Below are 72089 nucleotides of genomic sequence, written 5' to 3'. Positions count from 1 at the left end.
ATAAGATCAGAGTTGACAGCGGCTTTTGAAAGCTACGATTGCTAATCAGGATCTGAGGTTATACGCAGAATAGTTATTAGACTTATCCAAGTAGGAGACTGTTGGATTAGTGTCTAAGTCCATAACTATTTTGGTATGTGCTTGACCCGATTGTGCATGGTCCTTTTGGGTTGCCTTCACACTGGTGACTAGATAGGATGATTGTTGAGGAGAGAGGCCGATTTATTGTTAAGAATAATAAATTAGGGTATAAATATGATTTGTTAATATATTATATGAATAATATATTAATTTGGAATCATATTATTAATTAGTATTTAATCAGGAATTAATTTAGAATTAAGTTTGGGATTAAAGGAATTGACTGAAAGTGCAGGGGCTATTTTGTAATTATTCAATAGTTGAGGCTTTGGGCCATTGGATCACCTTTATTAAGGCTTGAACGAAAATCCTAGAAGGATCTAGGAGTTTTCGTCTAAGGGCTTAAGGAAAGGAGTCCATGGACTTGCTTAGGCCTTAAGCTAAGGGATTAGGGTTTACACCTTGAAACCCTAGTTAGCCTTAAGTATAAATAGCACCCTAAGGCACTAAGATTTCGTCCAAGCCTTGGGAAACCCTAAAAGGGACGAAATCTAGGGCAATATACCCTTCTCTCCTCTCTCCCATATTCATCCTTTCACCTAGTGTGTTTGTGTGCCATTAGAGGTACTACACTTGTGGTACTTGCTTTCAAGAGCTAAGGAAATTCAAGGAACTAGTTGTTATTGCTATATAACAACAAAAGGTATGTATTCTATTTTTATATATGAATTTCAAAATAATAGTAGCATGCCAGGTTTCTTTTTGTGTTCATAAAGTTGTATAACTAATAGTGAAAACATAGATCCAACTCTAGGGTTGCATGCACACATAGGATTGTTTGTATAAAACCCATCAAACATAAGCTGATAGGGAAAATGAAAGAATATATGTACCTGATGCATCGGGTTGCTCATGCCTCATCTGAAAATAACTGATACGCCCTGCTCCTTGCTGCAGGCGCCTCCGCCCGGCCCTGACGGCTGTCGGTGATCCTCAAGTTTGCAGGGGCAGGTGCCATCATCTGTCCTGCTGAATGCAAACTCAAACATTGGGCCTTCTTGTGGCCCCTCTGATTACAATGGAAACATATCAGGTCTGATCCCTGGGTGGTGGTAGCAGTACAATCTCTGTTGAAATGACCAGTCTGGCCGCACTTGAAGCAGCCAGAATCACCACCACTGCCACCCCTACACGCACCCTCGTGCGTCCTGCCACACTTCCGCACCGGCTGTGGCTATGATAATCCATCGATCTCGAATCTGACCCCTTGGGCCTTTTGCCCGAACATGTGGCTACCTGAATCTCATATGGCTTCCTCTTCCTGATCTGCTCAAGATCAATTTCTCTCTCTCTCTCTGGCCTGAGTAATCATGTCCTCCAGCGTCTTGCAGCTGGGCCTGCTCACAAATTCCCTGATGTCAGCTCTCAACATCTCGTGGTACCGACCCTTCTTCATACCCTCGTCTGCCACATACTGCAGAACCAGAAAGGCTCTCTCCCTGAACTTGGCGGCGATTTCCGCCACTGCCTCTGTAGTCTGTCTTAGATCCTAAAACTCCCATGCTAACTGCTGCACCTCAATCACCGGTGCAAACTCGGACTCGAACCTGCCCGAGAAGTCACTCCATGTCATAGCGTCAAATGCGACATCATCCCCGATAGCATGACCAACCTCCTCCCACCAATCCCGTTCTCTGTCCTTCAGAAGACAGGAGGCGAGTCGAACCTTGTCCCCCTCGGGACACCTGCTGGAATGAAAAGCATTGGCGACATCAGCCAACCATCTGCCACTATCAATGGGTTCCTAGCCCCATGATAGTCTGGAGCTCCACAAGCTCTGAACTCCCAGAATGTTAATGTGTGCGCTCCCAACAATGCAATCATCTCTGTGTGGAAGGCTCCAAGCCTCTCATCCAAAATCTCCAGGATGCCCTCCTTGACCGTGCCAAAGATCACAGGAGTCTAGTCTAAAATACTGCGTGTTACCTCTGCTGATACAAACTCCCTCATCTACTCCTCGAGCTGCTCGGTCCCTAAACCCGAGCCTGATCCCTCTCTGACATCTGACCCATCCACTGGTCCATCTTTCAATGTCTCCATACTGAAAAACATGCCATGACAATCATCAAAATACACATCACTGCCGAGGGATCACACACACTCTACAAGTTCCCTGTCTTATCTCGACCCCTCTTGAATCAAGTACGGATCCTCTGCTTTCAGTAGTACGGTCCCATACTACCTTCCACATCTATTCGTACTTTCCTCAAGAGTTGCCTCAACTCCACCAAGTCCCTTTCACTACCCTCGCAACTCCCAGCACTAAACTCATCCTAGGCCTACCCTAGGGAAATCTCTAACCCAAACCAGTCCTCAACTGCTGAAGGTCTCTTTGTAATACCAATTAACCATCACCTGAATACCATCACATGTAATGAGGCTCAGATAATCCTTCGAGTAAGGACTCGTCCCTACAACGGTTGGACTCAGACAAGAGCTGTACAATAGGGCCAAATCCAGCATGCTAAGATTATTCAACCATGGTCACATGTGACTTAACGCATTCACCTAATAGCTAACTCCCATCACTCAGAGTCCCACAAAGCACAAAGCAGACAACATTCAGACCAAAGGAAAATCTAACCAGAACATAATCAAGTAGTTATATCCAAATACAAGAATCTATACTAGCATGCAATATAAGCTCACATAATCAGGCATAACCTAAACAGGCTATCCTACCACTGTCTAAACAATGCTATCATATAGCTCAATAAGCGCATATAACAAGCACATAAGGCATCATCCTAGATCCTTAGCCCTAATTCTAGCATGCTGATCACATAATCATATCATAACATAAACTTGTATGGGTAATTTGGGAGAAATTACTTACGCTCGGCTGATTCCATGCACCACAGCCTTATCTCTTTTCAAAGTTCTTCTCTATTCTCAAAGTTCTTTTCACTTTTCCTAAAACTCTTTTTCTAAAAAATCCATTTTACGAGATTTGCTTTCCTTTTGAAAATTTCTATACCAATTCCTCAGTTTGAGTTCAGACACACCCGAAAGCATGTCTGAATCCCTCAAACAAAGGCTCTGATACCAACTTGCAACGTCCTACAAATCAGGTCCAAAAATTTCATTTTTAGATCATTAATCATGTCATAAATATAATCCATCCATCCAAAACCTTAGTCATTAATAAAAATCAGAGTTTCATTTCCAAAACAATTGTTCAATTATCAGAGTAAACATCTCAGGCTAACTTGTCATGGTGTGTGCACTGCAACCCTCCTGAGCTCCTCTTCTGAAAAAACTGAATACCTGAAACCAAAACTGAAAACCATAAACACGAAGCTTAGTGAGTTCCCCAACCTACTACATACCATACATATCTACTGATCCATACATGACATACATAATACTGAGCACATAACCACATATTGGGCCCCCGCCCGCAGCATTGGGCCTCGACCACCATCGGACCTTGTCTGTCATCAGGCCCCGCCTGGCATCAGGTCCCACCTGGCATCAAGCCCCGCCCGGTATACATATATGTTTCCCTAAGGCCCCGCCTGTCTCTGGGCCTCGCCCGCCACTACACATACATACTATCCAAGTAACATACTGAATCATACATAAAATTCCCTAACTATACCCTGATCTAAGTCCTCACCTAACTTGAGCCCCGCCCCTCGTCTGCTACTGAAGTAGTGGAACCCCGTCCACACTCCCACTAGTAGTGAGATACGGGCCCTCGCCCACACCCACATCCTTCCTATCACGGGCCTCGCCCCTGCTTTGCTAATATCGAGATATGGAACCCCATCCATACTCAGCTAGTGATGAGATATGGTACCTCACCCACACTCACCTCCCTACCAAGCACATACAAATGTCACGAAGACAACAAGTATAATCTAACGCACTACATAAGAATCTTCCTCGAGAATACCCCGACATCAGATCCCTGGCCTGGAAACATACTATTATCTAACGTACTTCGGTCTTACCCCGACATCGGACCCTCGGTCCGGATCCTATCATATCGACACATGCAAGAATCACAAATACCTCTAGCATCCTAACATTCATCGGGCCTCGCCCGACATCAGGTCGTAACCCGGAACATATATTAATAAGTGCCTAGGGCTAACCCCCGGGGTCTTCCTTCTATACATAAGCGTAAACATGAACATGAACATAATGGGTTGGCATTGTGGCCATAGACCCATGCACACAGTGAGGAGACTCACCTCGCACTGCTGAAAACTCGTTGAACACTTCTGACTGCTAACCAGCAACTTCTGAACCACTGACCCTTTGGCTTCCCGAACTATCAATACCCAAAATTACATTTAGACAACAATAATCCAAAAGTCAACCCTAGTCTAACTTGGTCAAAGTCAACTTCCAGTTGACTCGACTCGCCGAGTTGTTCTACCAACTCGTCGAGATAATCCTCCAATCCCAAAACAACCCCGACTCCACTTGTCGAATTTGGCAAGAACTCGACGGGTTCTCCTTCAACCATTCACTCGGGACCATCTTCAACCGACTCGCCGATTTTATCCTTGAACTCGTCAAGTTCATCATCCACATATGAATGTCTAGGGCATGACTCGCCGAGTTGCATGAACAACTCGTCGAGTTCATCTTCATAACTAAGAAGATTGCCTTGGACTCGCCGAGTTCTTCCTTGAACTCGTCAAGTATGATGAACTTCATGACCATTATGGACACAGTAGCTGAGTCCCTTTCCAACTCAACTCATACCCGTAACAGAAAGGTTTTAGGGAAAAAACTGGCCTGACTCGCCGAGTCTCATAACCGACTCGCCAAGTCTCTCAATGTCCAACACTATTCAGATGATTTCAGACAAGCTCAACGCATCCAAGACCCAGATCTAGCCTCCTAGGGTCGGGATATCACACAAAGCTGCTGCCTTTGCATCCATGCATAACCATTTTTACTCAAAAGGTCATAAAAACGACTTAAACTTTGCATGTGTAGACACCCCTGGATTTTAAAGGATCTAGCTTGAGGACGTCCAAATCCCACAAGACATCATTCTTGGTCCATAAACTTCATAAAAAGGGACATAAATGGATCTAACAAACTAGAAGTCAAGGAAGGAACTTGATTACCAAAATGAGCAGCAAATGGAGTGAATCTTCTGGATCTACTCCTTCCTCCTTGAACCTCCAACCTCCTTCTTGTTCCTTCAAGATTCAAAATGCTCCAAGACTCACAAAAATGGCTCACAAACTCAATGGAGGCTCTAGGCTTTCGTTCTAGACTTGAGAGAGTATCAAGGGGGCTGATGGAGGCTATAATGTTCCTTAAATGGGGTGCAAGTCCATCATTTAGGGTTTTCCTAAAACCTGGCCAACTCGTCGAGTTAGTCTTCTGACTCATCGAGTAGGTCATTAAACCCACAACCAAATCACGCTCCTACTCGTCGAGTCACCCATCTACTCGATGAGTCACTTCCTCATTTGAGGTTTCCTTTCCTTTCTTGGCCTCTTGAATTCAGGGTGTTACAGTGTGTGATTCGGTGAGTGAGTACACGTGAGCATTGAGTCGAAGTTTATCCGTTCCTTTTACCCAAAGTGGGATAAAAGCAATATCTGTGGGCCCCTCGATTATTTAGTGATGACACCCTAAGCGCTTGGCCAAGCCGGGACTAAGTTGATGTGTTCAGTTGTAGTCTGTTGTAAGTCGTCATAAATTGGAAATCGGGAAACAACGCATAGACTGAGAAAATGATTATAATCCATGTCTCGTGTCTATACGATATCTAGAATGGAGGAATATATGATCCCTTATCTAATGGACAGGTTGCTGATAATATCAGAGTTCGACAGCGTCTTTGAGAGCTATGATTTCTAATCGGATTGCACTTACATTATAGTTACTAGACTTATCCAAGTAGGAGACTGTTGGATTAGTGTCTAAGCCTGTAACTATATTTGGTATGTACTTGACCCGGTTGTGCATGGTCCTTTTGGGTTGCCTTCACCAAAGCAACTTGATAGGATGATTTATGGAGAAAGAGGATTAATTAGGATTTATTAATATATTATATGAATAATATATTAAAGTAGAAATCATATTGTTTAATTAATATTAGTGAAGAATTAATTGATAGTTAGTTTTATGACTAAAAGACATTAATTAAGCTTAAAGGACCGAAATTGTAATTATAAGATAATTGCAATTGGGCTATGGATCACCTTGGAACATAGGTTGGACGAATTCTATGGGAAGCCCATAAAGAAATCGCCCAAGGGGTGTTCCAAAGGGAGTCCATGGGCTGCTTAGAGCCTAAGCAGTCAAATTAGGGTTTCCTAGTTGAAAACCCTAATAGCCTAACTATATAAGGAACCCCTGAGGCCCCAAAAACGTGGCTAACACTTCTAAGAGAACCCTAGAAGTTTTTGGTGCCTCCTCCTCCTTCTCATAAGTCATTCTCTTGCTTATGGTGTTTGTAAGCCATTAGAGGAGTGACACTTGTGACTCTAAGCTCCAAGACAAGAAGATTCAAACCATTGAAGAAGAGGTAATCATTTACATCTGTATTCTTATGTCTATTTCGACTTATATTACTAGATCTAGGGTTTGTAAGTCTTTGATGAATTGCATGTATAATAGAGAAACCTAGATCCAAGCTTTAGGGTTTGCATGAGCACATAAGATGTTCTTTTGGCTAAAACCCATCATTCACAACAGCCAGATAGTGTAGGAGATACATACATACTGCAGGGTAGGTGTGACATTCACAGATTCGTTTGGATAACTTAGGTAAGTGTGGGTCATTTCGCAAGGTTATGAGTAGGTCGTAACATAATTGGAATAAGGAAATGGTAGGTCGGAGGGGACCGAGTATGATGTAAGATTATAGTTATTCTGGTAGCATTCACTTCTTTGCGTTGGATTCAGTGGCGATGGGTAGCCAACCTATCATGATCGGAGGGATCAGGAGGATTAGATGAGTCATGAGTGGCGGTATAGTTAGGGCAGTTATTTTCAGACGAAGTATCCTTCAGAGGTCGCATGGGACTGCTAAGTGTGATTTGGCTCAACAATCGGTTAGATGTCCGTTGTTTCAAGGAATTATTTGATCTTCAGTGAGATATAAGTATACTGCAGGGAAATTTGGTCTGTGACTTTATTTTCTAGTGAGAACCTCAGGTTATCAGAAGTTGCATATCCAGTTGGGAGAAAAGTGTAATGAATTCTACAATGATTCAGTGCGAGTGGTCGGCCAGGGAGACAGACCCTCTCGAGACTGTGGAATTCGGACAAAGTAGATGTGTTCTTGTTGCAGGAATTTCGTTCATTTTCGGGTTCTAAAACCTTGCAAAGGCTGGTCACGGTCACCCTGGGAAGGCTAGGGTGTTCCCAGGATTGTGACCATGTTGCCCAAGTTGTCGGGCGTGTAAGAGATGGTAAGGAATGATTTCGTGGACGAAATCTAATTTAAGTAGGGGAGAGTTGTAACATTCTGTTTATTTAATAAATAAATAGATAAAAACTGATGAACGAATAGTCGCACTAAATCTATATTATTTAGCGGATTGTTGGTTTTGGGGAGCCGAATGTTGTAATTTGCATTATTCGGGGGGTTAAAGTGTAATTTCAGGACTTGATTTGGAAAGATTTTCAGAAAGTAGGGTTTAAATGGTAAATTAGGGATTTGTTTTGAAAAAAATAATACAAGGAGGGACCATTTTTGTTATTATGGGATAAATCTTATGGAACCGGGTAATAAACCCAATATCACCGGGTATCAAACCCTAAACCTAATGCAAACCTCAGCCGCCACTCTCACTACCTTCATCTTTCCAACCACCTCCCTTGACCTGTTGAAGCCGGAGGATCACCGTAGCCACCGCCATGTCGAGGACTACTGCCACCGTGTACCACCACCGACCACCACTAGGGTGGTTGTGTGTGTGTGTTTAGTTAGTGTGTATGTATATTTAATTGGGATCTTGTGTTGTGTATTGTAAATGGTGCCCGAAATAATAATAACAGAAACTCGTAACCACCACTGTGAGGTGGTGGCCGCCGCTGGGTGCCGCCGTTGACCACCACTACCCGAGGTAGTAGTGGGTGGTGCACGATTTAGGAAAACCCTAATTGTTCTAATGAAACCCTAATGGGCCTAAGGACTTAGCTTTTGGGCCTAATTGGATTGTAATGGGTTGGAAACCCTAATTAGGGTTTAGAAAACCCTAATTTTGTAATTATTGATTTGGACTTATCGGGACCAGCATTTTTGGACCATTAGAGTGTAGATACGACTCAAACCCGATTTCATTGAATGTTTGGACTTAATGGATTAAGTCCTTAATGGGTTAAGAAAGAACACTTAACCCTAATCTTCATTTCATGTGAAAAACTCCAATTGGGTTTTAGGTTCTTATTGGGCCATTTATTGGACTAAGCTAATGTGGGCCTTGGTGGGCCAATTGGGAACATATCTATGGACTAAGGAAATTATTGGGCTTTAGGATAAGGCCATTGGAAAGGCTTGGGCCCAATATGGAAATTTGGGCCATAATTGGGCCTTAAGGATTATTAGCTATTAGGCCATAAGAATGCCAATTGTTTGGACAAGAATAATTGGTTGGACCTTAAAGAAAGTCCAAGTAGAGGTTTGGGCCCTATTTGAAAATTGGGCCATATGTTGGGCTTTAGCCCATTACTTTTCTATTGGGATTTAGAGTGTGAGTTGGACCTTGGGCTTGGAACCCAATTATTAATTTGGGTATTGTTTGGTGTTGATAGTTTGGGAATATGCCATCCGGTAGCTAGAGTTTTATTCGCGGGACTTCGACAGTTCCAGGGGAGTCTCCTCATCATACCAATGGGTCGCAGGCACCAAGGTCGGCCCATTATGTATTATGTGATGTGCTAGTTGGTTGTGTGCTATGTGGTTTTCTAATTGATTATGCGGTACGTGATATGGTATCTGTCTTTGTGATTCTTACATGGAAGACCTCGGGGGGTTCCCGGGGCACTTAGGTGTAAGACCTTGGAGGGTTTCCATGGCATCCTAGGTAAAGACCTCGGAGGGTTCCCGATGCACTAGGGTGTAAGACCTTGGAGGGTTTCCATGGCATCCTTAATTAATACCATGTGGGGGTTCCCGTGGCATTGGGCTAAGACCATGTGGAGGTTCCCATGGCACCCGGTGTAAGACCCTGGAGGGTGTCCAGGGCATCCTTATGTGTTTGCATGTTTAGCTTATACGTTTGTATGTATGGTTTGATTGGTAGTTAGTGAAGACCATGTGGGGGTTCCCATGGCAGTGGCCTAAGACCCTGGAAGGTTTCCAGGGCACACGGTGTAAGACCTTGGAGGGTTTTCAGGGCTTCCCTATATGTTTATATGCATGGCTTGTGTAGTTGATATGATTTACGTGAGTATGTGAATAAGACCTTGGAGGGTTTCCATGGCATCTTTATATGTGTATATGCATGCTAATGCGATTGTTACGGTTTATGTAACTGTTATAACTGATATGGATTATGTGGTTATGTGGATTGTGTGGGGTATGCTCTAGGGAACTCACTAAGCTTCGTGCTTACAGTTTGTTTATGGTTTCAGGTATCATCGATTTGGAAAAGAAGGGCTCGGGTTGATCGCAGTGCACACACCTATGATTTCCACAATGAATGATTTTGGGATAAACTCTGATAAATATTTTATAGAATGATGATTTGAAATGTTCGAAATAAATGGTATCAATGCTTTAGCTACATTTAAAAATGAAATTTTTACCCTTGATTTTTGGGTCGTTACACATGCGCTTCAGGAAGAGGGGAAATTGGGTCCCCGATATATTGGATCGTTCTGAGTGATCGCCAAGGTAGGCAGGGTGACCTACTGATTGGATTTGTCGAGTGAGCTCTGTCAGATCCACAACACCTTCCATGTTTTGCAGTTGCGAAATTGCGTGTTAGATGATGAGGCAGTGGTTCCTTTGGATGATATCCAGGTCGATGAGCACCTGAATTATATTGGGAGGCCAGTAGCAATAATGGAGAGGAATATGAAGGTCATGCGCAACAAAGAGATACTCTTGGTAAAGGTTTAGTGGCAACATCAGAAAGGCTCCGAGTGGACCTAGGAGTCGGAGGTTGAGATATGGGAGCATCATCCTGAGTTATTTGCAGCAGCTGACTTCAAGTGGGGAGAATTTTAACATCCCAAATTTGAGGTAATTTCAATTTTAGCCCTATATATGGATAAATATTGCATTTTGTTCCTTGAGTATAAGAAAGAGTGTAAAATGGCCTATAGTGGCATGATGGTGATTTTGGGCAGTGGGGTAGTTGATGGGTTTTGGCCATATGAACATTCCTATGTGCACATGCAACCGTAATGCTTGGATCTAGGTTTCTCTAATTGAACATACATTGAATCCAAGACTTCTAATGGCTAATATACAATAACAATAATATGAAATCATAGATTAGAAGTTTACCTTGAATCACTTGCTTGATCTTGTTGTCCTTGAGGCTTTAGAGTCACAATTGTCACTCCTCTAATGGCTTACAAACACCAACTAGCAATGAGGATGATTTGAGAGAGAGAGGAGGGAAGAGAAATTCGGCCAGGGTTTCTTCTCTAAGCACAAGTCACGGAATCCCTTAGCCCTTGGGGTCTATTTATACTTGTAAGGCTCCTAGGGTTTCACCCTTAAACCCTAATTGGATAACTTAAGCCCTAAGCAATCCAAATCCTTTCTATGATAAGCCTTGGACGATTTTATGGCTATCCTTAGCCCTAGAAATCGTCCACCCCTTATCCATAAAGGATATATAGCCCAAAGTGCAACTATCAAACAATTGACAGTTTATACCCCTTTATTTAATTAATCTTTTTAAGTCACCAAATTAATTCCTAATTAGTTTATGACTTATATTAATCAAATAATAATATTATTATTCCTTATATTATTCTTATAATATATTAATAATATTCCTTCTCTCATTATAAATCATCCTGTCAAGTTGCTATGGTGAAGGCAACCCAAAAGGACCATGCTTAACCGGGTCAAATACTTGCCTAATATAGTTGTAGCCTTAGACACTATTCCAACAGTAGTATGTTGGGCATACGTCCTGTATGTTGAGCGTAGTAGGGCCAACCCTAGTATGATGGGCGTACACTATATATGCAGGGCGTATGTGGAGAAACTCCATACAGTAATTTTTAGGGTTTGATACATATATAAGCATCATTATAGCTTCTCATTAGCCCCTATCTGAGAAAACGATCCTCTGGAAAACCCTAAGTGAGAAGAATGCATTTTGAGCTCATTTGTGTGCTTTGATGTTGTTCTTGAAGAAGAAGAAGAAGTTAGTGCAAGGACCTTGGAGCTTGGGAGAAGCTTGCATCTAGGATTCTTCACTTGTTAGCTACCTCCAAAAGGTAAAAGGCTCATTGCTTGACTACCCTATCTTGTAGATCGAGCATTTTCTTTATTTATGGCACTATTGGTCCCAAATATTGTGATTCTTGAGCATGGCATGCTCTTGACAAAATAAGTCATCCTTTCAGACCTTATGAGGGGTCTTAAGTCATAAAAATGTGGTCTTGGTGCTTAATTTTCCTCCATGCATGCTCTAGAGGGTCTTAAGGCATTAAGAAGTTGGGATTTTGTGTATTAAGCACTTAATGGACATGTAAAGTCATAAAGTTGGAAACTTTATGACTGCCATGAATGGATTTTAGATTGTCTATGGAGATTAGATATTGCAACGGTTGCTACAATATTCATGAGTACTTAAAAAAATTGAGATTTTGGGTATTGGATAAACCCACGCTCAAATAATTATTTCATGGATTATATCACAAGTAATTCTGAGATGATAATATCTTATATTTTTTAAATAGAGACATATGAGTTGTAATTTACAAGTCGGTTATGCATTGGTGTTACGAAAATGCATCAGTAACGTGATGTTATAAAACATAGTGACATGAATGATTTGGTGAGTAAAAAATACAAGCATATGAGTCGAAGTTTATTCGTTCCTTTTTCCCTGACGGGAAATGTGATATTTTTGGGCCCCTCGGTGATTTGGTGTTGACATTATAGTGTTGGGCCCAGCCATGACTGAATTGATGTGTTCAAATAGTAGTCTTATGAGGTCATCACAAATCAGGAAATCAGAAAACAAAATTTTAGACAAGAGATTGATTCTAATCCACGTCTCATGTCCATACAACATCTTGTAAAACGGAGAAATATTTGGTCAATTATCTTAGGATCGATGTCTGATCAGATCAGAGTCTGGTAGTTGTTTTGGAAAGCACACTTTGTTGTTTGGTTTAGAAGTTGTACTTGCAATTATAGTTATGGGCTTATCCAAGTGGGAGAATGGTGGATTAGGTGTCTAAGCTAATAACTAAATTGGTATATACTTGAATTAAAAGCAAAATCTTTTTAGGTTGCCATCAAATCTAGTAATTAATTAGAATGACTTTTGGAGAGAGAGATTCATTTATTGGTTTATTATATGCTTAATAAATAGCAATAAATAATTTATTAATATATTATGAGACTAATATATTAATTAGAAATAATATTATTTAATTAATAATTAATCAGAAATTAATTGGAATTAATTTTGGGATTAATTAGATTAATTAAAAGTGTAGGGACCTAAGTTGTAATTGTTCAATAGTTGAAAGAGAGAATGATTTTGGTATATTCTAGGGTAGGCCGAAAATTTAAAGGCTCCTTAGGGTTATCTAAGGTTTTCCTATCAACTATAAATAGGGCCTTAACCTTGTGATTTTCGGCCACCATTACTCCAAGAAGGATTGTCGAAAATCAGCTCCCTTCTCATCTCTCCTCAAGTATTCTAATTGCTAGGTTTTGGGTACAAACCATCTAAGGCACGAGATTTATGATGCTTGCTTTTTAGAGTTTGTTCAAGAAGGATTTTATTAATTATTTACAACAATAATCAAAAAGGTGTGTAAACCCTAATCCCTTTGTGAATTTCGATAATAATAGGGTTTTCCTAGGGTTCTTTGATGTTCATAGATTATAGCTAATTAACTATCAATAGAGAAAACTTAAATCCAAATAAGTTGCATGTAAATTTAAGGGTTACATTTTTCCGCTACATGATTTTAAATATAACTTATAAAACTCATCAATTTATAAGTGTTCTTTACAAGCGGGAGGTAAACGCCTAATTATAATTTATTTATTGTAATAACATCAACAAAATTAGATTAAGAAAAGAAAAAGTCATCTCCACTCCAAGCTATCAAAAAGACTAAAAAAAAGTCCATAGTTTATTATATCCAATGGTTTTACGAAGCTGGAAAAAAAAGAATATTTTACAACTGGAAAAAAAATATTTGATATATTTTATGCCCCAATGTATTGAAATTATAGTCACTGTTTGTAACATTTGAATCTTTCAAGTATTATTGTGGTATGTGGTACTTTTATATTGGTATTCCATATATTTGACTTGTAGATGTTTTGGATTTTGAAATGATTTAGGTATTAGAAATTAGAAACATATTGCATTCTTTGAAGTCATTGAATTATTCTTGATGAGTTTAAAGATGTTTTAGCGATAACGACAATCTTTATTTAAAAAAAATACAAAAAGGTAATTATAATAATTTTAATTGGAATGGGTATTCGGAATTGATAACGAACCCTGGGAAAGGACCAAATTTCAACCATACTTTTTAAGGATATACAATCACAAAAATTAGCTATAAATTCAGGACCCACCCGTTTACGTTATTTGTTAAACAACTCGCACCCATCTTTGAAAATTTTATAATCTTATCTACCTTATATACAGTTTTAACTTTTACGCAAAATATGCAATTGATAGAGCAACGACTACACAGCCATGTTGTAGACATTGAGTAACAAACAACAACCGGAATAAGTTGACAAGTTTGAACAACCGTTGATATGGTTGACAATGGCACCGCCACCCACCCCGTCGCGATTGACTCACCGCTACTCAACAACTTCGTCGACGGCGTTGTCGACTACAGAGGGCGTCCGGTTCTCAGATCCAAATCCGGTTGCTGGCGATCTGCATATTTCATCATCGGTAACGTCAAGTCTCTCAGCAATATTCTAAAATTAGTAAAAATGTTTCAGCATTTAACGTTTTATGCAGGCGTTGAAGTGGCGGAGAGATTTGCATATTATGGCGTCAGTTCAAATTTAATCACATACTTGACCGGTCCCTTGGGGCAATCGACGGCTACGGCGGCGGAGAATGTCAACGCCTGGTCTGGAACGGCGTCGCTTCTTCCTCTCCTTGGCGCTTTCATTGCTGATGCTTTTCTCGGCCGATACCTAACGATCATCATTGCTTCTCTGCTATATGTTCTGGTTTGCATCTTTTCATCTTTAGTTTGAATCATTCTACACATTCGTCTACCCTGTGCTAAAACTACATCAGCAATTACTACTAGATTAAACAAATTGGAATAAATCATGAATTCGTTTCTCCGTTGATATCACCGGTTATCGAATTTGATGAATTGAATTTTGAGAAATGTAGATCAAAGGATACTAACGAACCAGTGGCTTCCGATGCAAAATAACACCCTAATAACGTAAAAATATATGATTACAATCAACAGGCGCTTGCGTTTCTGGCTCTTTCCACTTTGATTCCTTCCAATTGTGAAACCGCAAATGGTGCCTCACCATGTTTTCCTCAACTCCAAGTCATCCTGTTCTTCATCTCACTATACCTTGTCGCAATTGCCCAAGGTGGCCACAAACCCTGTGTTCTAGCTTTCGGGGCTGACCAATTTGATGCAGACAATCCACAAGAACGCAAAGCCAAAAGCTCATTTTTCAATTGGTGGTATTTTGGATTGTGCGCTGGTCCAGCTGTGGGAATCTTTGTTGTTAGTTACATTCAAGACAATCTTAGCTGGGTTCTCGGATTTGGGATTCCTTGCATCATCATGGTTTTTGCCATCGTCATATTCTTGATTGGAACCGTCACTTATCGATTTGGAGAGAAAACCGAGGAGAAAAGTGCTTTTCTCAGAATTGGCCACGTGTTTGTTAAAGCAGCTAGGAATTGGAACACTACACCTTCAAGAATATCATCGGAAGAGGAAGCTACTGGAATCTTGCCTCATCAAGATTCTCAACAATTCAGGTATGAGTAATTAGAACTCCATATTCTTGAATTCCATGTCGTTTTATTGGGTTCTTAATATCTTTTTCAGATTTCTGGACAAAGCTTTGTTTAAGGGATCAAACGAAGATGGAACTGTTTGTAATATAGATGAAGTGGAAGAAGCAAAGGCAGTTCTTAGACTAGCTCCAATATGGGTTAGTTGTTTAGGGTATGCAATTGTATTTGCTCAAACTACCACCTTATTTACAAAACAAGGCAACACCATGGACAGGTCAATCGGGTCAAATTTCAAGATTCCAGCCGCCACACTACAATCTTTCATCGGTCTCTCGGTTATGATTCTAATTCCCATCTATGACACCATCTTGGTTCCTTTTACACGATCCATTACAAAGAAACCATCAGGTATAACCATGCTTCAGAGAATCGGAATCGGAATCCTCATTTCCATTGTTTCTATGGTGGTTGCAGCCGTTGTTGAGACAAAAAGACTCGAAACTGCTCGTGAGTATGGATTATTAGATGATCCAAATGCAACGATTCCAATGAAGATATGGTGGTTATTACCTCAATATCTGTTGGCTGGAGCTGGTGATGTTTTTGCCATTGTGGGTATGCAAGAATTCTTCTATGACCAAATGCCAAGTGATCTCAAGAGCATGGGCTTAGCGCTTTACCTCAGTATTATAGGGATTGGTAGCTTCTTAAGCAGCTTTCTGATCTCAATTGTTGGGAAGATGACAGGTGGCGATGGTGAAGATGGTTGGATATGTGATAACATGAATGGAGGACATATTGATTATTTTTACTATCTTCTTGCGGGAATTAGTGTGGGGGTGTTTGTGATGTACATATATGTCGCAAGATCTTATGTTTATAATCGAGAAAGAGGCTTGTGATGTTGCTGAATAAGTGGTTTCTGTGAAAAATTATGAAACATGGTGTCATTGTTGTAAATTTGTAATGGTTGTATTGACAATTGGATGTATAATTGTTGTATATGTGTTTCTACTAATGGCAAATTACTTCAGATAAACTTATATTTGAGCTAATCATGAAATCTTAGCAAAGCCAATGGAATTTCTTTCATCCCAAAGTCTCCTGGTTTTATCAAATTGTTAGAACCCTAATTCTATGAACTTTTTTTTTTTAGATTTAAAAATTTAGGACGATATTGGTCAAAATGAAACAAGCAGGATACAAATTGCGATAAATCAAACTTGCCGGTTTTTAGTTTTTAATTTTTAGTATAACAACACATGGGCCAATTTGTATTTTACTACTCTGTATAAAATAATCTGAAATTGAAATCGAGGTCCAAAATGAGGATGCGTTGATAAGCGTGCCACTGAAATGGATGACAACGCCACCACCAGCTACTCCACCGGAGTCCACACTCCGCTGCTCAACAACTTTGTCGACGGCGCTGTTGACTACAGAGGTCGTCCAGCCGTCAGTTCTAAATCCGGTTTATGGCGATCTGCATATTTTGTTATTGGTAACGTTAACCATTCGCCTCCCGAAATCAAAATCGTCGTGAAAAGGTTTTTTCAACTTTTGATGTTTTATGCAGAGAGATTTGCTTACTATGGCGTTAGTTCAAATTTGACCACATACTTGACAGGATCCTTGGGGTTGTCCACGGCAACGGTGGCCGAGAACGTGAACGCATGGACTGGGATGGCATCGCTTCTTACCCTCGTTTGGCGATTTTATTGCTGATGCTTTTCTCGGTCGATTCCTAACAGTTTTATTTGCTTCTCTGCTGTTTGTCATCTTCTCTCTCGCTCTCTCTCTCTTTTTTTGAACGATTTTACCTTGCGAAAGAGTTTTTTGTTTAAACAGTTATGATCAACATGTCTTTGAATGTTGAGATTTGATGCTGATTTCATTCCTAATATTTCCCTAGCATTATCCCTTAAGTTTAGGGATCACCTTTACTTATTTTTGGTTGGTTATCTTTTCCTATTTCCTGTTATGTTTCCTTATTTAAGGCGTTGCATTTCTTCTCTGTAATGAAGGAAACAATATCACGTAATACAAAAACTACATTATGGTCTCTGATATTTATTGAATCCGTGGTCGGGAAGTTGTACTCCTTTCTTTTGGGGTTCTAACCTACAGCGGAATATGACTAAGGTTAGTTAAATTGATTGAACCAAATAATTAAAATCTAATCTGAATATGGTAGAAACACGAAGTGTCATAGAGGATTTCAAGACCAGGAAAGTAATGTAGAACTCCAAATCTTTCATCTCAAAGCAAGAACTTTGAGACTTTTGATACAAATAATACCTTAAGTGTCACTATTGGTGATGATGATATCATCCAAACTGAATGTTGGGTGAGAGGTGGTTGGTGGTGGTTTCATGTAGATTGTAGATTTCTTTAGAAAGCTCATGATTTCTTCAAATATACATATGTACAGATTTAGTTTCTATACTATCGACATGGACATTATGTGCTAACCAAAATATATGTCAACTACTATTATTGTCGATTGCCCTTGTGGTGATATTGCGTGCCATGGAAATCGATGAAAAGGAATTGAATTGTAATGCGGACACAACATCACATCCAAATGTACCTACCATGTAAACAAAATCTTCCAAATCCTTTCTTATACATTTTGAAATCTCTTCATCTCTATGTATAACTCAAAATATACTTTCAACCTATTTTGCAGATTGTATGTACACTCAAATATGATATGCTCCATGCTAATTATGTAATTTGGATTGATTATGATTCATTTTTAGTCACTGAACTTTTCTGAATGTTTTATTTTTGGTCATTGTACTTTTTTTAAACTACCATTGGTGATTGGTCATTGAACTTGTTTATTTTTAGTCATTTTGGTCACTCTAATCAGTGATATATAACATTGTCAAGGTTATAAACTTATAATTAGTCATTAACTTTTCTTGGTGTTTTATTTTAGTCATTATACTTTGTTTAAGCTATCATTGGTCACTAAACTTTTTTATTTTTTCCATTTTAGTCACTCTATTTTTTATTATCATTTATACAAAATTAAAAAAACTATAATTTTTGTTTTTCCAAAAATTTTAGTCACTCCATTCAGAAAAGTTCAGTAACTAAAAATGAACTAAACCTTTTATACTTTGATAAATCTACCCAATTATAACATTGTACTTTCAATTCTTTTCTTGTTGTGGTGACATTGCAAACAAATTGAATAGATTTTTCAAAGTACAACACTGTAATGGGAAGAAATGGAAGGATGATGATGCTATAACAATTAAATCAATGAAAGTATAGTATTGCTATTTATGTCTTGCATTTAACTCTTAAAATTATTTAGTTGACATATACATATTTAAAGTATCCTGGGTTAGACTCAAGAAATAATAATTTAATTTCAAAATTTTGAATTTTTTTGTTTAAGAAAACTACAATTATAGCAATGGGGTTACCTGTTTGAAAAGTAGTCAAACTTCCAAATTCCAGCCGCAACACTTCAATCTTTCATCGGCCCCTCAATCATAATCCTGATTCCAATCTACCAGATCCATCACAAATAAACCATCCAGTATAACCATGCTTCAGTGAATCGGAATTGGAATCGGAATCCTCATTTCCATCGCTTTAACAGTGGTTTCAGCTCTCATTGAGACAAAAAGACTCAAAATTGCCTGTGATCACGGATTACTAGATGATCTGGATGCAACAGTTCCTATGAAGATATGGTGGTTGTTACCTCAATATTTAAGTAATTATTGGCTGGTACTTCTAAGGTTTTACAATTGAAACGCAAAAATTGGATTAAGAAACAAAAGTAACGAAGTAAAGCAAGGTTTCATTGCGACATTTTGTCAAACAACTAGTGAGTACTAAAGTCAGAGAAACTTAGAAACATTTTGCATCTTTTCTATGTGCACTGTGGTCCCTAAATAGAAAATTATGAATTCAAAACGTTTAGACAAAGAAAATTATAACCAACATCCACTTTGAAAAGAAGTTACAAACTTCAATAAATATCAATTAAAACTCTAGTCATTTGGACCACACCATGACATTAGGATATTACCTCTTTATTTTGGAACACGGAAAAAAAATGAAAAATATTACGATTACCTCAAATAAAGAACAAAAGGGAAACAAAAACGTTACCATAACCTAAAATAAAGAAAAAAAACTAATAGGAAATATTTTCGGGAACAAATCAGAGGACAAAAATGTAATTTACTCTAAGCTTTATCCAAATGAGAATGTAGGCCCCCGTGGTTCATTTTGTCAACTAGAACACTCTGTTTGTTGATAATAAACGAAAAAAAGCCTGTTTACCTTGGACTTTATTTATAGATAGCTCTTTCAATACACATTACATTAAGTTGTTAATGGAAGTTGCATTATTTGTCTTTTTCTAAATTATCGGTGTTTTTGACTTTTAAGTATATTATTTTAAAGTTTTTTTTTTTTTTTTTTTTTTTTTTTTTTTTTTTTTGAAACAAGAGAAATTTCAAATCTCTTCTCATCGTATTTCCACGTTAGCTCCTTGGCTTGGGAAAAAACTATGGTGTAATTGTTTTTATCTTTTTATTTTTTTTTTATTTTTTTATTTTTTTTAGCATTCCATACGGAGATAAAAGATTTTACCATGCATTCGTAAACGTTATTATGTTTACTTTAGTCACTTTTAAATCATTTTAACTTTTATTAAAATAATAACCAATAAGTAGAACTTTTATTAAATTACTTACACATGATCTTTTAATTCCACACGAGGAAAAGGAAAGTATTAATTCCATAAATATAAAACTAACATTTTTGTCTAAATTTGATATTTACAATTTTGATGGGGCATAGAAATTGATGTGTCATTGGTTTAACATCACTTTCAAACAATCAATATGATCATATTCAGATAATCTCAATATGTATGTTTGTTGTTTAGATACAAATAACGTTGAGTCTACGTTCACTTCGCCTTGATGACAAAAAAACTAAAATAAAAAAAGATTACTTTTATTAATATGTTAATATAATAATATCCTAACAACAGTGTATATAATCGTTGATAGACTTAATCTACTACATGATTTGTGTATGCTAGCACATAGTTTTTAGACCCACAATGTTTTTGTTCATAAAAACACTAACACAACCCATGACAAAAGATGATGATAATAATAAGGAGTCTTTAATATTAAATACAAAATATTTACATTTATTGACATATTAAAATAATATCTCACTTGTTGTCAAGTTGGAAAGGTTTTCAGATAATCACAATTTAATTAAAGAAAGGGACAGCAAAGAAATACAAGGCTACCAGCCGTTTTCACTATGGATTGCTTTCTCCTTTCAAACAAGGCCCACAACACACCAATGCACACTTGCACTTCCTAATTCATGATGATTTAACACCTAAATTTAAATATTTATAATTTGCAATCAATCATAATCATAATTCATATGTACTTTTATGTTTTATAAAGGATTCATATTGTTTTAATATATCTGGAAGTTTAAAGTATTTATCTTAAAAGTAAAATTATTCTTGTGAGGATTTAAAATGGATATTGTAGATAATTGGTTAGCTTAAATAAATATTAAGCATGTGATAGATATGACAAATAATACATAAAATCCGTATATTTTCACTCAGTTTATTTTCTAGAAACGTAATTTTATAATTAACATATGAAGACATACATTATCAAAAACAATTTATATATTAAACAGTCGGGTTCAATGTCTAATTATAACTTAAAACATAAGGTTTATAAAAATATGTATCTTTGAAAATGAAAATGGATTGAAATTTACGTGTAATTTTTCCTTATAAATAAATATCTTGTATTTAGGTCCCCTTGCAGTGGTAATGCATGTTCTTTTCAGAAGTAAATAAATAAAAGGCGTATATCATTTGTTTGTCATGCCATATGTCGTTTGTGTATCATATACATTACATAGTTTGTCGAATATGTGATTGTGTATTTTAAAATAATTTGTAGCGTTTTATAATCTAAAAGTTATATAAATTAAATTGTGTTATATAACCAGATGACGACATATGACATGATCTAAATGAAAGTACAAGAATAGAATAATATATTTAAATTTTATTGAATATTTATATTCTTGTTATTGGGAGGTGAAGTATAAATAATTAAAAATTTTGTTTGGTTAATACCAAGACATGCCGATCTAGAAGTTTTAGATTCAAAATCTACATTTATAATATAATGTCTTATACAAATAGAATTTTATTTTATTGCAACCAAGCATTAGGTAGATAACCAATATTTACTGTTGCGTAGCCTTAAAAACGAATATTTTTGGCATTTTACTAAAGTGTAAGGGGTTAATTTGATAATAGGTGAAACCTTGAGGCACAAAATGTCCCGTATGATGAAAGATTGAGGTTACAAGAGGCCGGCAGATATTAAGGATGGTGATTGTAACAAATAGATGTTGAGGTTTTGGAATATTCAGATGTGTTTGTGTAAGTTAAACGTTAAATTTCGAAACTATAATTTGTTCAAACTGTAGATGTTAAACGTAATATTTTTTTCTAGTTAATCCATTTGAATTAGTCTCAATTTACGGTTATAGACTTATAGCCATTAAACTTATTTAAACTTTCTCCCTAATAAATAAAGAATTTTTTGGCATACATGTTTTCTTTCAATTTGACAAATGTTAATTTGTGATAATTTTGAATTAATTTTTTTTCCACATGTTATTTTATAGGTTTTCATGTTTTATTAAATGCAATATAATATTTTAATGTAATAATTATAATAAATATAATAATAAATGAATATCAATTTCACTAATGAGTTTTCTTCTAATTTCAAAAAATTTAAACTAAAGTTTATTGATTTCTTTGTTTATTTATTTGAATTATTTATTTAAACTTAAAAAATAAAAAACATTTCAATTTTAATAATTCATTATTTTTTTTATTTTTTATAAATTCAAAGTTCTCAATTATTTAGACTTTCATATTTATTTATTTTTTTAAATTAACTTGTATAATACATGGGTCTCAAAACTAGTTATCTATAATACAAAAGGAAAAATTAGGAAGCATCATGGTTTCAATGCCAAGGAGTCTCAACTCAAACCTAATATTGGGTTTTTGGAATATCCAAAAAGAGTTGTTATTACCGGATATTAAGCCTAGAATAGATTTCTTAATTGACTTGATCATTGATTTTTCTTATTTTTTCGAACAACAAAATTTTATACGAATCGTATTAGCAAAACGCTAACGGAGACAAAGAAATATAGAAAGCAAAAGTTCAAACATCAAGAAAACATGCAAAAGCCACCCAAACCGACTAAGGTTTCTACACATGTTTATCCCCCTCACCTATAAAAAAAGATTGAATAAATGGTCTATGATATCCTCAATGATCTCTCCTATTGTTGGTTTGTTAACAGAAATAGAAAGTTAAACACTATTTGGAGGGGCATTGTTGCAAAACCCGATTATCGTTATTCCTCTGTAATCTCTTCTTTTGATAGTTTTTTGCTAACTTGTTAATATAAATCGTTTAGTTGTATAAATAAAAATATAAGATCACCAAGTGGCTTACTTGGTAAGCTTCTCCGTATAAGAGACTCAAGTTCAAATCTTGGGAGGCTTCAATTAAAGGTGGTCGAAAGGGTAACACAACATCGCTTGCAAAGCAAGACAAAATGTATCCATGTCTTCACCAAATTGTGGACCACCTTCAGGGAAGCCAATTAAAAATGAGAATGCTCATTTTGGAAAAAAAAATCATAAATAAATAAATAAAAACGTAGATTAGATTAAAAAGTTTACGGGTATCAATAAATTTAAAAAATAATATTTGTTGACATGGAGGAAAGATACAAAACCAAAATTTCTAATCTTGAATGTTTTGACATTTAAACTACTAATCATCCATGTAACGATCGAGTTTCAGGTACTCTTTAACATTGAAATTGGTTTTAGAAAAAAAATTGCATTTTTGGTCCCTGAGTACGTTAGGCGTACCATGGGGTACGTTGGATGTACTCTCTTAAGTGGGTTGCGGGTGTTGAAGGCGTACGCTAGGCGTACATCAGGCGTACATAAGCATACCAAAAACCCTAATTTTTAGGGTTTGGCCTCTGTTTAAATGTCATTATGGACTATGAGGTTGCCCCCTCACCAACCTCATTCCCTCTAAATATCCCCCACGAAACCCTAGCATTTCCTTGTGTGTTCTTGAGCCTTGGAAGTAAACTTTTGGTGGTTTTTATGCATTGTGAAGAAGTAGGAGCTTGGTGATTAAGAATTGGTTGGACTGGAGCTTGAAGATCCAGAATCTTCATCATCTTGGCATGTCCCATAAGGTATAAAGTTGCAACCTTGTTGATTCATCTTTTAGATCTAAATAGTTTGGAGTCTTTGGCATATTTTAGTCCCTTGAGTTGTTCTTGTGAGTATAAGCTACCCCAGAAGCTTAGGATGTTAGCTCTTAGTGTTTATGAGGTCCTTTGTGTATAAAAATTGTAGCTTTATGAGTTTAACTCAACCATGCAAAAGTTGATGTTCATTTCAAGAGGTTAAAGTGTTAAAGTTGGTTTTTGGGGCTTATTAAGCCATGCATGAGCTTAAAGCTTCCAACTTCATGGATTAAGACCTTGTTTTAGAGTAGATCTGAAAGTTGGACGAAAAGATCTTAAGGGATTAAGCCATCCAAAGAAGGATTGGCTCATAGACCAGTACGTTGGGCGTACTTCCATGTACATTGCGCATATTGGGTTTGAACCCTATAAGTTGTTCAAGGGAGAGTACATAGGGCGTACGAGATAGGTACGCTCAACATACTCCCTACTATGGGCTTAGGGGGTTTTGGGCCATTTTAGGCTTTGGTTGCTTTTGGGTTGGGTCTCGGTTTTGGGTCGATTAAGGGAATGGGTAAAATAACCTTTTTACCCTAAGGAGTCGGGTTTAAGGAATTAGATTCTCGGTTATGGTTTATGACCTAACTATTAATTAGGAAATTATTTGATTGATTAGTGCGGGGATTCTCCTGTTCAGCAGCCCGAGCATCTAATTGTTTATCAGCGGATCGAGGTGAGTTTGCTCACTATACTGTAGGATACTAGGGTAGTATGTGCTTGTTGTATTTGTGACTCTTGATGTATGCTTGTATGCCTGTTTGCTTAAAGTATGTGGGGTGAAATAGACACGGGGTGAAATAGACCCAATACAGCCTTGAGCTGTCGGTTGAGTTGAAATAGATTCGGGGGTGAAATAGACCCAAGGGTAAAACAGACCCGGTTCAGCCTTGAGTTGACATTTATGAATGGTATGTGGTATTTTTGGGAACCTACTAAGCTTTTTTCTTACAGTTTTCAGTTTATGTTTCGGGTACTTCCGGTTCGAAGGGGAAGAGCTAATGATGATTACATTGCACACACCATGATTTTCCACTTATTATGATTCAGATGTACTTTTGGATGATTATTGACATACTCTGATTTCCCTTATGATTTTTATAAACATGTTTCGTTAATGGCATTATTGAAACAAAAATGAAATTTGTGGCCATGAATTTTTGGGACGTTACAGTCCAAACTTCTATAGTTTCATGGTATTATATTCCAAAGGATATGGGTGAACAATATTGTATACATATAATTAAAAGATTAATTATGTGTAATAGAACGTCGAGTAACATGAGGGCTTCTAATAATATAATTAGATATGTCAAATGAAGAAAAAATGACTTATAAGCTCAACGAAGTTTCCAAACCGTTCAAAAAACACCATTATGTTTTGCCTGTTTAAAAAAACCCAACGAACTTAACATTTTATCTAAAAAAAAGTCCAACTAACTTACACTTTTGTTCAATTCTCATCAGGGTCAATCAGTTGATGAAAGTCAACTAATGTTATGGCTTATGATGTGGAATTAAATATCAGGAAATGCTTGTAAGACCAACGAAGTTTCGAAACCGTTCACAAAACCTCAATCATGTTTTCTCTGTTAAAAAAAAGAAACCAACAAACTTACACTTTTGTTTAAAAACCCAACAAACTTACTTTTTTTTTCAATTCTCATTAGAGGCAACTAGATTCATTAAGTATACAATTAGTTAGCAAATGACATGACATTATATTTAATGACATGGAATAAAATATATTAGAATTTCCTTTTATACCGAATTACCAATTTAGAGCTTGGAGAAGAGAAAAACGAATGGTGTCTGTGTTCGATCTCTTGTAATGGCATCTTCTTCTTCCTTTCAATCATTGATGTCCAACTCAAGATCTACAGAGAAGATATTTAATGATTCAAACCCTTGTGGATGTGGAGGCCCTTCTCGAATTTGGACATCTAGAAAGGATGATCGTCTAGAGAAAAAGTTCAGGGTTTATTCGAACAGATAGGTAAGTGTAATTGAAAGCTTTATCATGTCCATCTTCTATCTATTTGGTTGATTATCTTAATAAGTTCTTGTTTTTGAAGGAACGAAACAAATAAATAGAAGATGGACATGATAAAGCTTTCAATTACACTTATCCATCTGTTCAAACAAACCCTATTCTGTTTCTCTGGATGACCATTTGTTCTATATGCCCAAATCCGAGAAGAGTGTCCACATCCTCAAGGGCCTGCATCATCAAATATCTTCTTTGTAGATCTTGAGTTGGATATCAACGATTGAGAGGAAGAAGAAAAAGTAGCAATTAAAATTTACAAGATATCAAACACGGACGTCGTTCATTTTTCTTTTTTCCAAAACCTAAATCGATATATAAAGGACAATTCTAATATGTTTATTTCGTGTCCTTAAATATAATGTCATGTCATTGCCAACTAATTGTATACCTAATGAATATAGTTGTCTCTAATGATAATTGAACAAAAGCGTAAATTCGTTTGGCTTTTTTAGACAAAATGTTAAGTTCATTGAGTTTTTTTTAACAGACATAACATGAGTGAGGTTTTTTGATCGGTTTCGAAACTTCGTTGGTCTTACAATTGATTTTTTCGATATTTAATTTCACGTCATAAGCCGTGTCCTTCGTTGACTTTCATTAGCCGGTTGACCCTAATGAGAATTAAACAAAATTGTAGGTTAATTGAGCTTTTTTTAGACATAAGTTTAAATTCGTTGGGTTTTCATGAACAAAAAAAACATAATTGAAGTTTTTTGAACGATTTGGAAACTTCGTTGGGATTATAAGTCATTTTCATATCAAATGATATACTAAAACTAAAAAGAGCATAAGTTTTGATCATCGTCCTATAGTACTTATAATTAAGAGTGCAAACGAGATAAGCTACTCGTGACATACTTGGTATTGGCTCGGTAAAAGTTTGAATCAAAACCGATTTTAAACGAGCCAAAGCCGAGCTCAAGCTTAATATTAAGCTCGTTTATTAAACGAGCTCGAGCTCGAGCTTATGTCACTAAGCTCGATAGGCTTGCGAGCCTAAATGAGCCGATATATATATATATATATATATATATATATATATATATATATATATATATATATATATATATATAATTTATTATTATATTTATATATTAAAATAAAAAATATTTGGGAAATTAGGGATTTAGGGTATTAATAAACAAGTTTTTTAACGAGCTTGAACCGAGCTTAAGCCTATTTAGGCACGTTAGAAAAAAACCATGATGAGCTCAAGCCGGAGCCGATTTTGTATAATTATTTACGAGCTCCAGCTGCGCTCGGTACAATAAAGTTCGAATCGAGCGAGCTCGGGCTCGGCTCGATTCGTTTGCACCCATACTTACAATTTTGATGAAGAAGGTTTTTAGGAACAAAAAAAGATTTTTAAGGCAATGCAATTAAGACATCGAATGACACAAAGATAAATAAGATCATTTTAGACAAAGTTAAGTTTTATAATATTTTCTTTTTTGTATTTTATGATTAAATTGAATAAATATTTATCTTATCATAGTAACAAATTTCGTTTTAAACATAATATTTGACTAATTATTTGAATACATTTAACAAAGGTACGGTTACGGTCTTTAAAACTTGTTACGGTCCTGGTTACATTATCTTCGCCTTAGGGTAGGGGGACCAGATTGGCCCGGTTTGTACATACACATATTCTTGTTAAGTTATAAGAAAGATTCGACAACCTATAATTAATGGTCAATTAAATCTAAAAACCATTAAAAAAGGTTTGGTGGGAGAACATCCCTTGGTATAATGGCAAGAACTTAGAACTCAATCATTTGACAGGGTATGATTTGCGTATATCATGGAGACATACGCCTGCTTAATTTTATGGATATCATCCATCAACAACTACTAATTCATCAATTTAGTCCTTGCATTTTTTATTTTTCATCTTTTTGTCCAACATACTAGGACTAAGATCCGTATGTAGTCCGTTGAGAGAGGGGTGTTGATATTCTTGATATAGTAAATATCTAAGAAAGATATTACAGTTGTTAAAATAACATAATACCACTTTCTATTCGGTTATGTTTTTAAAGAAATCATTAATAACAAGTGCAATGGTAAGTGTATAAATGTACTATTAAAATTCATGACAAATGACTAAATATTCCCGGCTGATAGATATGTCTGGTGTGTCGCAAGGCATGTTTGGACTTCTTTGGAGAGCATGCAGTTCACTGTAAAGAACTCCCGAGGTTCAAATACAGGCACGATATGGTTAGAGATATTTTGTTCGATATATTTAAGCGTGTCAAAGTTTCCGCTAAGAAATAGGCACCTGTGAATTTCTTGACTGACCCGACAGAAGGAAGGTCAACCCTTAGACCGGCTGACATTTTGATTTTTGGATGGGTCAGAAGGAAACATGCATGTGTGGACCTTACAGGGGTATCCCTTCTCGTGGGCTTGAGGGCGGCGGGTTTCACGGCAGGACTGACTGCTTTAAAAGTTGCTACATGTAAAGTCACCAAACATAATAAACCGTGCATGAAAAATCAACACGTGTTCATACCATGTGCATTTGATACGTTTGGTTTAATCGCACCGGATGCGGTAGAGCTTTTTAATAGAGTACAACGGATCATGCATTGCAATGGTATATCTCCTAGTTCTATGAATGTAGTCTTTAAAAGATTGAGCTTTGCTATACAAAAACACTTAGCGGCGCAGCTTGTTGCCCGTTTGTCATCTCACTTGTTGTACGATGATAATTAAATTAATCCATGTGATCTTTATTAAAAAAAATAACTAAATATGTTGGCCTATATATCAAGTTATTACAATCATGGTTCTAAAAAACGCGTTATGGCGCACCTTAAGGCTTGTCATGATGCGAGGCGTGATGTAGCCGTTATGAAAACGTTCAATGCGGGTTTTGTTAAGTGTGACGTCCAAATAACGTGTCAAAACGAGTCTTATCGTACTATGACACGAGTATTTTTTCAAAGCGCGAGTTTTTTTTTTTTGTTTTTTTTATCGAGTTTAAAATAATTGAGTTTTTGTTAACTTTTTTATATTAAATATTAGTATAACATTTCTATAAATTTGATATATTTGATAAAATTCAATAACTATACGATTTAATTTTTTAATATATATAAAATAGTCACGTTTTGAAAAACGTCATAATTCGTCAAGACTTATTATGGTTTAACTTTGACATTACCGTCAAGCCACGTCTCATGTTATTTGATTACAACTTGTCATTAACAAATAGTCTAGGGATGAATTTTCCAATTTTATAAAACTTAATAAAGTATTAATTAATTCTTTAGAAAATATTCTAAAAATCTACATTTTGAATATAATAGTCATCCAAATACGGGAAGTCTCAAAGCTGGATTATGTACAAGAACGAGATGAGTTTTAATTATTTATTCACCCACATTTTACAGAAAATCTTAAATTAATATAATATTTTGAATTTTGAATTTTTTAGATTAGTTGTTATATTGTTCTTAAATAATTTCAAAGAGTTGCAATATGCAATTATGCATTAACGTATAAGTTCTAGCCCAACCGCATCAAATCTTATCCTCTTTTTTTAAGGACTAGGTTATTGAAAAACTAAATTTTACCTTATAAACTAGTTTATCTTGACACTCTACAACTATTTATTTTTTTGAGCTTTTTTTTAATGTTGTTACTTTTTCAAATTAAAAAGGAACTTGTAAGTGAACTTATGAAATATTTTTTTTAAACCCTACTTAGAATAGCATTTCAATACGTTTATTATGTTTTTTTTACATCTTTCAAATATATTCTTTATTAATTATAAAAACTCATTATTCTATATGTTTTTAATTTTCATTTTTTTTTTCATATTTCAACTATCTTATCAGTTAAATTTAAAAAAAAAATCATTTTTTATCACTTAACAGCTATTTTCAACTATTAGTTACAGTTACTTTCAAGCAGTTTATCAAAAGTTAGTTTATAAGCTAGTTTATAAATTATAAATTAATATAAGTTACTTTTGTAGTCTCACAAAATATTAAATTGCAATAAGCATAAAAAAGTAAGGTTACTTATAGCCTCGTCTATGCATACCAAATATAATTGAAATTGGATTGTTTTTTTTTAAGAATTTTTAAAGAAAATGACGTTTAGAATTGCAAGATAATTCCACGATGTACCTTTCTCAATGAGGTAACCTTACTAGGTCTTTTGCGTTTTTATTGATCTCAAATAGTTTACGGTGAACATTACTTTTTGTGGGTTATAACCTTATAAAGTAGGATTTTATGGAACACAAATTCATAAGTAATTTTCACAAACTTTATTACATCGACCTTTTTGTTTTCCTTCCATTATATCATGTAACAATACATCTTTATCGGCTAATTTTATTCAAAATCCAACAAATCGATTCAAGAATTTAAATCGACCATTGTATGAGATTAAATTCGAGCATTAGCATCATTGGGATGTGATTAATCCATTAAAGATCATAAATGTATGAAGTTTTAACCATTTTTATTTGGTTTCGGAGTTCTACGAAAATGAGAAGAAATCATTGATTTCAATGAGAATTTTGGGGATTTGATTTTTTATCAGGTTTGAACAATGGTTTCAGTATCCCCTTATTGTCTTTGATGGATGAGTATATAACCTTATGTAGAAATTGATTTTGGTGCTTAAAGACTCCAAGCACTTGAGAAAAAATCGTTGTTATCAATAAACATACATTAACAACAATATGAAATATGTATGGAACTTTTCCAAGTCGTACAACGGTTGTGAATCAAATGGATTTAGAACCTTGGTGATTCAACCTCTATACATGGTTGGCCATCATGTAAGGAGGAAAAAAAATATGCGGCAACTGTCCCGCAGATCTTGTATGACCTTGGATACATGAGGAGTAAATCAGTACTGAAATGATATTAGACAATATGATTCCTAGTTTCCATGTTTTTAAGTTTTTTTTTTTTTTTTTTGGTTTGCTACTGGTATCTCCTTGTAATATTGTGATTAGATTTAGAACTAGCTATTTTGCTCATAACACAATATCGATTGAAATACAATTACATATAACGATATTTCATCATCTGACTAGTTTGTAAAATGTTTTAATCCCAGAATAAGTTTATGGTTACACAATTTTTAAAAACTTATTTTTCCTATAAATCAAAAACTATAAAATCGTCTATATATAATCAATAAAAGATAAATCTTATAAATTACACAATGATGGTTATAAATTACACAACTGGAACTGGTTGTTAATACACGATCCTAAAAAGCTTAGGCATATAAAAAGCATGAACAACCGTTCACGTTCACGTTTTCATTTTGTCGTTATAATTATTAAATGGTAATTTTATGATTATGATGAAATATTATCTTATGTTCACAAATCCCTTGCGTAATTAAACTGCAAATACAAAATAATTATTATATACACCGCAGAAACAAGTCAGCAGGCCCACAAAAATCTAACGGTCGAGAATTACGGTGGGGTTAAGGCCATCAATCACACACGATAACTGCACCCACCTTACCACGTAGATAGTCTCGTTATACAGTACATTGCTGAGTTGTCAAATAGCGGTTGGAAAAAATTTAGTGGGTCCCCTATCTATTTTCACTGTTTCTGAGCTGGCATTTAAAATAAATAAAAATAAAATTAAAAAATGAATAAACGACAGACTGTTTCAAACCCCAAACCGCCCTCACGTCGATTTTAAAGCCCCCCGAAACCCCAACTCCTTACCCCCACTCCCACCTTCACCTTCATTTTCACCACTCTCAAAATCATCAAAACCTCCATTTTTCAGATTTTTTTAATCGAATTAGTTGTTGTTATACATGGCGGAAGAGATTTTGAAGACGGCGGCGGCAGCATCGGAGGCTCCGGTAGCGGCTGCTGAAGTTGCTGTTGTTCCAGAGGCGGAGAAGGCTGAAGCAACTGTCGTTTATGAGAAAGATGGGCCACCGGAACCTGAGGCTGTGGTCGAGGAGCCTGTGAAAGTTGTGGAAGAGGAGAAGGAGAAGATTACTGAATCGGCTTCGTTCAAGGAGGAATCTAATGTTGCCGGTGAGCTTCCTGATCCACAGAAGAAGGCGTTGGATGAACTGAAACAGTTGGTTCAGGAGGCGCTTAACAAGCATGAGTTTACCGCTCCTCCGGCACCTGTTAAGGAGGAGAAGCCGGCAGAGGAGAAAGCTGCGAAGGCCGTTGAAGAAGAAGCTAAGGCTTGTGATGAGACGGCTGCGAAGGAAGAATCTACACCAGAGCCGGAGACGGTTGTGGTTGAGAGTAAGGAAGAGAAGGCCGTTCCACCGACCGCGGAGACATCGGAACCTGCGGCCGAGTGCAAAGAAGAAGAGAAGATCACCCCGGCTCCACTAGCACCAGCAGCCGAGGTACCGGAACCGGTGAAGGAGGTGACTGAAGTAGTCGAGAAAGCTGAAACCTGCGTAGACGAAGACGGAGCGAAGAAGATCGAAGCGATTCAGGAAACAATTGTGGCAGTCGCGACTTCTTCTGAACCACCAAAGACGGAGGAAGCCGAGCAGGTAGCACCACCAGAGACGGCGACTGAAGAGACCCCTGCCGCTCCTCCACCTCCACCTGAAGAGGTCTCCATCTGGGGAATCCCCTTGCTCGCCGACGAGCGCAGCGACGTTGTTCTCCTGAAATTCCTCCGAGCAAGAGACTTCAAGGTGAAAGAAGCCTTCACCATGCTCAAAAACGTGGTGGCTTGGAGAAAGGAGTTCGGCATCGAATCATTGCTGGAAGAAGATCTGGGAACAGAGCAAGAAAAAGTGGTTTACATGCATGGAGTCGACAAAGAAGGCCACCCAGTCTGCTACAACGCATACGGAGAGTACCAGAACAAGGAACTATATAACGCCACCTTCTCCGATGAAGAAAAACGCACCAAGTTCCTCCGATGGAGGATTCAGTTCCTGGAAAAGAGCATCAGGAAGCTCGATTTCAGCCCAGATGGAATTTGCACAATTGTTCAAGTCAACGATCTCAAAAATTCTCCCGGACCTTTCAAGAGAGAGCTCCGTCAAGCCACCAATCAAGCCCTTCAATTGCTCCAAGACAATTATCCTGAATTCGTCGCTAGACAGGTATATCCTTGAATCAATTCAATTCAATTATTCAAAGTTTTTTTTATGGCGTCTGCGCAGCAGGTGTTTGATTGAATGTTTTTTTTATTTGAAGGTATTCATCAACGTTCCATGGTGGTACCTTGCTTTCTACAAAATGATCAATCCTTTCTTCACTCAAAGAACCAAGAGCAAGTTTGTCTTCGCTGGCCCTTCAAAAACCGCTGAAACCCTCTTCAAGTATGTTCTTAATCCTTTAATCTCAATCTCTTCTTTCAGACGTTCAATAGTACTTAATTACTTATTATTCCGTTTGTATAAATCTCAGATACATCGCACCAGAGCTTGTTCCAGTCCAATACGGCGGACTTAGCCGTGAAGGCGAACAAGAATTCACCTCTTCCGACACAGTCACAGAAGAAATCATCAAACCTGCAACCAAACATACAATCGAATTCCCTGCTCCTGAGGTACTTTGCTCCTTGTGTGATTTCAATCATGTCAGATTTTATAAATTATTGAGATTTTAAAAGATTCCTGTTAAAAATTCACAGACTTGCACATTCGTATGGGAGGCCAGAGTGGTCGGCTATGAAGTGACATACGGAGCCGAGTACGTGCCTGCGGCGGAAGACGGGTACACAGTCATCATTCAAAAGTCGAGAAAAATTACAGCCACCGCCGACGAGCCGGTGATCTGTAGCAGCTTCAAATGCGGTGAACCGGGGAAAGTGGTGCTCACGTTCGACAACCAGACGTCGAAGAAGAAGAAGGTCTTGTACAGGAGCAAGACAAAAGTGAGCTCTGATTAAGCTCTGTTTGTGTCCATCACATCACCATCAATACTGAACAAGAACCAGGGGCTGTTTGTGAAATTACCAAAATAGGTTTTTCTTCATTTTTGGTGGGGTATTATATTATATTATTAAATTTTTTATTCATGGATTTATATTTATCTTGGAATCTTTTTACATGGGATTCTTTTTGGGGATTTGTCTGTTTGGGGTTTGAACTTTGAATTGCTTTACTTATTACAAATACTATGTTGCATTGTTGGACCTTTGGACCAAGAAAAGTAAAGTAAAAATTTTAAAATTTTATACAAAATATATATAGAAGTGGATTTGTGGGCAGATGCTTTTGTCTTTTGCCTCCTAAATGTCTCTTTCGTTGATTTATTTATTTTTTATTCGTTAAAGTTGTTTGTTGTTGAGTTTCTTTGAATTCTTTGGCAGCATGAGCTGGAAAATCTTCCAACTTTAGCTTTCCCAGCCTAATGTCATCATTTGATCACATCTAAGATATTATTATTATTATTATTATTATTATTATTATTATTATTATTATTATATTCGCTCGATATAATTTAAATAAAATCATGGTTCTTTGTAGCTGTAAATGCCATAACCATTTGATCAAGTAAGATATTATTACTATTCATGTCATTCCTATATTCATTCATTTACGAATGCGTGTGTGGCTAAAGTGAATCGCAAGCGGGTGTGAAATAGAAGACACGATGACAGAAAATGAAAACAAAACAATTAAACATAAAAACTTAATGATTTGAGCGATGAATTTATGAGGGTTGTATACAACTTTTAAGGTTTTAATAGATGACTTCTAGAACATTAGCGAGTTCAATTTGAGAAACTATATTGCAAGGTGATAAATGATAATCCACACAAGATGTCTCACGTTCATGTGGAGGCGGGAGTGAATACAATCGATTAAAAAATACCCAAATCAAAATTTATAAATAAAATTTAGGAATGTAATTTCTCATTTTCAAAACGTCGACTAGTTCCTTGGGGGGAATTGAAAACAATCATTCTATTCCGAAAAGATCAAATTCAATAAGAGACTCTATAAACTTCCCACATAAAGAAAATCACAAACAACAATACACATACCCGCATCTAGTTAGAAAGTAGATTCCTTGACACATCAGTATAATCTTCATGAGATGGTTAGATGATAAGTTAACCCGAATATGCTTAGAACAAATTGGTTCAAGTTAACAACTTGGCAACATGTCAATTACAAGTCAGATTATATAATCTGACTTAACCAAAAAACTAACAAAAGCCGATGATCGGTCCAAACTGCTAATGAGTCGGTTTGTCCAAATTTACAAGGGTCAGTCTGACAATTGTCAGTTTATTGCATTTTTATTCATCATCAAATCTAGCTAACAAATTAAGATTAACAAACCCCTCTTATTTGACCGAAACACGTGGCATGGGCTTGTTAAAATAGTATTTTAAAAAACATTTCAAAGTAAAGGAATTCTGTCACCAAAATACAAAATCTTACATTTTAACCATTTTTAAAACAAATAAAATTATTGTTTAAATAGTATGAGGGATAATCCTACCAGACTCAAACACAAATACTCCATCAATATAGTTGTCTGTTATTATTTGTAAGCCAAAATATCCCCAAAGTCTCTTCGCTATTCTTCCTTCCATGAACTGTACTAAATAATCCACTTTGCACTTAAATCACATAAAAAATAATTATGTTACACTATGAAGCTATGAGGTTAGACATGATATAATCATCACAGTTATAAACATACATTACCATGTGTATAAAATGTTCAAAATCTATACAAATCACCACAATCACTAAAATGACTATATCACCATATTTGTCCAAGTACTCACCATATCAGTGCAATTAAGTACTCGCTATATTTAAACAATTAAGTTCTCACCATATTTGAACATTTTGGTTCTCATCATCTTTGAACAATAAAGTTTTCACCATATTTGAACAATAAAGTTTTAACTACAATTCGTATCCCTAGTATATTTCACCATTTTTCCACAATAAAACCATTTAAGTTATAAAATGTATGTCATCAATGAATATGTACTCAATGAATACTATGTACTCACATTTGCTAGTTTGTTGTCGTACAATGCTTTCCAAACATCTAGAAGGTCAATGAACGCCTACAATTGCTAATTGAGTGTAATACCAAAATAAACTCATCACAAATTATTAAACGGGTTTTTATCAGGAAAAATCTCAAACTTTTGGAAAAAGTTTTAAATTTTTTTTTATTCTTTTGAATAAAAAACCTAAAAAACCAGATAATTTAAACAATTTAGCCATCGGTGGCCTTTTCAATAGGCCACCTACCAAGGTGGACTGCCAAAGTGGATCTATAGTGTGTGTGGCATGACATCTTAAGTTGAAAACAAAAGAATTCGTCCAAAGAAGAAAATGAGTGGAAAAAGGATCTAACTCCCAACTTCTGGTGACTCGCACATGCGCCCTTACCGCTAGGTTGTAGATGTTTTCATGAAATAATGATTGATTTCACTTATATACCGCTAATAGCCCTGAACAATAAATGTGAAAAATGAAGACGAGTAGACTCGAAATCAAAACATCACACATGTAAACTAAACACCTTGATATTTGATTAGCTGTCTAAGCTCATAACTATAATTGATATAAGCTTGAATTGATAGTAGCACAATCCTTTTAGGTTGGCCTCAAACCTAGCAATTAGACTAGATATTTTGGAGAGAGAGGTTGATTTATTATTTGATTAATAAATTGAAATAAATAATTTGTTAAGATACTATGAAATTAATATATAAATTAGAAATAGTAACATTTAATTAATATTTAAATAGAAATTAATTGGAATTAATTTTGTGATTGAAAGTGCAGGGACCAAAATGTGATTTGTTCAACAGTTGAACAAGAGGCATTGTAGAACCTCCTTGAAGCCTTAGACGGTTTTGATGAGACTTTAGGGTTTCTAGAATTATCCTTGATGGATAATTAGGAAGCTGGATAATTACCCAATTCAAGATAATATTATTATATTGGGTATGAGCTTATCTAGGGTTTCGTTTCTGCACTATATAAAAGGGTTAACCCCTAGCAATTTCGACACTCATTATTAATAGAATTTTTTGTAGTTTGATAGTTCATAGTATGTTGCCTTTATGTGAAAGACATAGATCCTTCTTAGGTTGCATGTGTTCTAATCATTTGATTGTTAAATGTTTTTCCGCTTAGTACATGTTTTTGTAACCTCCGTAACCCATCACTTAACCACCAAGCTAGTAAACTCGAATAATAATTTTAATTATAATATTAAGATTTATTGGTATTATTAATATTATTATTGTTCTTATTATTATTAAAAATAAATAAGTAAATTATTTTTTGAATTCAATTTTATGAATATTCTTATATAAATACATTTTAAATGTATTTATTCATATTTTTCATAATACTCGCTATATTAATATTATTAAAAAAATACATAAAAAATAGTATAAATACACTTATATACTTATAAAAATTTTATAATTATTATGAAAAATACATATAAAAACTTTATACGTATAAAAACTGATTTATATGAAAAATACATATAAAAATTGTTTGATTAAAAACAGCTTATAGAGGTGGAAACTGCTAATAAATCATTTTTTTATAAATTACCTTACTCTAACTTATTAACTTATAAGTTAATAAGATAATAAGTTATAAGCTAATAAACAATAAGTTTTTCTATCCAAAACCCCCCATCTAAAAACAACTCTTATTCACTCCCGTATATGTCTACATAACCAATTTGTACCATCTAAACGTCCAACTAATTCATTTTGAAAATCTTGTATAATGGCTAATAGTGTTTTACATTTTTTAGAACATCTGTGACATCCCCAATTTCACGGCTAGAAAAGACCGATTTGTTTATGCTTTGTTTTTAAAATCAGAGTAATCTTTTAAAGAAAACAGTTGCGGAATTTGTTCCCAAAATATGATAAAGATTTATCAAAACATTTCTTTAAAGAAATGTATCTTCATTATATAACAAAATCTCGGGATGTCATGTTCCGATACAGACACATAAGCATAAACAGAACTTACATTATTTACACTAAAGATTTTACATCTCCTTTAATAAATCATTTTTTATAAATTACCTTACTCTAACTTATTAACTTATAAGTTAATAAGATAATAAGTTATAAGCTAATAAACAATAAGTTTTTCTATCCAAAACCCCCATCTAAAAACAACTCTTATTCACTCCCGTATATGTCTACATAACCAATTTGTACCATCTAAACGTCCAACTAATTCATTTTGAAAATCTTGTATAATGGCTAATAGTGTTTTACATTTTTTTAGAACATCTGTGACATCCCTAATTTCACGGCTAGAAAAGACCGATTTGTTTATGCTTTGTTTTTAAAATCAGAGTAATCTTTTAAAGAAAATAGTTGCGGAATTTGTTCCCAAAATATGATAAAGATTTATCAAAACATTTCTTTAAAGAAATGTATTTTCATTATATAACAAAATCTCGGGATGTCATGTTCCGATACAGACACATAAGCATAAATAGAACTTACATTATTTACACTAAAGATTTTACATCTCCTTTAATCTCTCTGTGAAATATATCTTCGTATCGATACCTGCGATACAAAGGAAACTGTGTGGGTCAGGCTTGGGAGCCTGGTGAGCATATAGGGTTTTCATCCCACAATGTTATATCACATAAATATATATAGAACATCCAAAATTATATAATTTCACCATATAAAAGCAACTCTTATCCCACCCCATCGATCCTCACAACGCCACGATCTAAACTCTCGTATCTAAACTTTTCCTCTTTATTTGATCCCTACTCACGGATCTAAACTAATCTCTCCACCTGATCCATACTCTCAGACCTAAAACTAACCTCTTGGTCTAATCCATACTCCCGGATCTAAACTAATCTCTTGGTCTGATCCATACTCCCGGATCTAAAACTGTGCCCAATCCATACTCCCGGACTAGGGACAATTAACTATGTCTTAATCCATACTCCCGGATTAATAACAAGTTTACCTATTGGTCTGATCCATACTCCCGGATCTAAAACTGTGCCCAATCCATACTCCCGGACTAGGGATAATTTACTATACCTACATCCTGTTCTGATCCATACTCCCGGATCTAAACTGTGCCCAATCCATACTCCCGGACTAGGGACAATTAACTTAGTCTTAATCCATACTCCTGGACCAATAACAAGCTTTATCTCTTTACCTGATCCATACTCCCAGATCTAAAACTAACCTCTTGGTCTAATCCATACTCACGAATCTAAAACTAACCTCTTGATCTGATCCATACTCACGGATCTAACTAATCTCTTGATCTGATCCATACTCAGGGATCTCATCTACCCATGTCCTACCCAACATATTTGTAGTTACAAAATACATATACAGTTTAACTCATTAAAACCTATATAGTTCATCCATTCTACCAACATCTCAAATAAACAACAATATATAAACACATAGCACGTATTTCATAACAAATACTTAATATTTATGTGTTAGAAGAAAATGACCACACACTCACTTGATCAGAAGATGATCGGACAGCACTACGACTTGCAATGGTAGTATTCTTAGGTGAAACTGGGATCACTTCACACAACGGGTTTCTCGCGGGCAGACTTTCGGCTCGGAAACTCTTTTCTTCTCGGGATCTTCGGGCTTCGGGACTTGCTTCGGGTCTCGGGGTGATACCGGGGCTTCGGGGGGTTAAAATTGCATGTAAAACGATGTAATATTTTAGAGAGATGAGAGAATGAGCAACCAAACTCGGATGGCCCTTCAAATCTATTTAGAGGGCAAAATCTGCCCTTGCCACGTCGTGACACCTTTTTCCACGTTGTGGGCTTGGTCGTCACTGCATGCGTCATCTCAAGTTGCATCCGCGGACTCCCGGAGGTGTCAGAAGACTTGCCACGTCGTGGCACTGCTTGCCACGTCGTGGTATCTGACAGTTTTGGGGTTTCGCGCCCCGAACTTCAGAAATTCATAACTTTCGCATACGAACTCCGTTTTCGACGTTCTTTATATTGACGCGTAGGTGATATTATGCTCTACAAATCTCGTGTAGACTCCATTGGCTAATTTTGACTTTATTTTTAATATATTATAAATATATTACTTATATATTATCTTTAGTAGGCCGGGACAGGAAAACTCCGTTCGAAATTCATAACTCCTTCATCTGAACTCCGTTTTCGTCTGTCTTTTTATCGTTGGACTACTATCGAAGAAATCTTCGACTCTCGTTTAGATCACTAAGGATATATATATATATATATATATATATATATATATATATATATATATATATATATATATATCTACCTTAAATTCACTATTTACGTCGTGCTGGGTCGTGTCGGTTTTGTCGCGAAACTTCGACAGGTCATAACTTCTTCGTTATAACTCGGATTTTGGCGTTCTTTATATGCACGGAAACCTTGTGAAATATAATACAACTTGGTTAAGATTAATCCTTCTAAATAATTTTCTATCAAAAAGTCATTTTTGATGCTTATCGTCTCTAAATTGACTAGCCCGGATCTACGGGCGTTACAATTATCTCCCCCCTTAAGATGATTACATCCCGGAATCATCAACGAAATAGGACTTGCATAATGATTCCACACGTTATCTCTTCATCCTAGGTAATAACCGTAACTTCTATGTTTCCTCGAAAGAGTATTTAACTCTTGGACTTCTCAATAGCAGGTAGTGCTCAATCCTGCATCTGCTCTTCGTACTATGTTGTACTTTCAATCATAACTTCCGAGTAACAAAATAAATCTTTATTGAGGAATACTTCTTATTCTTAGGATAAGTACTTTCATTCATCTATTGCAATAGATCGATGGGTCATGTTCTAACGACCTCTCATCGTATGATGCAACGCTTAGACTCAAGTCTCTTAGAGTCAAATTCCAGAATGGAATATACCTTCCTTCATATTCTATTGTGATATAATCACATTTTTAACATGTAGCATGCCTAGCTACAAACTCCTTTTTTTTTAACGAGCGCGATACTATCAATCGCTTTGATTTCAATCTTCTGACTTGAGTCATATGCTACCTCAAACTTGGTTCTATGAACCACGTAACAAACTCCTCGTAGTCGGACTCAATTTGATATGATCACTAGGGTCGGAATAACAACCATCTTACTAGTCACTAGCGAAACAAGGGTAATGACACACTTGAACAAAACGGAATCAATTACTAGCTTATTGGTAACCTTGTGACTTTCCCTGATCCAAGTGTGAGTCATGTGCTTCCGGTAGTATATGCATCTACTACCTTTCACACCTACTCATACTCGTCCCAAGTATTGTCCCGCAGTCGACCAAGTCACCATACAAGAAAATCACAAAACAATTTAAAACATACAAATGTGTCCAAATAATCATAAACAATTTCCCTAGACTCTAGTAGGATTTCTTCATTGCTCAATCTAATATCATCAATTCCACTTCAACTCGATTGGTGATGGAAATTCTAGACGATGGGACAACTTCAAGAATTACACCAACCGTTCCATCATCCTACCAATCGAAGGTGTACTTCAAACGTACCGTACTCCTCTAAACGTTCTCTTATTTTATCAGACATAAAATAAAGGCATGACACCACTCTTACGATATCTTTCGATAGGTGTCACTCACTATCATAAGCCCTTTTCATTTCCTTCATTTACTCAATTCTCTACAAGTCTTCACCATGACCTTTTGTACATCCAAGCAGACGTTCGGTGTACCGGGCGAGAATTTAAGATAAGAAAGGTTTATTTACGATAGATGTATAAACCTCCTTATCACTCCAAAACGTTTACATGCTAGTTCTAATATCGTAACCGTACGCTTAGAATCCTAAACACATAAGGTTTCCAGATGCGGTCGGCAACAGACCATAGATCCGAACAAATAATAGCATCAATATAGCTATCACACAAAACATTTAGCACATAAAAGCATCTTAAGCATCATTCCTAAAATAAACTAGTGCTTGTGTCAATTTAGGTGTACTACCTAACATATTTTAGAAACACTCCTCATAATCATTACTTAGCATTCTAAGTTTAAGTCTAGAACACTACTAGAAAAACAGCCTTTTACGACACTCATTGCGCGTCGTAAAAGGCTCAGACGACGCGCAAATGCGCGTCAAGGAAGGCCCTGTCATAAAGAGGGGCGACGCGCATTTACGATGCGCGTTTACGACACGCAATGCGTTTCAAGGAAGGCCCTGTCATAAAGGAAGACGACATGCATTCGCGTGTCGTAACCTTACGACGCGCGTGTTAATGACACGCAATGCATATCAAAAAGGGCCCTGTCAAGAAAGGCCATGTCATAAATGAATATGACACACATTTTTGCGTATCGTAAATTTAAATGTTTTAAAAAAATAAATTTTTATATTTATTAATTTTTAAATTAAATTTGCATTTAATTTCTCATAATAGAAATAAAATACCATATAGAAAAAATACAATCCATTGCATAATATAAAATAAAATTTCATACTCAAAAAATAAAATAAATTGCACATATTATAATGTCATACAAAGAATGATTCAAATGTTAAACAAAAATAATACATTGCTAACATAGGTTATACATTCCTATAAAAATAACAAATAATCATACAACTCTGTTTCTTACTGTAAAGGGATGCCAAACATGATTACAAGTTTGACACCTTTAGGATCAGCAGGAGCATTATCCTCACATGGTCCTACTTCCTCTAGAGTCAAATCCAAATGATATGTTAAGAATGTATGTAAAACACTTGGTTAGCAAGTTATCAGGGTAGGGTAGCCAACTGTGCATGTACGTGATAAGATATATTAGGAAATAAACTCACCTTCAGAATGTAGTTTCTCCTTGTTATTACCATTATCCTTCACTCTAAACCATTCAAAGAAGAAACCTCCTTTCTCCCTGAAAGGGATCAAGTAAACAAACTTTAAAACGACACAACAAAGTAGATGTGACTAATAATTTGTCATATATTGGATTTTTTTTCACTGGGTTTTGAGTTTTCCACATATATTCTAATGTTTAATATCCTTTATTATTTTATCTTTAAGACCATTTTCCTGACAATAACATCTTTAATGGGCTTGTAAAATGACGACTTACCCTCTGCTATAAGATGCATTGTGGGGTATTCAAATTTACTGACAAGGACCCCAGTCCAAAATCTACAATGAACCAGGGGAACACATGACACATCTTTAATGGGCTTGACTCCATGTCTTTTCTATTCTAACTATCTCTAGTAGTGGCATCATGTGAGCTGGACTATAATCATTTAATAAGAAAAAATTAAAAAAAAAGTTAATATGAGTTCAAAATTGCCTATAAGATGTAGACATATGGATTTTCTCATGTAACCTGAAGAAATGTGCCCCAATAACTCGATCTTGAAATTTTGTTTTTTCTCCAATTAAATTGAGGTCAATGGTGGATGTGTTGGTTGCTAAAATGCAATGAGGGGGACAAATGTTTTCAATATCACTAAATATCTTTTGCTTTAAAGGAATGTTCTCAATTACAGCATGTATTCACAAATAGAGTTGCCAAATTATCTCTTTTATAAAGTTTACATTTTATGTGTTTTTAAAGATCATACCTCTATAACCATATCTATATCTTTAAATTGTGAGTAATCCAAAACCCCATTAACATTGGACAACGCCTTTTCACCTAGGCCCTGTGGTAGCTTCTTCCTTGCAACCGATCCTTTAACATTTGCTGAAAAAGTCATCAAACATATAACCAATAAGTCACATAATAAAATGGCTACAAAATATAAGAGATAACTAACTACCTTCTGTTGTTTTTATTCCCTTTTGAAGATACTCAGAGTTGACTTCGTTGAGAACAACTTTTATATTACCAAGGATAAGGGCAATTGCTATTCCAGACCCCATTAAACCTCCATCAATCACAGCAACTTTTTCACACTTCTTGGCTTTAGACCAACATCAGTAACTTTAGGTACCTGTAAATGTAAAATCAAAGAAAACCAAGTTTAGATTTGTAGAAATTTTGATATTTCAGAAAAAAAATAAGAGAAAAAGGTTTAAATTACCTTTGAGATTGCACGTTGTGCAAAGAATATATGAACAAGACCTTTCGATGTGTATGAAACAACAAGCTCATTGAACACCTTCACCTCCTGAGGAACAAAATGTTTGCATTATTAGAAATAATTGATAAATAAGTTACTTACAAAAATGGTCCCTGTGATTTCTGATTTAACCGCGTTTGGTCCAAAAATGAAGTCTTTCTTCATTTTGGTCCTTATTTCAAAGGTTCCAAGGACCAAAACCTTGAAAAAAGAATCAACATTGAAAAGGGTTTCACGTTTTGACTATGCTTGGTAAGCTTTACACTAGATTCAATCATATCGTTTAATATTATTACTTATATCTGGAAGCAATTCAGGGATAAGGTGAAGTGACTGGGATAGCATTTTGACTCTCTGGTCCTCAGTCAAAGGTCCTATTTTCATTTCATGGCTGAATGATGAGAGTAAAACATTGAGTTACCAATTGATGATTGCAATATTTTGGTAGCCAACTTTACCTTTGAGCAATGGTGGATCTATGAAAGACAACAATAGTGAAATATGAATCCAAGAGAAGGATTTTATCAGCAACAATTAAGGCAAAATCTAATAAAGCAGGTTTAAATCCAGAATTAAAAGCATAAGAAATTAAATAAGGCTGAATCATCAAACCTAAATTTGCAATATTTTCTCTGTTCAAGCAATTGGTATTATGACAGTTGCATCCCTGATGATCACAATTTTTTTATTTTTGTAGGTGTTCTTGGAACTGTTAGAAAAGAACTATACTAAGATATGATAAAGAGCATTCTTTGCATCCGGGCGGTTGGTTTCCAAAACACCTGCTACTTTGTGGATCTTGTAATGAAGCTTCCCTGCTGCAATGAATCGTGACAGCTCCCTGTTTCCCCCACCAAATTCAAACAATCACACACACATTGTTAAAAAGACCAGAATACCCTCATGATACAGATAGGAACAAACTGTCCTCATCTCTCTCATGTAAAAACGGAAGTGTGGATGCAAATATCGATCCAAGTTAATATGCTCAGTGATCCCAGCTGCAGATAAACAATATCATTATAAATTATTAAATTAAACCACAACCAAAATAACCCTCATCAACATGTAAAAGTTATAACATAAACTCACCAAAAGCAAAGAATAATGATTTGTATTGACACCTGTACAGAGAGTTCATAAATTCTGATAAAAATGGAATCTTTCCAATCACATTCAGAATCTATGGTGCATCCACAACCTGCATAGATTAGAGAAAAAGTTTAAAAAATGAAAAAAAGATTTTTAAAAAAAAAGTTAACACATTAAAAGGACTACTAAATAGTACATACCATTTTGCAGCCTATAGAAAACTCTGGATTTTGTTTTACACCTCTTCAGTTTGCAAGCTCTAAAAGGAGTGGGAATTAGTCCCTGAACATTTCAGATTCCATATATAAAAAAGATGTTATGAGAATAAAGCCATAGGAGCCATTGTTACAACCAATCAATTTCATTCATGAAGTATTATCAGAATACTACAAGAGGCGAATGTCAATTGCAATTTCAAATGAAGTATTAAAAGATTCTAGACCAAAAACCTGATAAAACTTTTCGAAGCTAGAACCGACAGAACTACCGAAGGTATTATTGACACGAATAGGGACATGATATAATATGTGACATAGCTTCACCTCGAGGTCCTCCTGTACCCATTTCTCCAGAATAATCTGAAAACTGGTTGCCCATCATTCTCGCCTAAACCAACATCCAAAAAAAATTCATATCACTAAATTCACTCCAACTCATTAAAAAAATACAATTATTACCTGATAGACTTGATGCATTCTAAAGTTAACAATTCCATCCATTTCATTAATCCCACTGACAAAATTTTTGGGCCCGGTGTCTTCAACAGGACGATCAGTAGCAGGTGCAACCTCATGCAGATTGAGTGCAAGCAAGTCTGGCCTTTGGAGTAAAAGCTGAAAAGTGGGCTGCAGTTCATAACATTGCTCAAACAGTGACCTCCTACAAAACACATAAACTCCCAATCGAGCACGTGACATTGCAACAATCAGTCTTATAACATCACGAAGGTGCCCCACAAATCGTGTCTTCACAAGAGACAAAAGAATAAAATCATTTTGTTGACCTTGAAACTTGTCAACCGTTGCAACCAGAAGAAAAAAAAACTTATAAACACTATCAAAGGGAAAATAATAGCATAATTTATGTCCTAAACTGACCTTGTGTGGAAGGCCAATGAAATCATAAGGAGCACATCTTCTATTAAGAACATTGTGTATGAGATTTTCTAAAGGAAGTTTAGAATGTGAAATTCAATTTTGAACAAAGAAATAACACACCTGCAACATGGAACGCCAGATGCAACAACAGGTTCAAGTGATTGAAGGGTAGTGAATGGCGAGACCACTTTCAAGAAGCTTTATGAAATTTTCAGATTTGCAACAGCAGGAGCTCTATGAAATTTTCAGATTTGTAAATTCTAATTACTGATTCTAATATTCCAATTTCAAGAAGAGCTGAATCCAAGAGATTGAGAGAACGGGAGAACAGGAGAAGAACATACCTGATTTCCGGTGACAGCTGTTGCGGTAGTGAATGGCGAGACAAACAGGCAGCGACTGAGCAAGGTAAGGAGGTAGCGACTAGCGACGATGGGGGAGGAACTGGGTAACAACGTAAGATACAAATTGATTTTGACTTCTTGTCGCTAGGTTTGGAAATCAGACTGAAATCGGGAGGGGCACAACCCAATTTCTACACTAACAGACCTATAATTAAAAAATTTGAAGATATATTTGCTATTTCTAACCCAAATATCAGGGGGGCCAAAGCCCCTCCTGGCCCTATACATAATCCGCCCATGCTATGACCATTAGCAATCATATGGATTGCATCTGATTAGTAATTAGCGAATAATATCTCTAATTGAAGCTTTATTTGATTATAGAGGCAAATTGGAAGTTTCACGTGATAGGAAACCAAATTAAAAAAAGCAATCGAGAATTCAACACATACAAGACTAAGAACAGTACCTATTGAATTTATGAGGTGACCTACTCCTTGCTGAAGCACAACCGATCCATTCTCTTCAGAAAAAAGGATATACATAGCAAGGCCAAGTACACCTTAATGAACGATTTGATTTTTAAGAGACAAACTGATTGGAGTGGAATCAGTGATTGGGGAGTGGATACTGTTCTAAGGTCTTTATTTTAGGAACGAACAAGGAGGTGATGGTGCAAATCGATGACCACCAATCAAAGCCTTCGTAGAGCTCGATTGGAGTGGAATCAGAGATTGGGGGGGGGGGGGGTGGAAGAAGAGAGGATCAGAGAAGTTCGAAGTGTGAATTGAGTTTTTAGGGTTCAATTTCAAGTCAATTAGTAAAGAGTCCAAAATGATTACACCTCCCCTGTACCTCACCCAATAATCGAAACCATAGAAATTATTGAATTCTGTATGAATAAGCGACGAAGATGCGAACTTGTGGGAAGTGAAGCGGTGGAGGTTTGAGAATCGAGAGAGAAGAAAGAAAGAAAGGGGGTTTTCAGTGGGGATGAGTTAGGGTTTTCAGCCGGTGGAAACAAAGCGGGCTTTTTAAATTTTGGAATTCATTTCCCCCTTGGATGAAACGCGTGTTTCATTAAAATTTATAAAGCGACATAGCTAGACGACGCACATTTTATTTAAAGTGCCCTCCGTGCTTTTTTATTAGACACTAAATTTTGGGGACGCAAAAATGCGTGTCCACTATGCTTCATATTTTGGAAATCTGACATAAATTTTTAGGGCAAGCACAAATGCGTGTCCTCTATTAGCGCGTGTCATTGATTGCGCGTCGTAAAAGGCTGTTTTTCTAGTAGTGGAAATTTCCTACAAATTCCTAGTTCGCTTGAACTAATGCTCTGATACCAACTGTGACATCCCCAATTTCACGGCCAGAAAAGACCGATTTGTTTATGCTTTGTTTTTAAAATCAGAGTAATCTTTTAAAGAAAATAGTTGCGGAATTTGTTCCCAAAATATGATAAAGATTTATCAAAACATTTCTTTAAAGAAATGTTGTGACATCCCCAAAATCTCGGCCATAAAAGACCGATTTTCATTTATGCTTTTAAAATATTTTCAGAGTAAATCCTTTTGATTTGAAAGAGTTGCGGAATTTGTTCCCAAAAACAAAACATGATAAAACAATGTTTACCAAAGCATTTCATAAAAGAAATGTATTTTCATTAATATCAAAACTCGGGGTTTCATGTTCCGATACAGACCAATAAGCATAAACGATAACATTACAAGTCATTCAACAAATATAAACATATACAGACTTGTAAACAAAACAACTGATGGTTCATCCATCTCATGCCCTTGCGCCACTTCCTGTAATACAAATAAAACTGAGTGGGTCAGGCTTGGGAGCCTGGTGAGCATATAGGGTTTTCAACCCACAATAAATAATCATATTTAATTTTCACCAACCAACAATAACTCAATTACCCATTCCCGTTATTCTCACTTTATGTCCCTACAACAACTAACACAAGGGACCTAGTCTAAGAATATTTCATCGGGGCGACAACACATGCTTCGGGGGTACCTCAGCAATATAAGTCAAATAAGGCAACCATGAGGGGGATGGAGTACAGCGAATGAACACCCAAGTTCATTAACACCTACAGGTGGCGAACCTGCTAATGTTTCCACAAGACTGTCTAGAATAGTCAGTGGTCGTCATCTAAACTCCGCTAGATGACTCAATCAAACAACAACGAGGCCTCTCATCTGTTTATTACACACCAACTATCTACCCATGTTCTACCCAACATATTAGTAGATAAAAATATACATTTTTATACATAGTTTAAAAACCTGTATAGCATGCTTTGATCAACACATATTTCACATAACAGATGAGGCACACACACACATAACACCTATCTCATAGAGAATAAATCATATCTATGAGATAGAAGAGAGTGAATACACATTCACACATATAAACAACAATATTATACACATAACACGTATTTTATATAAAATACTTTATAATAATGTGTTAGAAGAAAGTAACTACACACTCATACTTATAAACAACAATATACTTAATACACTCGAACCAAACTTGTATTATTATCGTGTTTATGAAAGGTAGTATACACTCACTTGATCAGAAGATGATCGGACAGCACTACGACTTGCAGAAGTAGTAATCCTCAGCATATCTGGAAGATCTCTTCAAAAATCGAACTTCTCGCGGGCAGAGCTTCGGCTCGGGAACCGCACTTCTCGGGATCTTCGGGATCTCGGGACTTGCCTCGGGGCTCGAGTATGATACCGGGGCTTCAGGATATTTCTGGCACGCAAAACGGGAGAGAGAAGAGAGAAAATGAACAAAAGAGTCGGCTGCCTTCGGATCCTATTTATAGGAGGCTGGAGCCTCGGAGTACGCGGGGCGTACTGCAGTACGCAGCGCGTACTGCTTCCGAAATCGTCACTGCATGCGTCATCCGAAATGTCGACACTCTTCGGAGTACGCGTGGCGTACCTCGGATCAGACCGGTGACTCGCCTTCGGATAATGCTTCCGAATTTCCATTTAAATTTAATTACAAAATATTTAATAAACTTCGGAAATTCATATCGTCTTCATACGAACTCCGTTTTCGACGTTCTTTATATCCACGCGAAGGTGAGACTACGCTCTACAACTTTTGTTTAGACTCCGTCGGCTAATTTCGACTTTATTTTTATTATTTATTTTTAATAGGCCGCGATAGAAAAACTTCGTTATAAATTCATAACTTCTTCGTTTGACGTCCGTTCTCGCCTAACTTTTTATCGCTTCGATACCAACAATGAGATCTTCAATTCTCGTTTAGATTGCTTCGGCTAAAAACCGCTTGATCTCAAATCGAGTAAAACAGGCTGCACACTGCTAAGCCGAAACTTCGATAAATCATAACTTCCTCATACGAAGTCAGATTTGGGCGTTCTATATATATTCGGAAACCTCGTTTCAACTACTACAACATTATTCAAAGATATTAAGTTTATTTTACACTTAAATTTTGACGCTTATTTTTATTCTTAATTAATCAAACCACATAATTAAGCAATTAAGCACAAAACACACAATACTTAAATAATACAATCTTTATTATTTCAAAACGGGTTACAGAGGTTAACCTAGACTATTACATTGCTAAAAATGGCAAGCCCGGAAACACAGGTGTTAAAAATGTATTTTCATTATATAACAAAATCTTGGGATGTCATGTTCCGATACAGACACATAAGCATAAACAGAAGTTACATTATTTACACTAAAGATTTTACATCTCCTTTAATCTCTCTGTGAAATATATCTTCGTATCGATACCTGCGATACAAAGGAAACTGTGTGGGTCAGGCTTGGGAGCCTGGTGAGCATATAGGGTTTTCATCCCACAATGTTATATCACATAAATATATATAGAACATCCAAAATTATATAATTTCACCATATAAAAGCAACTCTTATCCCACCCCATCGATCCTCACAACGCCACGATCTAAACTCTCGTATCTAAACTTTTCCTCTTTATTTGATCCCTACTCACGGATCTAAACTAATCTCTCCACCTGATCCATACTCTCAGACCTAAAACTAACCTCTTGGTCTAATCCATACTCCCGGATCTAAACTAATCTCTTGGTCTGATCCATACTCCCGGACTAGGGACAATTAACTATGTCTTAATCCATATTCCCGGATTAATAACAAGTTTACCTATTGGTCTGATCCATACTCCCGGATCTAAAACTGTGCCCAATCCATACTCCCAGACTAGGGATAATTTACTATACCTACATCCTGTTCTGATCCATACTCCCGGATCTAAACTGTGCCCAATCCATACTCTCGGACTAGGGACAATTAACTTAGTCTTAATCCATACTCCTGGACCAATAACAAGCTTTATCTCTTTACCTGATCCATACTCCCGGGTCTAAAACTAACCTCTTGGTCTAATCCATACTCACGAATCTAAAACTAACCTCTTAATCTGATCCATACTCACGGATCTAAACTAATCTCTTGATCTGATCCATACTCAGGGATCTCATCTACCCATGTCCTACCCAACATATTTGTAGTTACAAAATACATATACAGTTTAACTCATTAAAACCTATATAGTTCATCCATTCCACCAACATCTCAAATAAACAACAATATATAAACACATAGCACATATTTCATAACAAATACTTAATATTTATGTGTTAGAAGAAAGTGACCACACACTCACTTGATCAGAACATGATCGGACAGCACTACAACTTGCAATGGTAGTATTCTTCGGTGAAACCGGGATCACTTCACACAACGGGTTTCTCGCGGGCAGACTTTCGGCTCGGAAACTCTTTTCTTCTTGGGATCTTCGGGCTTCGGGACTTGCTTCGGGTCTTGGGGTGATACCGGGGCTTCGGGGGGTTAAAATTGCACGTAAAACGATGTAATATGGGAGAGAGATGAGAGAATGAGCAACCAAACTCGGATGGCCCTTCAAATCTATTTATAGGGCAAAATCTGCCATTGCCACGTCGTGACACCTTTTTCCACGTCGTGGGCTTGGTCGTCACTACATGCGTCATTTCAAGTTGCATCCGGCGGACTCCCGGAGGTGTCAGAAGACTTGCCACGTCGTGGCACTGCTTGCCACGTCGTGGTATCTGACAGTTTTGGGGTTTCGCGTCCCGAACTTTAGAAATTCATAACTTTCGCATACGAACTCCGTTTTCGACGTTCTTTATATTGATGCGTAGGTGAGATTATGCTCTACAACTCTCGTGTAGACTCCATTGGCTAATTTTGACTTTATTTTTAATATATTATAAATATATTACTTATATATTATCTTTAGTAGGCCGGGACAAGAAAACTCCGTTCGAAATTCATAACTCCTTCATCTGAACTCCATTTTCGTCTGTCTTTTTATCGTTGGACTACTATCGAAGAAATCTCTGACTCTCGTTTAGATCACTATGGATATATATATATATATATATATATATATATATATATATATATATATATATATATATATATATATATATATATATATATATATCTACCTTAAATTCACTATTTACGTCGCGCTGGGTCGTGTCGGTTTTGTCGCGAAACTTCGACATGTCATAACTTCTTCGTTATAACTCGGATTTTGGCGTTCTTTATATGCATGGAAACCTTGTGAAATATATACTAAAACTTGGTTAAGATTAATCCTTCGAAATAATATTCTATCAAAAAGTCATTTTTGATGCTTATCGTCTCTAAATTGACTAGCCCAGATCTACGGGCGTTACAACATCAAATACACACATACACACAGACACTCCCGATAAATACTACTCCTAAAATACTTCTTTTGTCTCCAATGAGACTTAAACCTCAACATATGATTGAGGGGCACCTATCCACCAACATATGATACCGCTAGGCTACAAGCCTATAATGTTTTACATGATCGTGTAAAATAACACTTGGGATTCACATGAACGTATAACACCCATATATTGCATATATAAACAAAAAACCCTCAAACAAGTGAACAACCCATACTATCATCCAAATCGATCTAACCATAGGGAAATGACTTTTAATGATATATGATTGATATGTTATTTAAAAACAATGTTTAACATGTAATTCGTTCCCTAACAACGATAGAATTCTAATTAACCCATGTAGGATGTAATAACGATAGAATTCTAATTAACCCATGTAGGATGTAATAAAGAGACAATGACAAATCTAGCCAATTTTCCTAATTGCTTTTCACTTAATAGCCAAAAATTTTAACTAGCTAAAAATGGGCAAGGAAATCGTTGATATTAAAAAAATGATAATAAAAGAAAAAAAACACCTATTGTTTCATGGATGGGCTACAGATCAGTGGTTACTTTTTTTTTCATTTTTACATATGAAACCGTAGGTGAAAAATCACCAACGTATGCTCTCTATATATTTTTTCCCCAAACCACAAAATAAATAAAACTCAAAGGTTTCGAAAGTCACCTACAGTGTACAAGCTATTAATGCACAATTTGTGCATTAACAAATTGTACACCGTAGGTGACTTACAAAACCTATGGTTTTCGTTTTTTTCTTTATATATTTTTTCCAAAAAAATTTAAACATTTCTAACAGATTTCTACTATAAAACAAAAAGAAAAAAAACGGAAGAATACGAGAAAATAATTGGTTGTTGTTCCAAGCAGCCATTGAGAGAGTTTCCCTAGCTTCAAATAATAAAAAATGAACCAAACCGAAAATTTAAACTTTATATATTTTGGGCTAATGAGTTGTCAAATAGTAGACGGAGTCTGAAATAGTAGTCCAATGCCCCCAAACATCAGTTTTGTAACATCTTGTTTTCTGTAATTTCTGAGATGTGGGCCGGAAGTTGATTGTTTAAGGATTTGAGCCTTAATGAGGCAAAGTTTAGTCCTTGTTGAAGGAGGTAATGTTAGTTAAGGGATTTTACCCTTGAATTGAGTTTTGGGCCGAAGGGTAGAAAGGGAAAAATCATAGGGTGAGTTCTTGCATGAAATATGGATTTTTATTCAAGAAGTTTTTAGTCCAAGTTATTTAGATTATATTTTAGAATTCTTCAACACCTTTCCATGGATATAAAGAACGTCAGAAACGGAGTTAGAACGAAGAAGTTACAACCGTTTGAAATTAGGGCGGTTTTTGGGTTAGCTGTGTACGTTGTGCGTACGGGCAGTATGTTGGGCGTACTAGGGCATCCCTAGTATTCTGGGCATACTAGGAGTACATTGGGTGTATGTGATCAGTGCCCAAACCCTAATTTTGTGGTTTAAGCCCTATTTAAGCTCCTTACCTCCACCAAACCCATTCCATTCTCAGCATCCACCTCTCCAACACCCTCCCTTGAAACCCTAACCCTAGATTCATCCTTGTGAGAAAAAGGAAGGTGTTTTTAAGTGCTTTGGAGTGTTCTTGGTTCACCATGGACAAGAAGGAACTCATTGAAGAAGTGTTGGTTGCATTGGAGCTTGTAGATCCAGACTTTGTTCACATTGATCTTTCTTCTAGAGGTATAAAGTTTGAATCTTGATGATTAAATTGTTAGATCTTGCTAGTTTTAGGTATTATGAGCTTTTATTTACTTTAAGTGCATAAAGTTTAGATCTTGAAAGTTTGTGACCTTGTTAAGGATAAATTTGGAAACTTTATCCATCTAAACATCATTTCGATTAAGATATGATGGTTAGAGACTTGGACTTAATGGATTAAGTTGAAAAAAGATGCAATTTGGGTCTCTTTGAAACTTAAAGACTATATATTGTTTGTTAGGACCATTCTAATGGATAAAGTTGGAAACTTTATCCACTATGGAGCTGTTATGAACCATAAAAATGTGATCTTGACCCTTCTATCACTTCCATGCAAGAGTTGCAATTCCTTGATGGGTTAAGAAGTTAGGGCTTTTAGTTTTGAGCACCTCCTAGCCATGCATATTCATAAAGTTGGAAACTTTACTTAAGATGATATTGGGGGGCAAGATCTACATTTGGACGAAAAGACTTAGTGGAATAAGCCCTTAAACCGAAGGATGTCATTTAGCCAGCGTACATGAGCGTACACCGCTCATACGCAATGAGAGCCCCGATTTTGGACCTTATGTACGCTAAGTGTACAAGCTGAGTAGGTTCGGCGTACTCAACTGAGTTGACTCGGTTGACTTTTGGACTTTTACTAGGATTTGACCAATTTTGACCAAAGGGTATTTTAGGTATTTTGATATTAAGTTGGGCCATGATTCGAAGAATAGGTAACGGGAAGAGCCAATATTCAGACCAGAGATTTATTTAGCTATTTATTCGGACTGAGAGGTTAGTTTTCCTCACTATACCCGTGGGTCGAAGGCACCAATGCCGACCTACTAGATTATTTATCCTGGTTAGGATAGTATTATGCTAGTTTGTAGTTGATAAGTAGATCTATATGATTATATATATATATATATATATATATATATATATATATATATATATATATATACTGGTTATGTGTTATGTTTATCTGTTACATATGTCGACATATTGTGTTGGGTTGAGGTTGTACCGCTTTGTGCGGTAGCCAACAAACCCAGAGCACTCTAGACATAAGTTGTGGGCCCCGGGGGCAATCCATACTTATGTTGTAGGCTCAGGAGCAATCTAGATATGAGCTGAGGACCCGTTAGGCATGCCAGACTCATACTGTGGGCTCAGGAGCAATCCAGATATGAGTTGAAGGCCCAATATGCATGCCAGACTCATACTATGGTCTCATGGGTAATCTAGTCTTTTTAAGCTGTGGACCCAGTATATGTTATTATTGTTGGGTTTTGAGCATTCTAACACTCCTAAGTGTACATGCAACCCTAAATACCTTGGATCTATGTTTTCTCTATTATACATGCAAATAAGAATATCCAAGGTATTATCCTAATCTAGCATACAAAACAATAACTATAGCAAGATAGAATACATACCTCTTTGGTGTAGAAAGTCTTCATAAAGCTTGAGTGCCTAGTGCCCCAAGTGTGACACCTCAAATGGAATCACAATCATCAAAACACTTGGAATGACTTGAGAGAATTCTACACTTATCAAAATCGGCTAGCCCTCTCTAGAATACTACTAGTGCCGATTTTGCCAAGAATAATATCTTTATATAGTGTTACAATTAGGGCAAACCCTAATTGTCATGACTTTCCATTTCCTTGGATCCATGGGTTCAAATACACCATGGAGCATCCATGGACCATCCTATGGGTTTTAGCCCAACTTGATTATCCATGGAGCATTAGCCCACTATACAAGTATGGATGATTTACACAATCAACCCATATATTTAATTAGTCTTCTTTTGATCACTTAATTAATCCTAGATTAATTCTTGATCAATACTAATTAAATAATCTTATTATTCTTATTATTAATATACTAGAACTTATAATATATTAATAACCATAAGTGTCTTATTTCTCTCATTATAGTCTATCCAAGTGCATGATGGTATGCAACCCAAATGGACCATGCCGGGTCGGGTTAAGTCTTACCAATTATAGTTATGGACTTAGACATTAATCCAACAGTCTCCCACTTGGATAAGTCTAAAACTATTATTGCATATGACTTCAGGAACCAACTGGCAATCGTAGCTCTCAAAAGCTTCTGTCGAACTCTGACCTTGTAGATGAACTCTGACCTTTGTCAGTGACTTGTCCATTAGATAAGGGATCATATATTCCTCCATTCTAGATATCATATGGACTGAGACATGGATTATAATCATTCTCTCTGTCCATTTGTTGTTTCCCGATTTTCCGATTTATGACGACTGACTAATTGAACAAATCAAATTAGTCCTGGCCCGGCCGAGCACTTCCATTTGTCATCATCAAATCATCGAGGGGCCCACAGATATCACTTTTATCCCGAAGGTAAAAGGAATGGATAAACTTCGACTCATATGGCTTGTTCTACTACTTGTTGAATCATACACAAAGGCACGTTTTATAGCACAGAGTTACCAAATGCGGTTTCGTGCAATCAATGTACTATCAACTCATAGTAACAACTCATATCTCTAGGTTTGAAGAATATAAGATATTATCGTCTCATGATCACTCGTGATAAAATCCATGAAGTGATTCCAATGAGCGCGGTTTGAATCCAATACTCAGAACTTATGAGCACTCATGATTGTTGTAGCCTTGTCCAACACCTTAGACCTCTACAACCCATCATGACAGTCTTAATTCATATCTACTTCCAACATATGACCGACTGTGGATGGTTTGAATAACTTAGTCATTCCGGAAGAATAACCCAGTTTATTCGGGAAGTCAAAACATGCAAAGTGAAACACAATAATAATTGAATCCAATATGGTCTCAGAACTTATGAATATAAATAAAACACCTTTTATTTATCACCATATGATTACACATTATTCATTGTATACTGTTTCAGCTATCAACTTTATTCTTGAATTTAAAACAATAGTTGTCCCATGCTCCAAGCATGTACACTATGTTTTCTAAACACTAGTCATGCCACACACCAAGTATGCATACTATGTTTGTCTATGATCTTTACTTTGTGAACTAGATCCATTGAACATAACTTCAATGATTCTCTTTTCACACTCCCAAATCCTTACTGCAAATGCAAGAATTCCAAATTCATGCCATTTGCTGAAATCTGTTGGATTCTAAACTTATATGCATTGATCCTCTTGTAATGATTATGCACAAAGTCAGAAAGACTTGACAACAATCATTACAGAGTATTCCAAAGGAGATCAGCTCCTTGGAAACATCCTTCTTGCATTAAGTTTCCTAATCTTAAACAGACTGAAAATTCTAACTTTGAAACATTTCCAGATTCCATTTTTGACTATCACTTCTGAACAAGAGTTGCCTCCTTACAGATTATGTCAATATGGTCCTTCCAGAATTATCACTATACTTCCAATTGTCCTTGAGCAACCAACCTTTGGTAAACCTTAGATTGTCCTCGACAATTGTTTAATCCTTTTAGTCATATCCAGTTCTAAACCTTTTCCCTTCTTAATGCCCCAGGCATTTGGAAAAATTTTAGAAAGGATGAATATAGCACATGTAATCGATCCTATATCCGAAGCATATGGGACACGATTCATGATGTCTCACATAAAGACTAAACCAGTCTTTTGCTATAACATTTCCATTTCTATTTGCCAAGTTCTCATAATTCAGATTATGAAAAGGGATGCCGTAATCATAATCGAATTTTAGAACGCAAATAATGGACCCGTATACAGAATTTCCTTATGTTGAGCCATTCCAACATGAAATTCATATATATCCTTGACTAAATGATTAAAACCTCACGATCTAAGCTTATAGATTTGAGATGAAGTATAATTTCCTCTCCCTTAATTATAGCAAAACAACTTTTTTCCCAATTGAAACTTTTATTTTCTATAATTAACATTGCTAACTTGCAATACTTATCATAATTATCATGCTCCCACTAACATGATGATTATTAGCATATCACTTATGCTCCCACTAGCTTTGACATGTACTCAGAAATCAGCTGACTTCCTCACCAAAGTTCAGATTTCTGATACAAGATTGTTTTGATAGAACTTTATCAAAATCATACACCTTTCCGTAGATAGCTCATGGGTGTGTCTAAACAATTTCAAGAACTATGAAAAGGGATGCCATAATCATAGTCTTGATTGTTTTGACCTTTTCCATTTCTCACAAGTCCATATTAGTGTGCCGGTTAACTACACGCGCTCCACTAACGACTTTGAGAATGCAAATATCACAATTGCTATCTAGATAAAATCTACTTAGTGAAAGTGTTTCCTCACCATCATTTTCATGAATCAGAGAGAAACCTTATGACACTTAGATTTAATGGTGTATGAGTTCCTACCCATAAGAATTTGTCAAAACCATAATCTCAAGACAAAGATAATGACAAATCCAAAACCATATGGATTGAACTCAATCTTAACTTCTTGCCACCTGGCAGCTCAAGGGCCTGCCATTGCTTCCAAGTTGTTGTGCAACAAATTGAGAACTCTAAGAACTCATATGCAAAGCCAACTTTAACTGGAATGGGCACAGAATATGTCAACACGATAGGTTATAAACCTCAAGTCGTGTGCTAGTGAAGAACTTCAGGTTTTATTCTTGATTAGTTCTTGAGACTTTCAAGACCTTTAAGACTCCCACTGTCCTCTTGACATATAAGACTCCCTTGTCAAACATCCAAGAGACAGTGCGGATTCTAATCAAGACAAACACTTCACACAATTGGCCTTAGTTGGTCTTTGTTTTATCCAAAACATCACAACTTACCAATTTCAAATGTACAAGAGTAGAAAACTTTTACTCTTACACTTGACAAGTGTTTTAAACCTTCTTTTGAGACATGTCACTCAAGTTACAATCTTGGAGTATGACTCTAAGACTTGTATTGGAACGAAGTATGACTCATCTTCTTGATTTAACCATTTCAACAATTCAAGATCCCTCTTCTTAGTCATAAGAATGCACTAAGATTTCCTTAGAGAACTAATTGTGCTATGGTTTCTTAATCATTAAGACGATCACAAAAGCTGATAATAAAGTACTCTCCCATCTTTTCAGATTTGAGAAACTTTTATCCTTCTGCCTAAATTGATTCTTCTTATTCGCTCTGCCATACATTGGAACCTTTTTTCCAATGTCTCAGAATTACACTTAAGCTTGTAAGTATAATCATATTTACTGTGCTTTAGTAAACTATGACGAATAGTTTTATCAATCTTTTTGTGGTGGACTTGACCAGTGCACAAGAATGTGTACTCGATCCCTTAGTCCTTTACTTGACTCACACATCCATGTGAACAAGTAATTAGTCTTAATTTTCCAAAACTTGAAAGTTCTCATTCATCATGCTATACAACTTGCATGATTCCAAGTTCCGGTCCAATTGAAACTTGGGTGATGAGAATCTTTCCTTATTTGGTAAATATAGACATTACCACAAATGAAAGAATCAATTTCATATTTCCACTCTTGCTGTTAATGGAATCTTATAAGCAACAATTTTTCCTCAAATGCCATTGTAAGGATATTTTAAAATAAATAAAATCAAAAATTTCCTTTTATTTTAAAACTTTGCGGAAAAAAAACTTATCCTTACAACCCATATGAAAACTTGTTGTTATCTATTCCTAAGCAATATCTCATAACTCCTAAGAAGTAGCTCAAGAATCCGATTTTTCAAACTATGCGATAGAAATCCATCTATGCGATCAGATTCAGCATATTCTTTCTTTAAGTTTCTTCACTTTTCTTTGATTCTTAAAACATCACCATGTGACCCAGTCACATCATGTATCAAGAATCTCAGAATAGAAACTTAACAGAGTTAGATAGTGGAATTTACCTGAAGTAGAGTCAAACTTATTGACTTTAACATCCTTAGGTAAATTTGGCAGCTTCGCAACCAATGCCCCTTCCCTTGGCAATATAAACGTATGGACCCTTTGATAATGGTACACGAGACTATCACAGACTTAGCTTTTCTCTTTACCATTTGGTCAACCGAGTTGACTATGGCCGATCCCTTTCCATTGGGAAGAGAATGCTTTTCTGGATTTCCTGTGTCACTATTGTCAATGTCCATAAAGTTTTTAGGAAGTTGATCTTAGCAAACAGATAAGATCATTAAGGGTCTTGTCATAGTCTGTTTCATAGGTGTCCCAAAGGAACTCACTATGTGACTTAGAAAGTGATTGAACCACCGACTTTCTCAAGACTTTGACACCCAACTCTCCCGGCTTGTCAATATGTGACTACATCTCCAAGATGTGATCACACCTAGACCTTGCCTTGCCAATAGGGCTTGAGTGACCTTAAACTTTTCAAGAACTTATGGGTTAGGGAGAATAATTGGAGGAGGAGAAAGAAGTATGATATCCCTAGGACATCATCTTCATTAGGAAAGCTTGTTTCAAGAGATTTGGGAAGATCATAAATGTCTAAACCAGACATCTTTTGGGAGATATTCAAGATAGTTGATCTTAAGTCCTTAATATGACACCCAATATGAAATATTAAGGCTAGGACCCAACAAACTATTTTATAACTTAGAAGAGGTATGCCGTAATCCAAGCTATAAAATATTTGAAGGTAGGTGAATGACGATTCACCAATTTCCACCAAGATAAACGAAATGTATAATTAGGTTTTAATTGGTTTTGAAACTCCTAGATCTTTGAGATTCATTGAACTTTTCAAAGGCATGTTTCAATCTCGAGTGTGCCCTTCAGGTTTTGTGACTAGGATGCCGAGGATCACAAAACAAGGTGTGAAGTAACCATGCAAATCACTTGGTACCCTTAATAAATTACCCCTCAATCGATGTGCGGGTTAACCACACACGCTCCATCGATACTATGATAAATATTAAGTCACCCTTTACCTACCTTGTTAAGTCCAAGTTAGTGTGCCGGTTAACCACACACGCTCCACTAACGACTTAGACAAAGTGTAAAGTGTAATTTCATGGATTAGCACCTTATTCACATTTTTCCTAAGTAACTAAGATTGGGTAGTATTAAGAGTTTAGTTACTTAGTATTTTTCATTAATACTTTTAATGAAGGGAGAATTCTAGTCCTGTCAAACCCGTTCGGCTAACGACCCTCCACCAGTCAAGCAAGCGGTGGGTGAGAGTGGACACCCATTAAGTTGCCATTTTATAGGCAACAACCTTATACCCACCTTATAGACCGGCTTCGTGAATGAGGCGTACTAGCGGTAAGACTGACTTTACTCTTATACATATATATATTATTAACTTATAATATTATAAAGTATAAGGGTTGAATTTTAACTTTTTCAATTCTAAGGGCTAACTTGGAATTAAAGTATTCATACTTGAAAACTTTTCAAATTCCAAAACTTGAGGGCAAGTTTTGAAACTATTCAAAACTAATTAATTCCATAACTTATGTGTTTAAAGTAGTTTTAATCCAAAAACTCTTCAAGTTCCATAACTTGAGGACAAGTTATGGAAGACTTTAAACTAATAAAAGAACTAACTTTTTCTTTATTTTATAACTTATGGATTTAATTATGGTTACATATTTTTCTTTAATGAAGTGACTCTTGAACTTCCATAACTTGAGGACAAGTTATGGAGTCATAAAAAGTTATTCAATGACACAAGACTCTTCATTTTGTAACCATTGCCAACTATTATGAGTTTTATGAGTCTTTAATGTGACTCTTCATGTAAATTGAGGACAAGTTACACAAACACATTTTATACTCAACTCTTAGATTAAAATGGATTGAAAACAACTATTTCACTCAACATTTCTATTAATCTAAGCAACTCATAAGAACAAGATAATTCAAATCAAACTTTTTCATGTAATTAGTCTAAACCTTAAACTAATACAAAACATGAATCTATTGACAATTATCTTTGAAAATGGATTAGCATGAACATTACCACATCAAAAACAAGTTTATAAGATCAAAAACAACTTAGGGTAATGTTCCTAGTCCATTTCTAGCCAAAAAACTCGAAAATATGCTGTCTGGAGGTCCAACTCGTCGAGTGCATGAACCAACTCGGCAAGTTGGATCGAATTCATCACTTTTTAGGCATGGACTCGCCGAGTCTCCTGATGGACTCGCCGAGTCTGATGGCCAGACAGCACCAGATTCGTTTTTTCAGCTTCTATTGCAGGTATAACAAGAAAACAAGCCTAGGCTCTGATACCACTGTTGGGTTTTGAGCATTCTAACACTCCTAAGTGTACATGCAACCCTAAATACCTTGGATCTATGTTTTCTCTATTATACATGCAAATAAGAATATCCAAGGTATTATCCTAATCTAGCATACAAAACAATAACTATAGCAAGATAGAATACATACCTCTTTGGTGTAGAAAGTCTTCATAAAGCTTGAGTGCCTAGTGCCCCAAGTGTGACACCTCAAATGGAATCACAATCATCAAAACACTTGGAATGACTTGAGAGAATTCTACACTTATCAAAATCGGCTAGCCCTCTCTAGAATACTACTAGTGCCGATTTTGCCAAGAATAATATCTTTATATAGTGTTACAATTAGGGCAAACCCTAATTGTCATGACTTTCCATTTCCTTGGATCCATGGGTTCAAATACACCATGGAGCATCCATGGACCATCCTATGGGTTTTAGCCCAACTTGATTATCCATGGAGCATTAGCCCACTATACAAGTATGGATGATTTACACAATCAACCCATATATTTAATTAGTCTTCTTTTGATCACTTAATTAATCCTAGATTAATTCTTGATCAATACTAATTAAATAATCTTATTATTCTTATTATTAATATACTAGAACTTATAATATATTAATAACCATAAGTGTCTTATTTCTCTCATTATAGTCTATCCAAGTGCATGATGGTATGCAACCCAAATGGACCATGCCGGGTCGGGTTAAGTCTTACCAATTATAGTTATGGACTTAGACATTAATCCAACAATTATATGTATGTGTATGATGGTATGTGAGCCCTTGTTTGAGTGAATTGGATGAACATTCATGTGAATCCGAACTCAAACTAAGGATCTGTGAAAGTTTTTAAATTATTTTCAAATTAAATTCAAATTATTTTCAAAAGTAACCAAGGAAGGATGAGATGTGTATGATCATCCGGAGCAAGAAAGTATACCCCAAATTACCCACATTGTTATTTGATATTATGTTTATGTTAGAACATCATGCTAGTGATAGGCTAGGGATCTTTATGAATTGGATGATAGAATTTCCTGATAGCCTGGGATTCTTTCTTGTATGGAATTACATCATTACAGTAGTTGCTTAGTATGTGCCTCATAGTTGTACATAACAAAGATTCTATAGAATGAGAATATTTGATTTAGCTTCATTTCCTGTTCTTTTCTGATTAAGGGCTTAGGGTAGAGTCAAGTATTTGGTTGTCTATGGGATATAACGTTATGTATGGTTAGCATGCACGAGTGGCTGTAGGGCCGGTGGAAGTTTCATGAGTAGGTACAATTCATATCAGGTCAGCTGAGGAAATATTAGCCACTCTTGATAGAGTGAGGATAGGATGAGGGTGTATCCAAGATGCTTGGGCCTAGAGGTCGGGAATTTCGTATGAGGATCTGCCTCATTTTTATTATGTCCTAGTGTTAGTCGACTCTACTGCTTGAATGTTGCTTGCTTCGTGCTTTGTAGTACTCATATTGATGTTAGTTAACTATCAAATGAATACATTAAATTACATGCTACGAAGGTTAAATAATATTAAAGTGAAGCATTTGGTCGTATTGCGCAGTTCTACTATGAGTCTCACCTTTATAGTGTTGACTCCTTTAGTCGAAAGACTATTTAAGCTTTGTTGCATGTAATGTATTCAAGAAGTGGTTAGTTGACATTTGTAGGGGTTCTTCAGCAGATGATGAAAGGGGAGGTGGGGAATCCTAGGAGAGCCTAGGAAGTATTTTAGTGCGGTTTCTACGCCGTTGAGCAGGTATTGGGAGTATTATTATGAGTATGTGACTTAGAGGACCCGTGGTTATTCTTGAGGAAAGTATGGATATGTGTGGAAGGTAGTATTAGGCCTGTACTACTGGAAGCATATGATCCGTAATCGAATTGAGGAAAATTTTGGCAATTCTAAGGAGCTGGTCGGAGAAGATAGCATGGTTTGATACCTTGACCCAGTGCAAGTGTTTTCGTGTCTGTTGATCTGATTGGTGATGGTTGCCAGACTGATAATGGTTATGGTGGTTGTTTGGGCCTTAGTAGCCATGTCAGTTTGGGTTTGAATGGTGATGACCTAGGTGAGTTATTTGAATTTGAGGTCTTAAGGGACTTGCTCAAGGTAATGCTAGTTACGTCGCAGCACTCAAGAAAGAAGCAATTGTCAATGATCCGCTTGGGGATTTCAGCAGGAGGCTGAGTGGTTGACATATGGATTGGAATGTCGTTATCCACGATGAGGTTATGTTCTTCCAGCTTGTTGTGTTCAAAGGAAAGACAGAGAAAACGTGTGATCTTTAGAGTTAGGGATAGAGCCAACACTGGGCTAGATGATTGCAGTTTTTGGCGACAGTATGGTGGTGTCAGAATGCACAAGAGGATCCTTGTTGTATGGTTGCTTGAGATGAGATCAAAGGTTTGCTTTCTTTGGATATAGGCAGGTTAGGTGCTAGTTGATGGTTTTAAGGCGAGGAGTGTAGTATTCCATTTGTTTCTAGATAGGAAGTAGGTGTTTCACTTGTGCATTTGTAGGGAATTCTTGATGTTAGAGGCAACCATGATTGAGGAGTTTTCGAGGTGTCCATATGATATTTAGAATCTTTTGAGTTTGCTTAATCTCTATCTGGACGATTATCTTGTATTGAGATATATTCCAAGGATCAGGGATGATATGTATCTGGGTGAGTCGATTAGGATTTTTGGTTGTTTGCAAGGTCAGTTGCTAGTAGTTCGAACCCAAGTAAGGGAGAGTTGGATGTTCTGTTTAGAGGATCAATGACCTCTTCAATTTTTGGTTTCAGAAGAGTGGTTCATAGGGAATTATGGTTCGAGTATGCGAAACTTTGGTTCAGGATTTAGGCAAGATAGGAGTGTAGAGCAAGTTGCCATCAGATGTATGTGGACAGGACTCCAAGAGTCGTCTCCGCGACAAGAAGCTATTAAACAAAGGGCTTGTGGTATCCAGTGGCTCCTTTTGGAAGCATCAAGGAATAAATCAAGAGTATTTTGGGTCGCTCAGGTTGAGTATCGATTGTCGAGAGATTTTTTAGCCTGTTATATATCTTGATATCTATAGTCTAGGATTGGCAATTACTGATCGATCGATTAGTTTAAGAGTTGGTATATTTAGTTCCGCATGGGTTTTTTCAATAGTATATCGGGTCATGGGATTAATTTTAAATGCATCCTCGATCGTTGGTCATTTCTTTCATCCTATATAAGGCAACGGTTCTTTTAAAGTTTCGAGTTGTGTCAGTTAAAGTTTAATGGAGGCGTCAACCTATCGTCAAGTTTCGTATGTTTTATATTTTCTTTGGTCTCTGGGTATGTTTACCCTCAATTGTGGTGTGGAATTTTGGTTCATATCAGGCTCAAGTTTGTCAATTATCCTTGGTTATTGAAAGTTTGGATGTTGGGGAAGCGTTGTTCAGCTTTCCAGGTGTGACTTTTATCTGCGAAGAATCTAATTTTTGCATGTTTTGTCGGTAGGATTTGTAGTGGGGTTGACCCGAATAGAGTTTTGGCAGCATTTCTAGATCACCTTGGAAGTCTTCTCGAGCTAGTTACGTATTGGTGGAATCTATTCTGTTTCAACCAAGGTATGGGATCTGGTTCGGTCGTTCATAAGGATGTTTCTGATAACGGTTGAGGATTGTCATTTCATTAGATCTACCGACACTTCATGCTTTGGGTAAGGTTGTGAGGAAGAAGGAATGCAGTAGATCTACAAATGGTTATGTGCTTTCCTTTGGGGATGTATATTGTGGTATCTCATCAAAGACGGTTAGGAGGAGGTGTATATGAACCGAGTAAGATAGCATGAGAGCACCCGATCTAAATTCATTGGTACGGTTCTTAGTTGGTTTGTAGCCCTTGAGTTCGAGCCAGAATACAACCGCCTATCCCATTCGTTGGTCGGGTGCGACTATGTTTTCGTCTAATTTTGCGCTGGTAGCAGCCTATGATGTGCAAGGAATTATACATGATAAAAGGGTATGGCTTGGGTTGTGTTTAGTTAGCGTCAAAAGGGATGTTTAATGGGTTTCCTGCAAGACAGTGGGTTGATGGTTGAGTATATTTAGACCTGGAAGTCGCTTAATGAATAGTTTCTATGGTGGACCCTATCTTCTTGTGGGATGTCCCCATCTTCTTGTGGGCTGTCTATTAGGAGTTTGGTTTCCAGTATGAGGAGTTGGTTCTAAAATCTCAAGTGATTTGTCAGGTGGAGGTATACCTGAGCTAATGAGGGATTTCGATGCAATGTGTGAATTCTTGGATTGACCATTTTTATGCCTGTGGGGGCAGTGGGTTGGTGATGACTTGTCAAAAAGTCAAGAATATATTTATTGTTTTTGGGTAGAATTCACGATCAGAATGTTTTGAGTATCTTTTCAACATGTTTTGGTGGTGTCCATAGTTAGGTACTAGGGGTAGGTTCAATGAATAGATGATCATCAGTCTTAGGGTAAGGTTTCTGAGAACAGACTGATGGGCTCCGGGTTTTAAGAAGTATAGTGATGATGATGGTTTGTGGTTATAGTACTGAGAGTCCCAAGTTTATGTGTTTTTCTCTAGAAGTTGGGTCATGTAGTTAGGGAGAGAAAGAAAATTGATGTGTTTGAGAAATTTCTAGTTATTGGGTTGCTTGTTGGTAGTTGGGGGTTTCGAAGTGGTCTCTCGAGTTTTATTTATAAGATGCTTTGATTTTGAAATGGTTAAAGGGAGTTTATGGAATATATTGACGTTGTTTTAAAAATCGTAACCGAGATGGATTTCAAGGACAAAATCTAATTTAAATGGGGGAGAATTCTAACATCCTGTTTCCTGCCATTTCTGGGCCATGGGCCGGAAGTCGATTATGTAAGGCTTTAGGCCTTAAGGATGCAAAGTTTAGTCCTTGTGGAATGAGGTAATGTAAGTTAAGAGATTTTACCTTTGAACTGGGTTTTGGGCCGAAGGGTAGAAATGGAAAAGTCATAGGTTGGGTTCTTACATAAAATATGGATTTTTATTCGAGAAGTTTTTAGTCAAACATATTTAGATAATATTGTAGATCTCGTCAAAACCTTTCCGTAGATATAAAGAACATCGAAAACGGAGTTGGAATGAAGAAGTTACGACCGTTTGAAGTTAGGGCGGTTTCTGGGTTAGCCACGTACGAGGGGCATACGGGGAGTACGCCGGGCATACGAGGGCATCCTTAGTACTTAGGTTGTACTAGGAGTATGCTAGGCGTACACGATAATTGCCCAAACCCTATATTCGTGGTTTGCGCCATATTTAAGCTCCTTATCTCCCCCAAACCCATTCCATTCTCAGCCTCCACCTCTCTAACACCCTCTCTTGAAACCCTAACCCTTGATTGAGCCTTGTGAGCAAAAATAATGTGCTTTTAAGTGCTTTGGAGTGTTCTTGGTTCACCTTGGAGAAGAATGAACTCACTGAAGAATTGTTGGTTGCATTAGAGCTTGTAGATCCAAACTTTGTTCACCTTGATCTTTCTTCTAAAGGTACAAAGTTTGAATCTTGATGATGAATTTGTTAGATCTAGCTAGTTTTGGGTATTATGAGCTTTTGGTCACTTTAAGTGCATAAAGTTTAGATCTTGAAAGTTTGTGACCTTGAAAGATTTTGGTCCATGCATGTATTAAGCTCTTATTAAGTTCCTTTTTAAGTGTTGGCTCCTATTAAATCGTGTTTGTGAGCAAAGTTGGAAACTTTATTGGTTAAGACCTTGGGTAGGGACCAGATCTATGTTTTGGACATCTTTTCTTAACCCATTAAGAGCAAAATGTGGGTTTTTGGATTCCTGACTAGTACGTTGGGCGTACAAGGAGGTACGCTCAGCGTAATGCGTGGAACGTGCTTCAAGAAGTTGTACATTGCGCATCGTGGTCGAGTACGCGGGACGTACGTCTCGTGTACGCTGGGCGTACTCCCCAGACGATTGTTTTATGCTTTTGAGGTTTGGGTAATTATTGGGTTTTCTTAGTTTGGGCCTTGTTGGGCCATTAGACTTTTTTTTTGCTCCTTTGGATGCTAGGCCCATAAAGGGTTTTGGGGTCCCAATTTGGAAAATTAGGCCAAAGTTGGGCCTTGAGTGATTATGTTGAAATTTGGGCCTTTGGACATTTGGACTTGGGCCTTAGGCCAAGTATAGGGAAGGGTAAAAAGATCTTTTACCCTATCCCAGAATCGTAGGGTGAGCCAGGATCCAATTATTGATTGGATGATTATTTTGTGATTGATAGCGCGGGGATTTTCTGGACCAACAATCAAAGATTCATTTAATTGTTTATCAACGGATTGAGGTGGGTTTCCTCACTATGATTAGTGGGTCGAAGGCACCAATGATGGCCCATGATGTTTTTATGATAGGATGCTAGATGTCTGTATGACTCTTGCATGGGTAATGTATTCGTAAGCTTACCAAGCGGGGCCGGATGACCATTCTGTATGCTATGTATCTTCATGATTATTGCATGTGTTGTGTGTTTATATATTTATATACTTATATATATATATATATATATATATATATATATATATGATGGGCGGGGCCCATTATAGCATGTCGGGTTGAAATATACCCCAAGGCCCTATATATATATATATATATATATATATATATATATGATGGGCGGGGCCCATTATAGCATGTCGGGTTGAAATATACCCCAGGGCGGGGCCTACTATCGTATGATCGACTTGAAACATACCCCAGGGTGGGGCCCACTATCGTATGATCATGTTGAAATAAACGTCAGAGTGAGGCCCCAGGGCGGGGCCTATACTTGCTTATTGGGTTGGAATATACCCCATGGCTAGGCCTATTTTTCAGTTGGTAAGTGGTATTTTAGCGAACTCACTATGCTTTTTGCTTGCGGTTTTCAGTTTATGTTTTAGGTACTTCGGTTTTAAAAGGGAAGAACTCGGGATGATTGCAGAGCACACACCATTCGATTCCACATTCTATGATTTACTTTGATAATGATGATGTAATGATAAAACTTTGATTACCTTGGTTTTATGAAAATGACATGATTAAATGATTTATTAGTTTAAAAATGAAAAAAATTTATGGTCGTATTTTTGGGACGTTACAAGTTGGTATTAGAGCCTTTGTTTGAGGGATTCGAACATACTCTCGGATGTGTCTGAACTCAAACTGAGGATTTGGTAAAGTTTCCAAATTGAACAGTATTTTTCTAAGAAAAGAGCTTTCAAAGATAAAAAAGGGTGTGGTGCGTGCAATCAGCCGAGCTCAAGTAAAATTTTCCCAAAATACCTATACATGTTATCTAATATGATTTACTTTATGAATCTATGAATTGCATGCTAGTTAGGCTAAGGATCTGCTTAGTGTTTGCATGATAGAATGTTAGGAGAGATGCCTTGTATGCCTATTGTATGAGCTTGTAGCCTTTCATGCTAGTTCGGATCAGTCAGTGATGGAATGTTCTGATATGTGATGCCTTGTAGTCTAGGGAGCAGTGGATGCTAGGTTGGAATGGGAATATCGATTGGTATCAGTATTTGCTAAGTGTATGCTTTAAAAATTGTATAAGGTTAGGACCATATAGCCCTAGACTGATTGATTTGGCCTTATTTCATGTTCCTCGTTTAGTTGTGGTCCTAGGGTAAAGTCTTTTATTCGACAATCTCTTTGATCCTGTTATGTGTATAATTTGCATGCATAAGGAAACCGACAGTGAGAGTGTAGGTTCCTAGCATGATTTATGTTGTATGAGTTTGAATGTTCCTTGATTATGTTATGGATCGGAGTGATACTGCTTGAATGTCGCTTACTTTGTGCTTTGTGGGACTCTCAAGTGATGTGAGTTAGCTGTTAAGTGAACATGTTATGTCACATGTAATAAAGGTTGAATAATCCATACTTGAATCGGGAGAGTCTTGGAGAATCTAGGAAGCCTGTGGGATGAGAATTCTTAGATATTTCTAAACATTTGATTGGATGGTCGCCTCGGGGCCTTTTGGGCCGAGATTGTATGTAACGACCATAAAATTCCAACCAATTTAAACTTTTCAAAAACAACCCGATTTCATAGAATTATTACAAAAAGGTTTTCAATACATTTATTTCAGAGTATTCCCAGAATCACATCACAAAACATAATCATGAGGAGCGGTACGATCACGCCTTTGCCTTGCCACGGTCTCCTGAAGAACCTGAAAAACATTAAACCACAACTCTAAGCCCGAAAGCTTAGTGAGATATCCCCAAAATACCAACCACATATACCATACACGCATAACATGCGATATCATAACAGAACACAGAACAACCATGCACTTCGGGTCTACTGTGTGACTGGTCCGCCGCACCGGCCTTCAGTCCATCGGGTCCACCCTCCGAGTCTAACGACATACATCGAGTCTACAGTGTGATTGGTCCGCCCACACCGGGCCTTCAATCCACCTGGTCCACTCTCTGAGTCTACAGTATGACTGGTCCGCCCGCACTGGGCCTTCAGTCGGCCTGGTCTACTCTCCGAGCCTCGGCACGTCTGGTTCGCCCTCTTGGGGCCTACAACCTATCCGGACCGCTCGATGGGTCTTCGGGATAACCGGTCCGCCCTGGGTATGTTGGCCTACAGCACAAAGCAGGTCCCGCCTCAACCCAACCCCAGTCCAACAACCATGTACACATAAACATTCAATCATATAACATATCACATCCAATCAAACCGATCTAACAGATCACATAGCATAACATCATCCTAACCAAGATACCGACCTAACCGGTCACTAGCATGGCATCATCCTACATACCAGGATTCCGACCCTAACCAGGTCTCTAACATATACCATCCTAACTACCAGGATGCAACATAGCAAAGCAATAACATAACAACGATACCTGGATCACAATCCGATAAAGGGCCGGCCTTGGTGCCGTAGACCCTGTTGATATAGTGAGGATAACTCACCATGCAACTGCTGACTGAACAGATAAACCCAAGCTGCTCCGACCACTGATACGATCTCCAACATTGGCCAACACCAAAACTCTGAACTCAAAACAAAAGCCAACAATTACCAAAATGCCCCTGGAAATCAACTGGTCACCCCTTGGTCAAAGTCAAAGTCAAATTCAAAGTCAAAGTCAACCCCTGACTGACTCTACTCGCCGAGTCAACCCGATGACTCGCCGAGTCCCCATGCATAGAACTTCCCCAACCCGCGAATCAACTCGCCGAGTCACCCTGAGACTCGCCGAGTCCAACAACTCTGAGTCCTTTCACACTCGACTCACTGAGTCATCCCTTGACTCACCGATTCACAGCTCAACCAGAAGAAAGGTTAGGACCTCACAACCAGACTCGTCGAGTCCAAGAACAGACTCGCCGAGTCCAAGGCTATCTGCAACCAACTCGCCGAGTTCCTCACCATATTCATCCAACTCGCCGAGTTGTTCTTCCAACTCGCCAAGTTCCAGCCTGTCTTCAAGCAACTCGCCGAGTACACCCGTGTGACTCGCTGAGTTTCTCTAGATCTGAATCCATATAGAGGCTTTCCAAGCCATGCAGTTGATCCAAAACGTAGATCTACCCTTCTACAACCCATCCATCACGTAAAGTGGCAAACTTTACGTGAATCCAAAGAGATCTAGGCATTTTACACTCTAGGGCTAGGGTTTGGGACAAGATGGCTTCACCAAACACTCAAGAACAGGGACTTTAATGCACTCTAGACCTTGTCCATTCCAGATCTGAGGTAGCAACCTCAGATCTAACCTTCAAAGTCGAAATACCACAAACCAAACTTTCCACACACTTCAAAATGACGATTCTAGATGAATAACAGCCCAAGAAACGAAGTATACCTCAAAAGGAAGCCCCAACAGAAGAGGAATCTGAATCTTAGCAAAGCCTCTTGCTCCAAGCCTCCTAACTCTCCAAGATCTCCTCCAAAATCTCCTCTCCAAGGCTCAAATGCACTCAAATCCCTCACA

The 72089-nt window shown here is 36.7% G+C and overlaps 2 protein-coding genes and 1 pseudogene across 2 annotated transcripts; all 3 read left to right on the top strand.

Moving 5' to 3' along the window:
- Window positions 1-13870: 13870 nt before the first annotated feature.
- Window positions 13871-17155, top strand: LOC111913510 (protein NRT1/ PTR FAMILY 5.10-like; annotated as a pseudogene).
- LOC111913513 (uncharacterized) lies at window positions 16611-17155 on the top strand. The gene is made up of 2 exons (XM_023909213.2): window positions 16611-16801; window positions 16882-17155. Exons 1-2 carry the CDS (start codon window positions 16611-16613, stop codon window positions 17000-17002), a joined length of 312 nt encoding a protein of 103 aa, XP_023764981.1. The 3' UTR covers window positions 17003-17155.
- A 14247-nt stretch (window positions 17156-31402) lies between these two features.
- LOC111913509 (patellin-3) lies at window positions 31403-33899 on the top strand. The gene is made up of 4 exons (XM_023909212.2): window positions 31403-32787; window positions 32882-33006; window positions 33095-33236; window positions 33321-33899. The coding sequence occupies exons 1-4, from the start codon at window positions 31513-31515 to the stop codon at window positions 33576-33578; spliced, it is 1800 nt and encodes a 599-aa protein (XP_023764980.1). The 5' UTR covers window positions 31403-31512; the 3' UTR covers window positions 33579-33899.
- Window positions 33900-72089: the final 38190 nt, after the last annotated feature.

Source organism: Lactuca sativa, chromosome 1 (assembly GCF_002870075.4).
Source record: "Lactuca sativa cultivar Salinas chromosome 1, Lsat_Salinas_v11, whole genome shotgun sequence".
In the NCBI taxonomy this organism is placed as follows: Eukaryota; Viridiplantae; Streptophyta; class Magnoliopsida; order Asterales; family Asteraceae; genus Lactuca; species Lactuca sativa.
This window is presented reverse-complemented; position numbering and strand designations above follow the sequence as displayed.

Excerpts from the sequence above, each read along its gene's own strand:
- LOC111913513 (XM_023909213.2), top strand. The coding sequence starts at position 16,611 with ATGGATGACAACGCCACCACCAGCTACTCCACCGGAGTCCACACTCCG. Across the intron at positions 16,802-16,881 it reads ATCAAAATCGTCGTGAAAAG|GATCCTTGGGGTTGTCCACG; the intron begins GTTTTTTCAACT and ends CATACTTGACAG.
- LOC111913509 (XM_023909212.2), top strand. The coding sequence starts at position 31,513 with ATGGCGGAAGAGATTTTGAAGACGGCGGCGGCAGCATCGGAGGCTCCG. Across the intron at positions 32,788-32,881 it reads CTGAATTCGTCGCTAGACAG|GTATTCATCAACGTTCCATG; the intron begins GTATATCCTTGA and ends TTTTATTTGAAG. Across the intron at positions 33,007-33,094 it reads ACCGCTGAAACCCTCTTCAA|ATACATCGCACCAGAGCTTG; the intron begins GTATGTTCTTAA and ends TATAAATCTCAG.